General features: G+C 40.0%; 1 pseudogene across 1 annotated transcript; it reads right to left on the bottom strand.

The window, feature by feature from the left end:
• Positions 1-47,272: 47,272 nt before the first annotated feature.
• On the bottom strand, positions 47,273-48,329 carry LOC110327673 (annotated as a pseudogene). The gene has a single exon (XR_002380843.1). The product of XR_002380843.1 is annotated as a D-3-phosphoglycerate dehydrogenase pseudogene (transcript).
• Between the last annotated feature and the right edge of the window lie 18,932 nt (positions 48,330-67,261).

Raw genomic sequence — 67,261 nt, 5'->3', positions numbered from 1 at the left:
CAACCCCACAGAACTAACTTTGCAATCTCACTGGATGTCTATAGCAATCAATGTAAAGGTTATTCAAGTTCAGTAAACTTGCCTCTAGCAAAATACAGCTAAATTTGTTCTATTTATGGGACATGGAAACACAGTACAGATTCGTCTTTCCTCATTTTCAGAACTATGGTGAGTTTAAAAAATGTTCATCCTCACAGAATTAATAGGTGTATCTAAAAAGACATGCGTACCTATGACTAAAGATATCACATTTGCAGTGATAGTCAATACCTTTCCATGGTTGTATGTATGGTTGATTTCTTTACCACATAGAATAGTCCCACACAGAACACTGTGTATATAAGACCCTCCCCCAATGCCAAAATCTGCTCATAATATCAAATCGTATATTTCTGCATATTTCCTATATACACACTTACCATAAAGTTTAATTTATAAAGTAGGTTCAATTGCTAGAGAGTGTGCACATGCGTGCATGCACACGCACGAGAAAGAGAGAGAGAGAGAGAGAGACAGACAGACAGACAGACAGACAGACAGACAGACAGACAGACACAGACACAGACACAGACACAGACGTAGACACAGACGTAGACACAGAGAGACAGAGAGGAAGGAAGGAAGGATGCAAGCAAGCAAGCACACATCCCTGCAACGTGAAGACAAGTCCTCAGGAAAGGCTGTGTGTGTGGAACCCCCAAGAAGAGAGTTTTCCTTTCAAGGTCCTCTCCTAGCCTCCTATTGAAATATCCAGATGCAGCTGAGTTACACATTATTTTGCATACATGTTTTGGTTGGTATCCTAATAGTCTACACTTGCTTCTGAGTCACCCCACAATGCTTTGAACTTTTTAAAGAGCTTTGAGGTTTATCCATTTAAACTTAATTTTTATTTTTAGAATTGCTTAAGGAGAGAAGATTATTATTTTTTCTGACCCCGGATTTGCACTCCCACCAGTTATAATCAGGAACAAAGGGGTTTCTTCATTAAATAGTAATTTATTTATATATACCAGACATAGTTCTTATAGCTGAGAATACAGGTGAAAAAGTCAAGCACAGACCTAGTCCCCTGAGACCCTGTTTTCCAGGAGAGCCTATTTATGAGCATAAAACTCAGTTTGTATTAATCTTTCTAAGCATCTAATGGAGAGACATAGGAGTATCTTCAATTTCCATTCAAACTCATTCATTCTACATTAAAAGTTCCAGTGCATCACAATATCATAAAATAATAATACTTCTCTGAGTCCTTTACTGTAGGGCACTTGGGTAGCACAACAATTCAACAATAGATCCCTTAACAATAAGTAATATGTATTGTAATTGGTCAAAATAAACACAGAAGCAATACCATCTTCCATTAGTGATTCGGACGATGCTTGGAGAAGTGGTTCCGGAAGGGAGACTGCCTTGCTGGTTCCTTACTCAGACATTGTGAATTTGTGGAATGAATAAGGAGCCAAAGACACAATTCTTGATTTTGCTTTTTTTTTTTTTAATTTTTTTTTTTAAACATTAAGACTATAAGAGGTGGAGGAAAATAAGCCATCCCTCCCCTTCCTTTGTAAAAACCTGTGTGACCTCTCTTCCAATCACAGAAGTGTTTCCCTTGGCAACCATATCAGTCATCCTCCTTCCCAACAAAGCTCTGAAAATAACCGTTGAGAACCAGCTAATAATTACCCTTTAGCAGATTATCTTCTTTGTCTCACTCTAAATGAGATGTTGACATGGAGCCTCATTTCAAAGAAATATATTTCTTGCAGATCATAAACATTTGGAAACATACATTGAATAATTTAAAAAAATATATTTACATGAGAATTGCTGGTACCCTAGAGTATGCTGACTTGGAGACCTGAAGAATGTCTGCCTTTGATTTTCTCATCCTTTCTGCTAGATTCATCAAATGTGACTTCATTCTATTTTAGACGTAATGACGGGCAAACAATGTAATCCACTGGAATAGCATGACCTTGTAAGTCACAGTTAAACATGTATAACTAAGGTAAATATAAACAGAACACAAAGCCAATAGATCCAACCACCATTATATGTACAAATCTGGTAAAACCGTGACTGACATAATCATGTGATCAACATTACCATAGTGATGGTCATCATGCTTTTAAAACAACAGCAAACAGTAATAGAGAATTTGAGCACATAGTCCACTGCTTTGAGCACTGTCTACTGCTTTCTCCACAGCAAAGGGCATCAGAATTATATTTAATAACCCTACACTTGGCTAATCTAAAGTGCTTGTTTGTGGGGAAAGAGTAAGCTCCCAGCCTTTTCCACTCCTCTTCTGGAGGATGAGGTGTTTCTGGGGCCACCTGAAGCACTGCTGACTTGACTTTTATCTGAGCTAGTGGAAGAAGTGATTCCCCACAAGTATTTTTAGAATGCATGAACAATTTCGTTTCTGCGGTTCCTCTTACTTCCTGCCCATCCAGAATTGCACCATGACAAGCAAGCCTCTGACTTCTCACAAAGCATAACACGCAATACTTTGTTTCTTTTATTTTCTTTAAAAACGAATATATGAAAAGTTATCTGGAAAAAAAATTCTTATTTTCCACGCTGACTTGTTGCAAAATGAGTGGTGGCACACATATGCCTTGTGCTTAGAACTGAAACAAAGCTGAGATGTCATGTGTGCCCTGGTCCAGGACTACCTTCCTCTGTGGAGAGCCTGCTGTGTGATAAAAACACCCAAGGTTTCCTCCAGAGCCTGTATTACCTTGTTAGTCCATGCCCAAACTTTGGGCAACTCCCGACTCTAATCCCTTACATTAGAGATGTAAATTGTTTGGCTGAGCTACAGTATCCTGATTCAATTCGCACCTTTCTCAACTGATTATAATGTGAGAGTGCCTTTATGATCCCCACACCTGGAGGAAAACTAAGGTGGTAGCAATGGAAAACTGATAAACTTCTGGTAAATTAGCAACTGTCACCAGTTTGAGATGCCAGGACAGATGCTACATGGAGCTCTAGTGACAAAAAGCTTGCCTGGAAGAGTCAAGAAAATTCTAGAAAGTCGACATCCTAAAAACATTTTTAATTATTGACAAACTTCATTGGACCTCTCTTTACCAAATTTATTTCATCAGAAAATCAGGAAGGTACTAGCTGTGTTCTGATTCCAGTGTCTCTTTCATCAATCCCATTTTCTATGCTCTCCTAAAAATCTTTGTTCATTCATTTAATCATCAAATATTGAGTTCCGGCCATGTGTAAGATGCAACACAGAGAATAGGGAAAATTACAGTCACCCGAGTGGATAGACCAGACCATTGCAATTTTATACTTTAGAACAGTAAAATATAAATACATATTACATTATATATAAAGCTGTAACAGTGATTCATGGTTACAAAAGAGGTTTGCAATGGCAATTTAAAGATGTCGCTGTTAATAGACAAATACATCAATAGAAATCATAGAAACTGACCCGCATAAATAGAGGCCACTGATGTTTGGTAAAGCTGCAAAGACAATTCAATGGAGAAAAAACAATTTTAAAACAAAACAAAAAACCAGCCACGTGAAAAACAAACCTAGTGGCCCCAGAGAGTCTGTGTGCTTGAGAGCTGGCCTGCCCTGCCAGCCATGCAGTAGTGTTGGCTCAGGAGGGATCCCTTTCCCTCCTGCCCTTCTCTGCCTGCAGTGGGTAGAGCTGGACCAGACCCCTTTCCTGGGAAGTGTGGGAAAGATGGTCTTGGTATCATGGGTGCAGGAAAGCTGACCCCGATAGCAAGAGTACAGGAGAGTCAGTCATGCCTCTTGCCACCTACTACAAGCAGGAGAGCTGGCCCCACCCCTTGCCTGGCCAAAGCAGGAGAGTTATCCCTGTTAGGGTGGTACAGGAGAACTGTTGGGCTGAGCAGCACAGTCACCATTCAGCTTTGAGTTGGCCCAGCCCAACATCTAACCCATCTATGAACTGTTGGAGTACATGAAGGGGCCTGTCCTGCATAACTAAAACTGTAGGCTCTCCATGACTCAGGGCAACATCGGGATATCTGAAAGGAGCTCTGGTGAGGATCTAATATTGATAGTGTGGCAGAACCCAGAGGCCTCATACCAGACCAATGAACCATCGCAATGAACATTTATTTGCAAGTAAAGCTGTTTGGGCAAACCCCTATAGTATGGGACATACCATGACACACAGCAGCTTCCCCAGAGAGATCATATTTTGTCAGCTTATTTGTTTTTATGTTGTTTTTTTTCTTTAGTTTTTGTTTTCTTTTAGAGATAGATTATAAGGGTAGAGGGTGGATACAGAGGGACAACAAGATGAGTGGGATTGGTTGCATGATGTGAAATTCACAAAGATTCAATAAAACATGAAAGAAAGAATGAAAGACAAACAAACCTAGACCCAGAACCTGTTTCTTTCATAAAAATTAATGATGTTGAGGTTTGTGTGGCCCTAACTGAGCTAAGGGATACCTAAAGACATGGCAAAGCATGGTTTCCAGATGTAGCCATTGAGATTTCTTTCAGAATAGAGTAGCCCTAGAAGAATAGCTAGAGTAAGCATTACTCACCAGTGTGTAATAGAACCTCAAAGCCTGTAAGAGAAGAGGCAATCTGGAAGGGGGATCATGCCCGCATGCTCTCTGTTTGAGCAGGACTCTCTATCTTCTGCCGTTGCCCCTGGCGTTCCCAGTTCTCAGCTGCTCAGACTTGGACTGGAAGTCTCATAGTTTCATACTACATACCAATTTAGGACTCTGAAATAGGCCATTGGCTTCTGTGCTTAGCACGTTGCAGATAGCAGGCTATAAGACATCTCAGCCTCAATGATTTGAGGAAGTCAGTTCTGGTGATAAAACTTCATCTGTACTGTCATCTGTACCATTCCTATTTATAGCCATCTAATCTCCTCTTTTGTTTCTGATCAAATGTCTAATATAAACTAAAGTAAAGTAAATGTCCACACAAACTAGGTGCAAAGCTATAAAATTCCTAGAAGATAACATAGGGGAGAATTTGGGTGACCTTGGGTATGGCAATGTCTTTTTATATATAACATCAAAGGTGGGATTCAGCAAAGAAATAATTGATAAGATGAACTTCATTAAAACTAAACACTTATGCTCTTTTAAGACAGCACCAGGAGACTCAAAAGGCACAAACTAAAGAAAATGTTTGCAGGAGACAGGTTTGAGAAAGACATAGTTAACAAGAACTGTCATGCAAAATAAACAAAGAAGCTTTAAATTTCTATATTAACTATGTGGACAACCTGTTAAGAACAGGCAAAACCCAAATGTTGTGATACATGGCTTTGTTCCTTTCGCTTTTTTTTTCATATGAATTTTAAGATTCCTCTAATTTTATGACGAATATTATTGGGAAGTTTGATGGATACTGCATAGAGTCTGTGAATTGCTTTGGGTACTACGGGCATTTGACAAACATATGGAGTTAGAAGGTTCATTCATTTATTCATGTCTGCCTACTGAATCTTTTTTTTTTTTTTTCATTTCTCTGCCATCAGTGTTATGTCATGTACATCACACAGGTCCTTCATTGCAGGGTTGAATTTATTCCTAGTATTTTTTTTTAGCTACTTTGAAGTGGGATGTTTTCATAATAACTTATTTATTATCACTTTAATTTATTTATGTGTAAAATGCTATTGAGGTTTTGCCTGTTTGTTTTTGCATCCTGCAACTTTGCTGAATGGTTGTACAGAACTGTGTTATTATACCAAGTATAAGATAAAGGCCGAATGTTCGCTCTCCCTTGTTGAAGTAACATGTAGCCTAAAGATTTCTAGAGTCTGGGAAGAAAAAGGTCAAGGAGTAAAAGATAGGAATATCTATCAAAATAACTATCAAGAACTTGGTGGGATTCTCATAATATAGTAGGATAAAAAGAGTTTTCAATAACATTATATATTTACAGAGATTTAGAGGCAATAAATCTGAAAAATCCATTATAAACAAATAATAAGGAGAGAAAATGATAATTATCTTAATTCAATCAATATCTGTTGTATACATGTGTTAGCATAACACATTGTATCTTATTGAAATGGGAAGCAATGATACACTATTCAAAAATATAAAATAAAAGGGCGGGGTCTATTCTGAGGCAGGTCACTTATCAAATAAATACTTTATTAGATAATTTATTTAAATGATTAAAATAATACATCATTAAGGAAATTCACATTAAAACAGTGAGTTACTATAAAACACTTTTGAATAGTAGTAACTCAAGATGCCATCAAATACTGGTGAAGATGTAGAAGAACAGCACAGCTACACAGAATCCTGCATGTGGGGGTCTATATCAGCTGTCTTTACAATGCCTGAAGTTTAGAGAGATTGTTGCATTCTTCTGTAGATGCATGATAAAACTCTAGTGTGTTATTCATAGTTAAAAAGAAATGTATATAAGGACATGAAAGATATCAAAGAACCTCTAATCTATTACTAATTGGAAAAGAGCATCTGCAAAGACTAGCCATTCCATTGGCATCTAGCTACATAGCATGCAGCAATGACAAAAACCAAGGACAGCAATAGACTGCTGGTTTGGAAGTTTAAGGGAAAAAGTAATGGAGCCCAGCAGACATTTATGGTAATGAGAGCTTATCTCCATGTTATAAAAATATCTGTACATATACACTTATTAGAGTATATAAAAGACAACACTAAGATTGAGTACTAGTGTAGAAATTATGGACTTACATTAGAGCTTCAGAATTGGTTTATCAGCTGTGACAAACGTAACACTTTGGGGCAGGACAATGGAAGTAGGGGAAGCTCTAGAAAGCAGAGGAGGCTCTGGCAGCGCTTGATCACATCTTGGTGGAAGCAGAGATCTATGACAAACAGAGATTTCTAAAACTAAGTTTCCAATTTTTATCATAATCTAGACATTTTAAAACTACAAGGAACTTGAAGTGGATGTTTGTCCTTCAGATAAAATCCCAAAGCATATTCCAAGTATATATAAGAAGTCACATCCCAAGCCACATTAAACATCTATTACTTTTCAAGAGACTAAAAGCACATGGCTTATCTATATAATGGAAAGCTGTTTGGCATAGGCAAGCATGGAGTTGGTAGTTGTTATGAGGTAAATGTAGCTTCGAGTTATCAAGTTAAAAGAAAAAGAAACCTTCATTGTATGACTGCATTATCCATTATGGTTTTAAGTGGGAAAATTTGTCAGAAAAAAAAAAAAAAGCAAATTTGGTGTTCCAGGGAACAATGGGAAGGTTCACAAGGAGGAACATTGCATTGGAGAAGACGAGTGATGTCTGGAATTAGCTCATTGTCAATCAAGCAGCTCCGCCTTTACTAAACACTGACTTGTACATTTTGAGATGTTTGTGTGCACATGTTTGTTCACATGGGGATGAACACATGTGTCTGGATGCAGGCACATGTCTGTGTGTATGTATGCGGGGAGCAGGGGACAACCTTAGGTTTCATCCCTTAGTCAGTGCCTGTCACTTTGAGGAAGAGGGTGTTCCACTATCCTGATGCTTTCCAAGTGGGCTAGGGTGCTCAGCTACTGAGCTCTAAGGAACTGCCAATCTGTCTTTCCCAGCACTGGCCTTGTGAACATGCACACCACTTTACCTGTCATTTTATTGAAGTTATAAACTGTTTATCTCTATAGATTTCTATCTAATGCTTTCCTTTTAAAATATGTCATACACGAGCAATATATCTGCATCACCCCTACTCCTCCCTTACCTCCTTCCAATGCCCTCCATGTATCTTCTCCCTCGTTCTTGGTCTCTTCTCTAGCAATTATGCTCATACACTGGAAAAAGTAGAATATTTCTGAAAACAAAGACAGTGGTTAAGAGCACAGTCTACTTTTCCAAAAGACCCAGGTTCAATTCCTAGCACCCACATGGAGTCTCACAACTGTCTATAAATCCAGTTCCAAGGGTTCTGATACACCATACCATGAAATTTAAATATATATTAAATTTATATATTTAATATAAATATATATATAAATTTTAGCTTCCTGTGAGACAGTCTTATCCTGATTGCCTTCCAATCAAAATTCAGAATTCTCAGCTCTTTCTCTAGCACCATGTTTGCCTGAATACTGTTATGCTTCCTGCCATGGTGATAACAGACTAAACCTGTTAAACTGTAAGCCAACTTCAATTAAATGTTTGCCTTAATAAGTGTTACTTGGTTCATGGTGACTCTTTACAGCAGTAAAACCCTAACTAAGGCAACTGGTGTCTCATTATGATGGACTTGTTCTGGCAACCATATTGTTTAGAGTTTATGAGTACAGCTTCCCTGCCAAATATAGAAGATACTGTCTCACAGCAGATGTCCTGGTATTCTGGGGCTTGCAAGCTCTCTGATCCTCTTCCATGATTCTCCCTGAGATGTAGTTATTGGGGTTGCATTGACAATCTAGCAATTGGGTATAGTTCCTCCATAAGCACCTATTCTTACTGTTTTGACTAATTGTGGAGCTCTGTAATAGTGTCCATCTTTTGCAAAAAGAAACTTCTGTAGTGGGAAGTAAAAGCTATACTTACCTGTGGGTATAAGTATTTAGACACGAGTGCTGAAGACACTACTGCACACTTTGGATACAGGACTTCAGGGAATAAATCTGGAATTGCCCTGGACACGTCCTCCTCAAGGACTAGCTCTCATGGCATTAGAAGGTTGCAGTGACAATTTTGGTTTCATTAAATGTATAGAACTTTTATAGCAATTTTTTTTGTTTGTTTGTTTTAGTCCAAGGTGTGGAATATGGGGCTGCTTTAGATTTTCCACAGCAGCTGACTATGACTTGTCTCACGCTCTAGCAGGGGCATGGTTTTGTCAACTGCAGATAGTTTCTATAAGTGAATACCATTTAGAATTCTGGGGAATATTGAAAGGGTATATAAATGTTAGGGTGCTGAGAGGGTCTGCACTTCCTCCTCCTTGTCCTCTCCTCCCCCTTCTATTGATGCTGCGGCTGGTGGCGGTTGGCTGGTTGGTGTTTGGATGCTGTTGGTTGGTGTTGATTGTGGTTTGTCAAGTCACAAAGAAAAGAAAGGGAGGAATTAAATAATCCTGATAGCAAAGATCAAGCATGTCTTAAGGGATTTGACACCCCTAATCAGCAGGAAGTTGTCTAAGGATTTGTTTCCCCCTTTACTCTCTAATCTTCTTTCTCTTCTACCTAGTGCTGAGTTTATTGGAATGATGCAATAGGGATGGAGAAGGGTGCTAGAAAATGGAATCCATAAAGTAGTCCAAAGTCCAGGTACAGAAAGTGCTGTCCAAACCGACAAGGGAGAAAAGCAGTCAGTAGTACTGCCGGGTTGTAAAACACTATGAAGCACAACAATGACTGGACATGCCCAGACATGCTCCCCGCGGCACGGAAGTGAAGCTTTTATCTAGAAGGTTGCCAATAGCTATCTAATTAGACTTAAAGCCCACTCATCAGCAGGGGATTCATGTTTGATGCTGTAAATGCTACCATGCATCATGGCAGAGGATGTCACAGACCCAAGAGAAAAACTTTCACCTGTCATTTTTCTAAACCAATAGATATGACTTTGAGTTTTTTACTTTGGTTCTGAGGATAGAACTCATGCCCTCACGGTCACAAGGCAAACACTTTACTGACTAAACTATTAGCCTAGCTCTAAAGAGTCACCCTATGGTTTGTTAACTAAAGCATAATAAAGTTATGCTCTTGTGGGGAAGGAGATAAACTGGCTGTTAAGAGCTCCTGTTGCTCTTCCAAGTGGATCAGAGTTTGGTTCCCAAAATGCACAATGGGCAGCTCACAACCATCTCTAATTTCATCTCCAAGGAATCCAGTGGCTTTTCTGTCTTCCATGAATACCCATAGTGTACATCACACACACACACACACACACACACACACACATACACACACACACATACACACACACACACACATGCATGCACACATGTGCTTATAAACACATAAGCAAGGAAATGTACATACACACACACACACACATGTGCCTGAACACATGAGTAGATAAAGTAAATTTAAAGGGGGCTGTAACAATATCTCAGTGATAAAGAGCACTGGGGTCAGCCTGACTTATCTGGAACTGATATATTTCTTTAAACTCATGAACTTCATGTGCTAGGATGAGCTTGAGAAAACAGGGATATATTGGAAGATGTGCAGAGGAAGAAAGTTGGATTTAAAGAACTGGAAGGGGATGAAGTGGAGAGCACACAGCAGATACTCAGGCTTGAGGGACTGTACATAGAATAATGGCTGAGAGTCCTGTGAGTTAGGCTTGAGCCAGACAGCGGAGTAGAATACAGTTAGTACTATGTGCTTTTGTAGGCAAGGGTGTTTGTGTATCTATCTCCCCAAATACTGCTAAGGATCAGGAGGACACAGACTGTATCTTACTGCTTCATTGAAAGGGTCAGTGCTATGGCTGAGTACCACTTGGTCATTGACCGGAGGCCTGGTATGCAGTCCATATCTTGGCTTCTCACTGTTGTTCCATAAGGATATGCAAATATGTCTTTTACTATTTCCAGCTTCCTGCTTCTTCTTTCATTCACCCCCCCCTTTTGTCTGTTACCTGTCAGCTGGAAAGACTAGACTCAACTTCACCGAGCTGAAAGAAGCCCAGACAGGTGCTGTTTAGGAGTGGGGACAGCAAAGGCACAGCTGTGCTCTTATAGTAGGGAAGTGACAACCACAGCTAAGAGACTCAAGGCTTTTAATTAGGTAACTTATGCCTGAAGCTGGCAAGCTCCAGCTCCCTCGCTCGTCTCCCCTCCATTAACATGTGCCCGCCTGCATGCCTTTCGCTGCCTGTCAGCATGGTGGCACCTTGTGTTGTCAGAAGGCCAAAAGCAGCTCCCTTGTAGCAAGTGGAGCAGATCCATATGTCAGTGTAAACCCAAGAGAGAAGCAGATAGGAGACAGATAGGGATGGAGGAACAGACCAGGAACGGAACCAAGACAGAGGAAGGACGGAGACAGAACAAGAGAGTAAAGGGAGCCTGAAGAAGGGCCATCTCCGGTGAAAGAGATCAATGGAAAAAGGTCAGGAGTGGAAAGGGCTACAAAAACAGTCAGGAAGGATGCTTCTTACCAAAAGAATAACTATATATATATATATATATATATATATATATATATATATATATATATATATATATATTTTAAGTCAGAAGAGTGACTCCATTCTTTGCCCCTCCTGAGATTCACACCCAGGCAGCACACTCACGAAAAGGGTGCTCATGGATTCATCAGGTACTCTGGGAAATTGTTGATGAGTCCTTCACTGAGAACAACCCAGAAAAATTCACCCTCTTCTTCCCTGAAAACAGTATGTTCGATGCTGCTTTCTTCTTCTCAGTCCAATTATCCTATTTGCACTCAAAAAAGGAGAGCTGTATTTGAAGGCATGTTAGGAAATATTTATTTAGAATGCTATTTACCACGCCGTGCCAAGGTGACAAGGCAAAGTAATAAGTAGGGGGCTGTTTCTTTAGAGAGAGGAGAAGAAAAGAAAATTTAACAGTAGCATCAAAGGCAGCGTTTCTGTTTCGAAACACAAGGAAATAACCTTATAATGAGGAGTCACAGGGAGAACTGAAGATGTGATATGGCTGTTTCTACACATCCATCTTTAAACCCCATTGTTCCAGTTGAAAGAGAGACTGCCCGAGATGGAAGGAGTCGGTAAATTAGAGGAAGAGAGAGAAGTATAAATAAGTTATGCTCCCTTAAAGGCACATGGACGAGATGAAATTCATATTTTACAAAGGGCTCCTGCTCCTGTTATTAAAACTTAAAGAACTTTGCAAAGAGGCTAAATGACTCCGTAGCATTTATTGTTAGCGTAGGCTCCCCCATTTCAATTTGTAGCAGGAGAATGGGCAAGCGGAGTAGGTAGTTTTCTTCTTCGTTTTTGTTATTTGGCTCAGCTGGTTTCTTTTATTTGCTGTCTACTCTTGTGTGTTTGTCTTTGCCCCTGCGTTGCACCTTCTCTTTGGGGAGAAATCACATTTTCCTATTATCCCTTTTATTACAAAATCTAAATAAAACGTACAAAACCTCTTTGTGAAAGGGCCCACAGCAGCTGGCTGCTTTTCTGTCTTGTTTATGAAGAGAGAGAGAGACTGCCATGCATCTGGCCCCACACACTGGTAAGGTTAACACTATCTCAAGAAAGGATTTATTAACCATGCGGGGGGTGTGGAGGGGGCTCTCCCGCCACCCACTCAGCACTTTGTTTTCTTGTCAGGGAATTTTTTTTTTTTCTGAAAATGAATTGTCTCTCAGCCTTGTTCCACGCTCTGCCCTCTCCTTACCTATTCTAAAAAAGGACTGTCTTCTGTAGAAGTGTGATTTTTTTTTCAGTTTGGACCTCAGAATAGCACCTAGGACTTGTGGGAAATGTAGAGTTGCAATCCTTGCCATGGCCTATTGAATCTGAAGTCATGTAGCTGGACAAGTGACTTGTTCTTCTTCTGTAGTCTGCTCTCTGAAGCTCTGACTGGGCAGAGTCAATGGCTGCAACCAGCCAACTTCTTTGCAATGTTTCTTCCCTTCAAACAGAATTGACCTGACTGAAATAAGAAAATGGTTTTATTTCAATTGCCCTTATATTTAGAAATTTTAATAGACGCCCCACCGAAAAAGCTGGGAAAATCAAATCAGTTACTATTATTCTTAGAAACATCTTCAATTATTTTTCAATAGTGCACTCCCCCAGAAAGGTAGAGTTTGGGACATATATACTGACTTCTTGTTTGTAAAACCCCAGGACTTTTATTTGCTGAAGATTAATTAGCTCTATCTCCTCTCTTTTTCAAAGATTTCCAGGATGTACAAACCCCATTTTGCTTCTCTATGCAGAATCTCTGTCACTCCTGCTTCAGTCTTTCATAGGATCCCACTGTGTACTATGGTATAATTATTGAGATTTAGCTGAGCTGAAACCCTCTGGTTCATTTACAGAAAATAACAAAAGTTTTATTCCTGGTTAGCAACAAGAGCAGAAACTAGAGATTTTGGAAATTTACTTGTATTAATCAGGGTTTTCTTGAGGAGCATAATGGATAGACTAAATTTATACATAAATAGAAAGAGAATTTATTAGAATAGCTTTGAGAATGTGGTCTAGCTAATCCAACAACGCCTATCTACCAATGGAAGGTCTAAGAATCCAGTAGTTGTTCAGTCCACAAGTGTGAATATTTCATTTGATCTTCAGTATACACCAGAATTCTGAAAAAGTAGTCTCTAACAGAAGTGAAGAAATGGACTGGTCAGGGAGAGTGAGAGTAAGCAGGCAAAGACACAAAGTCTCCCTCTTCCATGTCCTTTATATAGGCTGCCATAAGAAGGTGTGGCCTAGATTAAAGGTGGACCTTCCCACTTCAAAGATATGGATTCAACTGGGTCTGTCTATTTCAAATGATTTAATAAAACAAAATTCCCTCACAGGTGGACCCCCTGCTTGGGTTTTAATTATTTCAGATATAGTAAAGTTGACAACCTATACTATCCACCACAAGTCTACCCCATGTCAACTTGTCATAATTATAGTTCCTTTTATTTTGCTTAATTTCTGAATGAAAACAACAGGTCCTAATTATGTCTAACAGGATACAACTGACGCTCGTACAACTATAAAAACATCATGAATTTAGAATAGGTGACAAATTCCCTTGAGGAACATTCTGCTAGTATCTCAAATATAAAATGTTAACCACTGATAGCCTTTTAATTGATGTTGAGTTGCATTCCATGATAAAGAAATCAAAGAAATAAATATAAATATATGCGCAAACATATTTTAAGTAAAATATGACAGAAATCCTCATGCCACTTATAATTCTCACTTCTGTAACTGGGCATATGGCCTTAGCAGGTGTTTATCACTACCTTTTTCTACTACCCATGTTGTGTTTCCTCAGCTTTCAGCAGACTCTTTACCAGGTCTTGGTTCTTTTCCTGGAGGAGTGACCCATACCTTCATCCCTGAATGGTCTGTGCCCTTTGCCATCCTGCCTGCCTTAAGGTTTTATAGTTTCCTCTGACTTTAATCACTGTAAGTGGCAGCACCAAGAGATGCTCTAAATGATCCCTGGCACTGTAGACATAATCTTCCTCACATCCACTGAGAAGAAGCAATCCAGTTTTTCTTTGGTACCTCGGATCAATCACCCCTCCTGCTACTATTATTCCTTTCTTAGTCTGTTGTCTTAAGGGCATCAGAAGGCCATGTAATGAGGGGGAGTTCTGTGCTTCCAGTTCAATGGAATGTGTGTTGTGTCTCTTAGAAGAGGTGCTCCCTTCTCTGGAACCAAAACTTCTATTCCAGCAGAACTTAAGGTCACAGCAACAGGATGCAAAATTTTACTATCCAGCCATATGGGTTACAGTTGAGTGAAACTATTCCTTTTACCCCTTGATTTCTGGACATGTGGGTCTGAGTTATTAGGGATACTACCATATGCTGGACTCTGATACTACTTTCTGGTGAATCCTGCCCCAGCTCTCTAGGCTGCATCTACCTAATTGGTACTGTAACGGAGTCTTCCAAAGGCCATTTCATTTTTCTGCCAGGCCAGCTGCTTCAAGATGGTGGGGAACAAGGCTAAACCAATGGATTCCACGATTGAGAACCATGCCATGTAAAGAAGGATGATGCGTTCTGTTTACCTGCTTAGAATAACAGATATCAGGACTGCTCGGTGCTTGCCTCCTGAGGAGGAACCAAGTAGTTGTTCAGAAAGACAAGACTCTAGAATACTTGGCTGAAGCCCAAAGTGACACCTCACTTTCCAGCCAGTCTGTTGTTAACTGCCTACCTCTAGAGACCAAGAATCAGGTGGAGACTTGGGGTAGTGTAGGGAATTGAAGGAGGAGGTGGCTTCAGTCACTCAGTAGGAGGTGTAAGTGTTGGTTAACTGGACTCCTGTGCTCCCACAAGCAGTGACTTTAGATGTTGTTTCATCAGCTATGGCTCAATTTATGTCAGGTGCAACTTAGATTTCAATTAAAATCTCTTTGGTGGTGTATTTGTGGCTACTTATTATTCTATTCTGTTCTATTCTATTCTATTCTAGTGTGTAAATGTTTGCTGGTATGTCTATGTGCCGTATGTGTGCAATGTTCTCAGAGGCCAGAAGATGCTGTCAGATCTCTTAGGACTGGAGTTAAATGTTGTGAGCTGCCCAATTGATGCTAGGAAGTGAATCCAGATTCACTGGAAGAAACCAGTTAGTTCTCCTAACCACCGAGCCATCTCTCCAGACAACTTAGAAATTATTATTATTATTATCATTATCATTATCATTATCATATCATTATCATGGCAATACCCATGGTATATAGTGGCACTTTTACCCAGCTAAATGATAGGCTGTCTGTATATGCTCCGGGCATTTCCTGTACCTTCCCCACAAATTTTCATGCTTTATTGGCAGGAAAACATGAGAGAACAAAAATGATTAAAGAACTTCTGTTACACTGGTGTGACCAGTTGAATATGCTTGGAAATAGAGGCCAGTATTCTATTGTGAAATAGAGACAAAGAAGAGTTGGATACAGAGAAAAGTTATGCTGAGGTACAGCCTCATAAAGCCACCGTAACTCCTATTCCTAGCTCTGAAATTTGAAATGGTCCTTCAGAGTTGTGTCTTCCTGGGGCAGAGAGAAACAGAAGTGGGTGCTCATCTGGCAGCCAGTAAGTTTGGGCTTACCTGGAAGGAAGGGTGATTTGGGACAAGATTTTATTTACTTAAGCAGATATAATGCTGTTAGAGTTCACTTAGACAAAGGCACTTCTTGCAGTGTTCCTTGATGGCAAACGGAAAGAATTATTCCCAGTGAGTGAGTACTCTGAGCAGCTCAGCATAGCATCTGTCACAAGAATCAGTGATTTAAATTCTTTCCAAGAGCAAATATGGAAAGTCACCATTTTCAAGTCCAAGTGATCTTGAGCAAGATTCCTAAAGGAAGACCACACTGTTAGGATGTAGTTTCCTGAGCTTAGCCAACCCAGGAACAAGTTCTATCTTGCTGGCAGGATCAACATTAGTTCATGTTTCCAGGTCCCAGAACCCAATTCCTACCCTGCTTCTTCAGATGTTCCCTGTTTGTCTGTTATCCAGTAAAGAATGGAAAGGGGGCGTGATACTGTTATCCTGTTCTCTAAACTAAGGCACACAAGTTGTAAATGTGCTGCCTGTCTTGACTTACTTGACTACATGCAGCTTACTCACTCCTTTGTTCCCTTATCACTCACCATTCCTGGTGTCCTGATGACTGTGTGCTGCTTGTCCAAACCTTTGTTCCTTGATCACTCTAAATTTCAGGTCAGATAGAGTCCAGGAGGTTGGCCTGACTGTAAAAGCTGACTCAAGGACACTGAAGCCCAGTGTAAGGCCCATTCCCCAAAGTTAACTTCTTTGTTTAACTCCTTGTATCAAAATATGATTAGTTAATGCAGCAGCCCACCTTGCTCCCCCTTGCTTTGTTTCCATCCTTTAAAAACATTGTAGAACCTGGCCACTTCCCTGAGCACTCTGAAAATAAAGTTTTCATTATTAAGCTTCCAAATCTGAAGGGTTTTTTTTTTTTTTTTTTTTTGCATCCACTCTAAACCTAACAACTGAAACCTGGTTTATCTATAGTCCAACATCTTGAAACCATCACCCAAAAGAATCTAGGCCTAGTGACAAGTGGTATCTATTTATTTCCTTTAGCAAAATTGAACAAATTAGCAGCGTCAAAAATCTGAAATATCTAAAATATACTGAGCTAGCAGAACTTTGTGGATTGTCTTAGAATCTGACATTCCTCTGTTAGATTCCTTGCAGGGAAAAGCCTCCACCTCAGACATTACTCAGTGTCCTTAACTGGGCTGTTGATGATAGCTTTCAGAGTTCTGATTCTCCTCATATCTCAGAATCAGTTAAAAAAAAACTGTTTTAGGAATGCTGAAGTCATATAGTTTTCATAGCAACAATGAAAGTCAACCCTTGGTGCTCTTGTTTCGGCAAAATGAGAATTAAATTCCTTCCTGGAAGAAAGCAGTTATATGGTGACTCTGGGAAGCTAGTGGAGGAAAGATTGTTTTAAATCAATTGACCAAACATCCTTGTACTGTCCATATCTAAGAAAATAACAACAATATAATTGTGTATAGTTTTCACTGGTCCCAAATCATGATGAATAACAACTTCAGTAGTTTGGTGACCTGTGACCAGTGGCAGCACCAGCAGCACTAAGAACACCCCTGCTTCTCAACAGGCAGATATGCCTTTGGAGTCTTAGACCCACTGCTCATTCCAACAGCTTTAGATGATGAGGAGGCTCAACTCCCACAAAGCAGAGACTAACCTCACAGAACTACCTTGAAAATTAAATGTAATGATATAGCCAGCTTACAACCTAATTTATGGTGATTATTAATAATCTGATACTGGTTAACTGACATTGCTGTTGTTACACAAAGACTTTAGATTCATGGGCACAAATGACTTCTTCCTACATACAAGGCTGACTAGAAGAAAAGAAAGGAAACTTGGCGTTCCTCTTGAGCCTCCAATTTTTGAGTCTTCCATAAACTCCCAAGAGCTTATAACCTCATTTTTCATTACAAATGGAACCAGGACTTTATATACCAACAACAGCAAGCCTTAGTTTAAAAGAAGTGGCCTTTTCTTTAATTTTAGGGAAATGACTTGTATTTCAAGCAACCTATTTTGTTTGTTTGTTTGTTTGTTGCTATTTACATTACCAAAATTGTCTGAAGCTTCATTACCAATCAAAACTTCATCAGTGGCAACTACCTGTCTGCTGACATTTTTTCTCACTCCTATACTTCCTCTTTCTCCTTTCTTGCCACACAAAGCAATAATGAGATTTCACACTTGGACCCTATTTAAAAATCTATGATTGGCAAAGTGGACAGGGGTGTGCTCTCTTAACCATTTTCAAGATAATGATATGTCAAGACAGACTGTATAAAGATCAGGTTTTGATGCTCAACCAAATACTAATGCAGGCAAGGAGAAATCCCAAGCCTGTACCTGAGTGTTGTTGCTTAAGAACATGTCAGTAGAGACTTGATAAAGAATTTGGATGAAGAGCAAAAGCTGAATAAGACATATTACTAAAACCTCATTTCAATTTCTTGAATCATAATATTTGATATATTTATAAAGCACATGCAAATCATCAGAATCTTTCAATATTCAAGATTTCATTTCATAGATTATTTATGAATATCTTATTGCAGAATCTCATTTATACCGCCAATGGATGTCTAGCTAGGCAACTGTACAACTCATATCACATTATGTCTTACAAAATTTCACCATGTATAAGTAAGTGTATCCCTCTTTCCCATATGTCAATTGGAGACATTTTCTGCTTTAGAATTGCCTCTCAACAAAGGCACGAAAAAGGGCAGATAGGGACAGAAAGCAGCTGAAATGCAGAGTTCAAAGAAGTCACGAATTTTGAACAGAAAGCAATACCTAGAACTAATAACATCCCAATGATCATGGACATTTATTGTCTATGACTGAGACTCTAAAAATAGAACAAACTAAACATAGAACAAAACCAGTGCACACTCAATGCTAGTCCCTGAGTTTGGGGAAGCACCTGTTCCCAAGGCTTAGCCATTATTTTATTATGTGTTGGAGACTGTGAGAAAAATTGTTGATTACGCTTATGCATTCTATGACAGCATGTGATTTTTTTTCCACATATGGTTTATGTTTATGAGAGCCACACAGGTGTATCTTATCTGCTTCACTTAACACAAGATTTCTGACCCATATGATGAAATAGGACATGGGGTCTGGAGTGATTTCAGTAACATTACAGCGATGAGACTGGGGTATATTTGTTGTTCCTTAGTTTGCTTTTGTTTTTCATGTGAGTTTTGACTTCTTTCAAGTGAGTGGTTAATGGATATGATAAATAATTACTTGGGCAGTAAAAAAAAAAAAAAAAACCCTAACCTTTGAAGACTTTAGACAAAAATATACACCTGAGTGCATAATTTCCAAAGCACATATCTGTAGTCTTGTCGTGTGAGTGGTTCATTGTAGCTTAGAAACAGACTGATTTTTAGGGGTGTTCCATTGCTGCTCAAAGAGATAACCTGCAGCACAGACTCCATATACTGCAGAATCCTCACTCAATGGAAAAACATGCAAGTGAAAATGATTTTATAGACATATTTCATCCACTAATAGAAGGTCACTAGCTGGTGAGACAGGATAATCTACATCATATTTTCATGAGAACTGCTGTTTGCATGTCCCTCTAGCACCCTCAGAGTCTCAACCAGAGCTTCGATGCCTTGTCCCTTAGGAGAAACAGCTTGCAGTCTTATTTCAATTTAGGGATCGGTTCTCTATGAATCCCTAGTGAGGTCTCACTCATTCCTATCTAATGATGGTGCTAGGCAGTGACCTAATTCTGAAACTTTGAACATCTTTCCCCCTGAGAACTTGGCTCCAATATAATGTACAGCTGGGGAAATGAGACCAAGGTGGAGAGCTGACTTAGAGTCAGCAGTTTCACATCATCTCTATCAGAGAAGATAATTACCAGAAAAGTTGAAATGTTGGGTCTTGGTTCTCAGCTGATTCTTGTGCATATGACAGACATGGGTGTAGGGTGTATTCCCTGTGGTCACTGATATTAAACCATTATGTCAGGTCTACAACTATTTAGCCATGCAGAGATTTCGAAAACTTTTTTAACACATGCTACTTTCAATCTCAGCTTTTTAATAAATTGCATTGAGGTTGTAAAGAGCCAGAAATATGAACACAGCTGACTGTTATGCTAAGGGCTGTATGATTTAGAGCCAGACATGAAAAATACACACTCAGATAATCACAATGAAAGTCAGAACATGACTAATTCTATAGTATAGTAGTAGGTGCGCATACATTTCTGACACTAATCTCTTTCTCTATTATCGTCCTTCTAGTTCATAGATATACTTTTCCTCCATTGTCTGGACAACCAATAGCCTCAAATTTTATCCACAGTTGATATTTCCTTTTCTCCTCACCTCTAGGCTCACTGATGATCACCCCAGGATCTCACAGTTTTAATTGTTACTTTGTAAATATTCTTATAAGGAGGTGAGGATGCTAAGATCTCCAGAGAATGATCCCTAAATTTGTATGACTTTGTATGCATGTCTCTGTGTGCCAGATGCACAGTGTGAACTTAAAGTCACTTTCAGAACAAAAAGTCACACAAGGTAAATTGGGAAGAATGCTTAGTGTCAGTTAACATCTTCAGGGAGGGCTTTAGAGAGCCTATTTTGGGGTGGTTGTTACAGCTTGAATAGAAATGCTCCACAAGGCAATGTATATTGAAGTGTTGGTCCAAGCATGTGCCACTACTGTGAGGTGATTTAGTAAGTGTTACGTTCATCCATGGATCAATCTATTAATGATTCCATAGATGAACTGGCTACAGAGTCTACAGCCTATTTGGAGGAAGTAGAACTTGAAGCATATCTTTGAAAAGTATATCTTGTCCCTGCCATCATCCCCATCTCTTATACTGTCTACTAGGTCACTCACTTTCATCCACCTTTGATCCTGATTGCAATGTTCTACCTCTCTTTGGGCACTGAAGCAATGGTGCCAAGTGATTATGGACTAAAGCCTCTAGCCCACACACCCGTCCTCTTGTAAGTTGATCTGCACAGGAGCTTCATCAGAATGGATAAATACAACTAACACAGTGATCCATGCAAAGCAATGAGGACTGCACAGCAAAGGGCTAAGTAACTCCTGGCAGGGCTTCACTCTGCACCAGAGGCCCTTCGTTACACCTTTCACCATCTTTGAAGACATCATTAGGGACTAATGTGAGTCTGAATCATGAAAGGCTTCTACTTGTGGGCCAAATCCATTCTAATGTTTCAGGCTGATCTCACACAGGAAAAAAAAATCAGTTGTGTCTCAGGAAAGCTCAGCAAAGGGCTAATAGCCCGAGTACTTCAAATGCTATTAGGAAAGCTGCATGTGTTGCCCTGGTGGCTTGGCAGACTGTTTGTGATGAGGTTCAGCCAGAGCCCTTATTGTAGCTTCTGCTCCCCTTCATCGTGAATCTTCCCAGATTCTCTAGCTGACAGATAAATCTCTTTATCACCAAACTATTTTTGCCAGTTGCATCTATAAATTATTAGATGAGTAAAAATAGCTTTGTAAACCAACTGTTGGCTACAGAATTAGATTTGATCCTCCAAGAGGAACTTCCATTATTAACTTCCTTTGAGAACAAAAACAAGGCATACATCAAGGCTATTGACTTGATTCTCTCTGTCTTTAGAGACTCGCCTCCTTTGAAATCTCGCTTCTGAAGAGAGGTTTTGAAGCTTTTGTTTATAGGAATCTGATTGTGGTTACACTAACTGGGTGATGACTGCTTTTGATAATCTCAGATAACGATGTGAGTAGGGTCTATACAAATAGGCATATACAGGGGGCCAGCAATATTACCACCACGATTCACATCACATTAGAGGGGCCTCTCAGAAACTCTACCATCCAATCTTTATACCCTAAGATCAATTTTCAGGATTATTTCCCGAATGGTCTAGAAATTGCTTCCACAACAGCTCAAGTCATGGGAGATATGATTTTTACTAACGGTATGATTTGAGACCATAGAATTGTTTCATGGGTATAGAAGTTTAACTTTTCTTTCTGTAAAATATGGTCATTCCCCACAGTATGGTACTTTAAAGACTATTGTCTATGATTTTCAGAAATCAGCTGGCCAGTGCATAAGGAGAAGAAATAAGCTTTAATTCAAATTAGGACAATGTATCTTCCTTTCTGTGTAAAACCTGCCTCTCCTTTCATTCCCAGGGAACACCTGTTTACTGATAAATATGCATTTACACCTTACACGAAGGAAGGCCTAGGAAACTCATTCAGGTGACAAAGTAGACAAAATGCCCATTTTAGATATGGAAGACAGAGTCATTCGTCTCTTATTCTAAAAATTGTTATTTTTCTGTTATTTTCACGGTATGGTTCCTACAATAAGAAAATTGTAGTATTATATGAAAGAGAAAAAATAAGGGGATACATATTGGGTGGTAGAGTGTCTAGGAGCCCATCTAATGTGAGGTGAATCATGGTGGTAATATTACTGGCCCCCTGTATATTCCTATCTGTATAGACCCTACTCACATCGTTATTTCAAATTATCAAAAGCAGTCATCACCCAGTTAGTGTAACCACAATCAGATTCCTAAAAGTAAGACTACTTGACCAATTTAGTGTTATTCCTCTTATGAGTTAGTTTAGACCGTTATGAAACAGAATATGGTCTTACCTAACTGGGTTGGCGAGGTGAGGTGTATACACCTTGAGTGGTTGTATATAAAAACACCAACATTGCCCACTTGTATATTATTTGGGAGAGATCAGCTTGCCCTTGTCTTATTTCTGTTTGACAGTGGATAAATAAATGTGCAAAAGTTATGAGGTCCTTAATTCTTTGTTGTTGCTGTTAACATGATTAAGAGTAAAGACGACACAGAGATAGAGTCTAAGATTGCTTTTGACTCTATTTTGGTTTTCTACTTTTGAAACTGCATAAGGAAAACCACATGTCAGGCTCCAAATAATTGTATACTTATCAACAGGATGTTATTTAATAATAATTTTTTTTTTGAGACAGGGTTTCTCTGTGTAGTCCTGGCTGTCCTGGAACTCACTTTGTAGACCAGGCTGGCCTCAAACTCTGCCTGCCTCTGCCTCACAAGTGCTGTGATTAAAGACGTGCGCCACCACGCCCGGCACAATAATAATTATTTTAAATAAATAGTGGCACATATATACTTCACTAACTTTCATCTCGGTTTTTGGAAAAATTGTCTCCATTTGCCTTTTCCCCATGGAAAGGCAGTTGCAGGTGACCTGAATAAAGATTGACAGCTATTTTCTGGTAACCAGCCTTTCTGCCTCTAGGAATAGAGTTTCCCCTGAAGATTGGAAAGAACGTAGTGACATTATCTAGTTCACTGATGCTGATCCGCTACCCATAGGGAGAATGAAATATATTATGCACCTAAACAAAATTGTTGATGCTCTCCAGGCAGTGAGAGATTCATATTCCCTACCTCCCCATTCCTATGCCTTATGAGTATTTCTAACGTAATATAGTCAAGATTGAGAGTCAAGAATGGCAAGCTCATCTCATCTTTGTCTTTAACAAGTTTATGGCCTTTAGGTGTCACATAATACCTCTGCAATCAGGGTCCCTTTTCTGTGTTAGTTTAGTTGGAGAATGTGTGTTGACTTACTAGTTGATGGAATTTAGATGAAGTGTGAGATGACACTTGGAGAAATAAAAATATCAGAACATGTATGTTTTATTATGAGACATGATATTAATATGAAGAATGATTTATAATGTCACTGAAAGCACTTGGCTTAAAAAGAGAGCAGTCTGGTTGGAAGTCTTCCCAGGAAAGCCACAGAAAATATGTTGGGGTCAGAAAAAAGACTGACCCCAATTTCAATTAATAAAACCACTGAGCATTTACAAAATCTGAGATGAACTTGTACTGGAATTCCTTTTAACCATGACCTCATATTGAATCTTCATGTGTTCCTAGAGAATTTGTATTCCAAGGACTCTAAAAACTCATATTCTTTGTATTTTTTTTTAAAAAAGCAGCATAGGTCTTTCTTTCCCAAGCTTCCTGAAATGTCCTAACAGAGATGGTGCCAAAGAAAGAATTTACTACATCGCTTTATAGCTTTTTTTTTTTCCTTTCTAATTTTTAACATCAAAGAGCTGCTGAAGACTGACAGATCTAGGATCTTCGTGGATATCTCTTATCTCCCTCGAGTGCTTGACAATCACTCCAACAGCTGATCCATCCCAGAGAGACTGGTAAGTGGTCTGCTCTTAGCATCCAGCAGCCTGTGGAACTGAAGCATTCAGAATATTTTTCTAAAGCCTCGGTGATTTTCATATATAGCCTCTAAATAAAAACATTTTCTAATTATTTGTAACATCTGTAAAATATCTAAATCAGATACAACAGACCTGAGCATTATGTTCTCTTGCACAGTGTCTTTTCTTTCTGGACTAACTTTTCCTGTTTTTGATTGGTAATATTGGTTTTTAACTTGATACATTGGGGAAAAGGGCATATCAGTTGACAGACTAGCCCATGTATGGGCCTATGGGTTTGTTTGTGTAGGGCATTCTCATGACTAATAACTGATGTAGGGAGGACATGCCCACGGTATCACCCCAGCTTATATAAGGAAGTCAGTGGAAAGGAGGCAAACAGCAGCATTCCTCAGTGATCTGTTTCTGGTTTCTGCTTTCAGTTCCAGCTTGAGTTTCTTCTCAGACTACACTCAGTGGAGAATTGTTACCTGAAAGAGGAAGATAAAGTTAACTCTTTCTTCCCCACACTGCTTTTTGTCAGTGCCTTATCACAGCAACAGAAAGCCAACTAAGATACTGTTGAAGGCTGGTTTGGATGTACAACAAACCTCCCTAAGCACTTGGTCATATCCCTGACTCAGTTTGAAAGACTCACTCATACTGCAACAGAGACCTGATTTGTTGTTGTTGTTGTTGTTGTTGTTGTTGTTTTCCACACTCTGTCTCATTATCATATCCTGAAAACGACAACACAAGATCCATGGGCTGATATAGTAAATGGAGAGACGAACAGCACAAGTAAGACGAGAGGCATGCAATAAATAAACCTGCTGATGTGAAGTCTCTCTACAAATAGCTCTTCATGTGCATTGCTTGACAGGAGTTTAGATTACAGGGAAGAGTACAGTAAATAAAGGGATTGGCTTAGCCATTTGTCCCATGTGTTCTTCCCATTGGCATTTTTTTTTTTAGAACAAATGCCCAGAGGCCCATCACCAGTCTGCACGCTCCATCCATTCACCTGTAATGAGGTCTATGAATCATGTTGCTCTTGAAAGACAGTCTGATTTGTCACTGCATCTGACAGCTGTCAATCATAGCATCTGTGAAGAGCCCATTTGGCACTGTTTCTCTGCTATTTATCAGATCCTGTTCAACAGCAGTTTCTTAGGAAACTGCATGTACAGATTCCAGACCCTCAGTTGTATTAGATCTTCACACAATTTGTTTTTCTTATTGCTCCAGTATAGCTTTATTTCATGAACAGACATCAAACTGGGTGATTTTTATACATGGAAAATTGAGAACCCACACTGATTACTAAGAGGTAATGAGCTTGGCTCAAGCTATGGTCTTCTCCCAAAAACCAAGAATGATATAAATCCTCATTCTACATGGGAGGTAGGACCTGGGATGGTTCCTTCTTGTGGGGGATGATCTACCTTCTGCAGTGTTTAACAGGAAAAAAAAAGAAGCCTTGGAGGTATTGAGGCTGCTGAGAAATTGAAAATAATGCTATAATGACAATATTTTAAGTTTTTAAGTGGAGTAATAATATATATGTGAATTTTTTCTATCTATTTCTGAGATGTGTGTAGGATTTAGGAAAATCTATTTGCCCAGGCTAAGATGTACACATATTTAGAAGACTATATGGGAAATAAACAGGTAGCCCAATGAAGAAATGCAATGATTCCAAAGCAAGGTGTGGTGGGAAGACCTTCCCATTGGCTCAAGGTTTTGTTTTCATTTTCCATATTCTGGACTTAATAGTCCTTAAAATAAAACAATCAGTTCTTCTGCCTGTGGAGTATGACGTAGTTATACAAGGCTTACTGTTTTCCCTAACTTTAATTCATTCTTCAGCATCCCTCTGTTTTATGGTCTCTCTATGACAAGGCAGGGCAGGTTTAATATGAGGTACATTTCAGATTGGTGGGAAGTCTTTCTTTTTACAGGCAATCCATAGCCATCCTATGAAGAAGAGTAGGCATGCTCCTCCTGTTCTCATTTGACATTCTGGGAACCTTTGCAAAGGCAGTGTCAGTCCTTCTACTAGGTGACATAACCAGTCAACAACTAGATTGTCAAGACTTAAATCTTAGTCTTCTTCAAACTTAGTATCCTGCTTTATCCAATTTGCAAAATCTGTAATAGCTACAGACCACTTTGAAATCATAGAAGCAGGGCAGTTTCCCCTCTCTGAGTCCCTGGGTGGGGTTCTGCTGAGCTCCTCAGTAATTATGGTAGGACGAGTGATTGCATCTCTCTGCACTCTACCCAGTGCATACACCAAGGTCTCCACATACTCCTACCTCAGGATTTTCCTTCTTTCTCATTGTGTCTGCTTTCTCAGGAATTGACAGCCTTTACATGTTTCTTTGCTTTTTACATTCCTAATTAGAATCAATCCCAAAATATCTGACTATACAGACTGGGCAGAATCTGATACCCTGTTTATGGCTATAGTGTATTCAAGCATCTGTATGAAGAGGATAGTGACACCAAGTGTATACCTACTTCCTGGTTGATACTCTGCTACAAGTAAGAATACGAAAACCTCCAGTTCTGGGATATAGGAGAAAATGGTAGAAATCATAGGTCTTTTGAAAACATGGCGAAGGTTTATTTTTTTTACTTTATGTAAATTATCACAAAGCATTTTCAAGGGAGGGGTTGGGCAGACATACTAATGTACAGGTTCATGTCTGTCTTTTATGTCAAAAATTGCCTTCTGCTTCTGAGAAGCACTTTCTCTATTTTAATGAGGATGCTTAAATGGAAACTGCCATTCATTTACTGACTGTCTGGCTCATGGGTCCTCTTAGATTTACGTAATTGGCTTGGGGATGGATACATGATTTCTAAGACACACTTGGCCAATCTTAGCCATTCTCTATGATTTTGAACATATGAAGAGTAAAAGTATGTTTATGTGCTCCACACCTCTCTCTCCCTCTCCCTTTTCTTCTCCCTCTTTCCATCCACCCTGCCCCCTGTGTGTTGAATGCAATGACTGTTGACCATTAGAATATAAGGTTTATAGGGAAAGAGGCTGAGAGTGGGGAAAAAAAAACATAAAGCAAGGATGGGGAATGATGGAAAGAGGAAGAAGGAAGATGGAAAGACTGAAGAGCCAGAGGGTGAGAGAGAAAACCTGCAGCAGTCAAGTGTGACATTGTGTGATCATTTTAGCTTAATTGCGGCAATCCTGTATGTTAGAAATTATTTAGCTTAAAAACTCTCCCAAATACCTCACCTCTTAGGCAATTACTGATTCATTATGCTGAGCTTATAATGATCCATTTGCAATCATAGAAGGAATCTGCTCCCATTGTAGGAGCTGATGCTCTGGTAGCTCTTCCTGACAGCAGCCTAAGAGAGACATTCCTGTAGCCCAGAGCTTACACAAAGGATCTATAGAGAAAAGACCAAGTGCGCATGTGAATGGAAGTAGAGAAATCATTATGACCAGGTGAATTTGGTTTGCCCTATCAATTCTAATGTACTCATTTTCTGTCCTTTGGGCCTTCAGAGCTCGCTCTCTCTCTCTCTCTCTCTCTCTCTCTCTCTCTTTCTCTCTCTCTCCCTCTCCCTCCCTCCCTCCCTCCCTCCCTCCCTTCTTCCCTCCTTGTCTCCCCCTTCCTCTTTTGCACATGGTGTATGCCTATGCCCTTCTTCATATGGAGGCAAGAGGTTTATATCAGGATATCTTCTTCAATCATTTTTCTACCCTAACTTGTTTCTTGAGACAAAATCTTTTCATGGAACTAGAGTATTCCCTGTCTGTTAGGCCAGTTGGTAAGCAAGCCTCCAGGATCTACTGCCTTCCTTTGCCCAGTACTGGGAGACAGAAACAAAATGTCATTACCCAGTTTTTCATACACTTCAGAGATCTGAACTTAGACTTTCATGTTGGCGCAGTAAGGGCTTAACCCGGTGAGCCAACTCTCCTGCTCTGCTACCTTATTATTGAGAGGGTCTTCTATGCAGCCCGGGATAGATGGAAATGCATTATGTTCCCTAGGTTGGCCTTGAACTCATATCAATTCTCCTGTCTCAGCATGTTTCAGCATTTATAGCAAGGCTAAAACATTGTTTGTGGTACCAGTTATTACCAGGGAGACTTTACACCAAAGAAGGTCCTGCTCATTGCTGGATCCAGAACACTCTGTAGGTGCAAAGCACTGCCAACAGAATTCTTTGTCCATTTCATGGGTAAAGGGGCAGCCATCCATGAGAATAAGCAGGAAATAGAATTGTGGTGTGATGAAGAGAGGAAGCAAATGTTGAACCATGTGGAATAGAACCCATGGGGACTCTCCAGAATGTACTAGAGACCTGGGAGGTGAGAGACTCCTAGGACTCAAAGGGCGGACCTTAGATGAAATGCCTAAAAGTAGGGAGAGGGAACTTATACAGCTCACCTCCAGCAGGAAGACAGGGCATCAAGTTAGGTATGGGGTTGCCATCCCACAATCACAACTCTGACCCATAATTGTTCCTGTCTGAAAGAATTACAGGGATGAAAATGGAGAGGAGTCTGAGAAAAAGGTCCAACCACAGGCCCAAAGTGGGATTCAGCTCAAGGGGAGGTTCCAAGGCTTGACATTATTACTGAGGTTATGGAGCACTCACAAAAAGGGACCTATCATGACTGCTCTCCAAAAGACCCAACAAGCAGCTGAAAGAGTCAGATGCAGATATTTGCACCCAACCAATGGACAGAAGCAGCTGACCCCTGTTGTTGAATTAAGGAAGACTGAAAGAAGCTGAGGAGAAGGGTTATCCTGCAGGAGGACCAGCAGTCTCAATTAATCTGAATCCCCAGGGATCTCTCTTACACTGGACCAACAAACAGACATCATATACCAGCTGATATGAGGCCCCCAAGACACATGCAGTAGAGGACTTCCAGATCTGTGTTCATTCAGAGATGATGCACCTAACCCTCAAGAGACTGGAAGCCTCAAGGAGTTTAGAGGTCAGGAGGGGTAGGGGTTATGGACATCCATGAGGAGGCAGGGGCATGGGGTGGAGCTATGAGAGGGTGAATTGAGATGGGTGGTGGGAATAAAATATGGAGTGTAAAAAATAAATTAATTAAAAAGAAGAAAAAGTCCCACATTTTCCTTTCTCCCCACTGCTAGCCCATCTCTCCAGCTTGGGCACACACTGTTGTTAACTGGTTGACTGTAGGGGGAGTGAGTCAGATTATTCTGAGTAGCTGACCACAATGGCTCATGCATGAACAGAAGGCGCTTTCAAATTCATTATCCCTGGTACCTGCCTGACACCCAGAGAAGAACGGCTGAGTGGGACAGCAGTTATGGACCCAGGGAACGTTGGCAGAGGGTCTCAAGGCACTCTCCATTTTAACAATAAATGAGTCTGGAGTCTACTTCTCATCTGAATCTGCATCATTGATTCTGCACCTTCTTGCCTTCCCCCCCCCCCCCAAGGACCATCTAGGGAACAGAGGGCTAGCACATCAGTTGTTGTTTCCTGCATTGTTTCTGCAGTTATACATTGATTTAGTATTTTTGTATCATCAACTCCTCACCAGCCAGTTTTAGAGGAACTCTCACTGATCTTGAAATATGGTAGCCACAGAGGTGGTAGTGCTCTCCTATGCTGATTCAGCTGTTGTGACTGGAAGAACAAGCCCCCCCCCGCCCCCCTTTAGCCTGTGCTCATTGGTCAATCATAGCGGTCCTAAGTCTAGTGCACTTGGAACTCTTGATGAGGTTTATGCTGACTCAGAGAATAATGTGATGTGAAATATGCCCTGAGTAGAGGCTGGCTGGACACACCAAACTCATAGAATGATGAGTCTGGGGCACTTTTTAGAAATTACAGCCATATTTGTATAAAACAACTATCTCAGCTTCCTGACTCAGCACTTCAGCTAGCGCAGAACAAACAAAGCCTTGTTTGGAGCGTCACAGACATTCCATGCACGGCTCTCTACGACTTGAGGATCATCAACACTTGGGAATATCTTCTGATGACTGGACTGTGATCAGCTGGAGAAACTCACCCTGCCTGACATGGTTCCATGCTACACACATGTTTCTTTGTGCAGATGCTAAGAGGGAATGTTTGGTCCCTGACTAAAAACTTCTAAGTTCCTTCTACTCCCAACAGTCTGTATTTTCGAAGTGCTTAGGCAACATTTAACCTCAAGGGCCAAGCATGTATCTTCATCACAGGTCATAACTTTCAAAATCGTCTTTTATTTCAGCCAAAGTGTAAGTGCCTTTTATAGGAGGAGTGGATACAGATTAACAAACATACCATGGTGCTTAAGGCCCAGCAGAGTCAGAGCATCCAGCATCACATAGCATTTTTTTTTTTTTTTCACTAAGAAGGAATGTGTGTTTGAAGCATCAGTTGTGGCGTGTTTGACACATGGGTGTCTGGGAAAATTTAAATGCTGTGTATTTAGGAACCTTGATATAAACCACTACCTCAGCAACATAGTCATTTATCAAGGGCTAAGTTGCTGTTAATAACCTTCCTCAGGGGAACTGCAGGCAAATCGTTATGTACTTGGTGATATTGGGCTTTCAGTCAGCCATGTGCTAGAAAACTAATCTTCCATTTCAGAAGAATAATAGGATTTTGTGTGGTAGAACAACACGGTCTGTAAAATATATGGCAGTCCTCTCCCAGAGTATCAGACTGGGGTGGATTTGGGGTACACCAGAATTCTAATTTAAAACGAGCTCAAGCTCTAGGAGTGAACTAAGAACTCCCTCATGGAAATGGACTGGTTCAAACAGATGGCCAAACTGAAGCCTTCTGATATAATCCTAGATTTGAACAATTGAGATCTTTTGTGTTAGGTGGAGAAGGAAATGGGCCCTGGTGAGCAGTTGGGTGAGGGACTCCTGTCCTGTCTTGTATTAGAATGTGGGATAAGCTAGGGGGAGGAATGCCAAGACTCCATTCTGCACTGAGTGCTCAGTCTGTAGAGAGAAAGGGAGAGAGATGAAGCTATGGAGTATAGGATGAAGTGACTTTCTCAGTAGCCACAGGCAAGAATTTTAGAGGTCCCTGAGTACAGAGACAACTGTGTCTGATGGAAGATGTGGGGGTTAGAAGTGACTTAGCAAGAGAATAGCAATTAAATTGTCAATGATTAAGCCCTGGGGCATGGTAGACATAGGGGACTTGGGATAAAGGTATCAGTCAGGATCAACTATAACATAAAATGCAATAAGCCTTGCCCTGGACAGGTATGGAGAGAAGAGGTGAGGAGATCAGGGAGATTCGCCATGCTGTCCCACAGCAGGGTCTCAAAGGGGAGAGAAAAAAGGCCCTGCCCTTTGGAGACTCTGGACTCTTTCATGAAGGTCACATATCAGATATGCTGCATAACACATACTTACACTATGATTTATAACAGTAGCAAAATTACAGTTACAAAGTAGCATCAAAAATAATGGTATGGTTGGGGGATGACTGCAACGTGAGGAACTGTATAAAAGGGTCACTGCATTAGGGAAGTTGAGAACCACTGCTCTAGAAGATAATGGAACTTTCAACTCTAGTAATTATAGAACATTTTAGGGTAGGGCTTTCAAATTGTATTTTCTGGCAGGGTATTTGGGGAAGGGTAAGTGAAATGTAACCTCATCTGTGACTCCCTTTTTCCAAATTTCTTATGCTTAGTTTTGTACTGAGTGTAGCTTACAGTCTCCCAACTTCTTTTGTGTACATTTTCCCTAATATACTTTGGCTTTCGAGCCAGTACCATTCCATAATCACATTTATAACTGAGATATTTAATGTCAGTTTTCAGGAAATAATTGTCAAGTTATATTAAAGGAATATGTAAAGGAAAATCAGTGGATATTACATGTACCATGCTCTCCAGTTGTCTCAGTCTTTACATATAGATCATATCATGAGTTATTATAATTCCCATGAGTATCTTGGGACACAGCTCAAATTGTTATTCATGTTTTAAAGATGATGAAGCTTGCATACAAAGGTCAATTGTCCAAGATCATACAGCTGGTAATGGCAGTGATTTGGAGCCCTAAAAATATCCATATCTTGTTTTTCCAGAGCTCGATGCACTAGGAGAACAGGACAAGAAAAGTCTACAAACCCCTTTAGAATTTAAATTCCTTTCTCCCCAAGCTGTCACACCAGAATGCAACTAATAAACTAATGTGAAATGACATGTATTCAGCTGCCTAAGCTAGAACCATCAGTCATGTTTAAACCTATATCCTACTGGGGACAACAGATTCAGGTAAGTGGGATAATTGATGTATGAATGAAAGACCTTGAGATCAGAGAAGAGGAAACTGTCAGTTTCTCATAAGGAACCCTGTAAATTGCCACTGAAATCCTAGGGTGTTTAGTAAAAATGTTGGAATGTCCATAGGATCCTGGAATGCTAATCGGGAATAAGAGCTTTCCTGATTACAGTAAGGACTGATTTAGCTCTAAAACCATGCAATGTGAACTCATAAGCTTTTCTCGGGATTCCCTAGGTTTTTGGATGTTGGAACGGAAGAGAAGGGTAAATATACGATGGCACTGTAACTTTAAGAGCCTACACACCACACTATGAAGTTTGTACTTAAATACTGTAAGCCTGGAGCTGTGATGCTGTCTTAACCTGGGAAACAAGGCCAAGCATGCACAGCAGAAAGGACATTGGGCAAGCACATAGAGTGTGTATAAGCCCTGATAGGAAGATCTTGGAGAGTGACAATAGCTCTCTGGTGACAGTGATGCTGTTCAAAATTTATTGAGTGTGTAAACAGCCCAGGGTTGTCATTAGTGCAAATTCTCATTCATTAAGGCCATGTGGGTGGGGCTCAATATTTTAAAGTTCCCTACATCCTAGAAATTTTGAGGAACAAGTGTGTAGGTGACAGATAGCACACAGTAAAACCAGGAATTAGTAATGAAGAGTAGATGTCCCAGAGACATTATTGACATGAAGGAAATCCAGTCTTGACCTGTTTTACTAACTAGCTGGCTTATTTTAGTGCTCCCTACTCTTATACTTCCAAAGAGCTTACTGTGTCTGAGGTCTTTGAACATTCAAATAGATTTTTTTTTAAAGTATGAGAGTGTTTCCTAGCTGCAGTATGACATTAAAATTCCCTAAAGGTCACAGATTATATCATAATCTTCTTGTTATACTCCAGTGAGCATATGGCAGGTGGTACTAACAAATTCTTATTAAACTTAATATGTTTTCAGAATATTGGTGATTTTGTAGGGTTTGGGTTTTTTGGGGGGGGGTACACAATATATTTTTAAGACTGAGAAAGGAATGGTAATGTTTTCAAGTTCAAGATTATCTCTGGGCAGTTTGTGCCTTTGAGTATTTTGGAGTACTAATGATAATTGAATTAATCTCATTGTAAGAATGATGTAGTCCCCAAATCAATTTACCTTCCCTCTCCCAGCACTCCTCCTGCCTCCCCCCACACCTGATTCCCATCCTCACTCCCCTCCTGAATTCCTCTCCTACCCAGTTCTTTTTCTCCACCCACCTCTGATGACTCTTTTGTTTTCCCTTCTGAGTGATATTCACACATCCTTTCTTGGGTCCTCCACATTACATAGTTTCTCAGAGTCTGTGGATTTTTTGCATGATTATCCTGTACTTTATGGATAATATCCACTTATAAGTGAGTGCACACCACTTTGTCTTTCTGGGTCTGGCTTACCTCACTCAGGGTGATATTATTTTTTAGTTCCATCCATTTGTCTACAAATTCTATGATGTATTCCATTGTGTAAAAATACCACATTTCTTTTTCCATTCTTCAGTTTAGGGATATCTTGGTTCTTTCTGGTTTCTGGCTATTACAAATAAATCTTCTATGAATGTAGTTGAACAAGTATCTTTGTGGTATAGTGGGCTATCTTTTGGGTATATGCCCAGGAGTGATATGCTGGGTCTTGGAGTAGAACCATTCCCAATTCTCTAAGAAACTGCCAAATTGATTCCAAAGATTAGCTGGAGACCTAGGACGAGAGCCTCCCTGGAATCTATGAAGTGAACCTACGTGAGACTCCTAGCAACTGGGGATATAGAGACTGAAGTGCCCACCTCCTGTAGCCAGGTGGGACTTCTGGTAGAGGGAGGGGCCATAAACTCACCCACAAAACCTTTGACTCAAAATTTGTCCCACCTACAAAATGTACATAAATAAAGATTGAAGAGATGGCCAACCAATGCCTAGCCACACTTAAGATCCATCTCATGGGAGAAAGCCAAACCCTGATACTGTTAATGACATTCTGCCATGCTTACAGACAAGAGCCTAACATAACTGTCTCCTAAGAGACTTCTTTCTGCAACAGATGGAAATATATTTAGAGACCCATAGCCAAACATAAGGTGAAACACGAGAGTCTTGTAGAAGAGTGAGGGATAGAATTGAGCCACCTGGAGGAGCCAAGGACACCAAAAGGAGACCTACAGAGTCAATTAATCTGGGCCCGTGGGGGCTCACAGAGATGAACCACCTACCAAAGTGCATCCAGGGACTGGACCTAGGCCATTAACACATTTGTAGCCCAAGCACAGCTTGGTTTTCATGTAGGTCCCCTAATGTTTGGAGAGGGGTCTTTGACTCTATTGCCTGCCATTGGATCCTCTTCCCCTAGCTGGACTAACTCGCTGGGTCTCAGTAGAAGAGGATGTGCTTAATTCTGATGGAATTTGGTGTTCCATGGTAGGATGGTTCCCAAGCTCTGAGGAAGAGTGGAGAAGTGATAAAAGAGAAGGGGCTTGTGAGGGTGGGAGAAAGGAGAGGGATTTTATAGGAATGTAAAGTGAATAAATGAATAAATTAATGAAAAAAGTGAATATTGACATAATCAACATTAATCTCAATTCTAAAATATTGTAACAAATTTAAGTGACTCTTATGTAAAGTTAGCATTCTTATTTATGCGCTAGTACTTCAAATCTTTTTAGCCTCCCAACCTTGGGCTTAGAATGAAAAAAAAAAAATCAGTAAGAATTCAGGGCCAGATTGAGGATAGGGCAAGTTGTGGTCCTTTGAAAGTGATAAGGTCTGATGGTAAGAATGGTAATAGCTGACACCTTTCTTCCTCAAGAGAATGGAAACAAATTGGTTCTAAATTCGATTGAGTTAACTTTGATTCCCAGAAATTGCTTCAGATACCTAGCTGGTAGAGCCTAGACATGAACTTGGATAAAACTTCAGCAATAAAATGTTCTTTTACTCCAGAAAGTGTGGAAACGAAAGGGCTGAATGGTCCAAGGTAAAGGTCAATGATTTCAGAGATAGACAGAGAGAGGCTAAATCCTCTAGTCCTCATCAAACACCAGAATTACTGAGACAATGGGAGTAAGGTACATACTTGCTGGGCTCTGGAATCTTCATCCACAAAAATGATGGAAGTATACTGCAGGCACCCATGGGCGAGAATGCCTCTGTGCATGTGGTCATTTTTACATCATGATATATATGATTCTCGCTTACTACAAGAAAATAAATTGCTCTTTATTAAGCCAAATCTTGACGTTGGCTTCAAAAATTCTTCCTCAATGCATGAAGTATTTCAAGTGGTCAAAGAAAACATGGTTAGTACAAAGTGAATGCTGCCTTCTTTATTTTTATTTTTCCTAAATTGCAAGGTAAGTGTAGAGTTATGCTGTGTTGTCCGCCACCTTTTGGTTGGTTGGATAAAGTGAAATAAACCTCTTCTTGGGGATAATGCTGAAAGAACACGAATATATATGGATGTGGTGGGAATAAAAGGGAATCGTCTCACTTAACCTTGAACTACTTTCTCTGGTGAAATATGGGCCATTTTCTTTATAGTTTAATACTGTACTTATCACTGGCTCAGAGTGACTGAGCTGATGGAATTCACCCATCTTTGGAGGTCATGAATAAACCAAGCCCAACATGCCTTTTTCTCAGTATGACTCATAAATATTTTACCAGAGTACTTGCAGATGCAATAAAGAGATTCCTTCTTACAAACATTTTTGGTATTTTTATTAATTTTCTAAAAATGTCACTTAGAATGAAAGTGTTCAGTTCATTTTCTTATCTATAACATTGTACTTTCCTTATACTCGAATCCCACTACATATGCCTACCTATCAACCCACTGCTGATCTCCATCCATTGATTGATCCAAAAATGCTATAATTTCATCACTGTATGAATGAAAAGTGTGTGTGTGTGTGTGTGTGTGTGTGTGTGCGCACGCGCATGGGTGCACATGTGCTAATGGGCATCTAAACTGGCTCCATAATTTGGCTATTTTGAATATTTTGTTTCAGTGAGCACAGGTGTGCAAATATATCTGTGGTGTTTGCTGAGCCAGTGTCTGTTAGATAGCTAGAAGTGATAGCAAACTGGATCATATGATTTTTTTTTTTTTTTAACAATTTTCAGGAATCTACATACTGGTTTTCCCAGTAGTCACAGCCATTTAGAGTTTCACCAGTAGTATAATGTGGCACATCTTTCCTTCCATTCTTGGTACTTTTTGTTTGTGTTGTTAGTGACAACCATTCTGACTGGAACAAGATGAAATCTCTGTGTTGTTTTAATTTGCAATTTCATGATTACTAAGAATACTGATAAATATTTTTCATGGATCTATTTGACCACTTTTTATTTAGTTTTAGAATTATACATTCAATTCATTTGCCCTTTCTTGACTGGAAAGTTTTAGGATTTAATTTTGAGTTGAGTTGAGCTGATGCTGTCTATAGTTGGACACTTTGTCACATGCTGTAGATCAGTTCTTCACTCTGCTCATTGTTCCTTTTGCTCTGTGTAGCAATGTACTCTGAGCATAAGGCCGTTGTCACCTTGAAACCAGCAGTTATGTCTGGCTTATACCACTCAATAGAATGATCTCCAGTTCTACCCATTTTCCTGCAAATGACATAATTTCATTTGTTTTTCTTGGATGAAAATGCACACACAGACCTACAAACAGGCACACACATATGTGAGCATGTGTGCACACACACAGAGTGAGTATACATGTGTACACACACACACACACACACACACACACACACACACACACACACACAGTATCTCGTACAGAAATGGCCTTTGCTGAAGATGCTTTTGTTGACCTGAAAATTTTTTTTATTAGATATTTTCTTCATTTACATTATTTGAAGCACTTTCTTCTGCTAAACCCTCCTGAGACACAGCAGCAAGCAATCCTTTCTCAGTTGCTCAAGGTCTCAGAAGATACAAAGGTACACAGCAGATAGAAAGACAACTGAATAGGGTCCTCCATCTTAACTGCTTCCATCGGGCCATCAACCACGCCGAGGTGGTACTTTAAAGAGATGCCGCTGTCTGGGAGTCACCTCTGCTCCAGTAAGCCCCCGTGGGCTTGTGAGTAAGCTCCATTAGTGCTCCTGGAAGTTAGCGCCCATGGTATTTATTTACATCTCACCAGGAAAAGCAAGGAACAGAAGCTTTTTAATTCTATGCAACAATTCCTATTTGTTCTTTCAATAGTCTTTAAGCAGTTGAAGTCTGCTTCAGGAATTTCATGCTTGTATTTTATGTTTGATTAATTAATTTTTAAAATTTTTGAGATTGTAATTATATAATTTTCCCTTTCCTAGTTTCTCTCCAATTGACCCCCTCCAGCATTCCTTCCCCTTGCTCTTTTACAAATTCTGCCCTCTTTTACTTTAATTGTTGTACAAACACACACACACACACACACACACACACACAAATATGTTTGTATTGTGTGATGCATATGTCTACATCTACAACTACATATACATTCAATCTTCTCTATCTATATAATGTTACTTCTATGTACAGAATTTCAAGCTGGACCATCCAGTGTTCTTTGGGAAGTCTGTTTCTTTCCATCTCAGCCTTGCTTACTTGTCTGTTGTTCTCTGAGGGTTGAAATCTCCTGAACACTTCCCATCTACACCAGTGAGTCTACTGGTATGGGGCATTTCATACTCATCAAAGGTAAAATCTACCAAGAGTAACTCTCAATTCTGAATATCTATGCTCCAAATACAAGGGCAGCCACATTCATTAAAGAAACTTTAGTAAAGCTCAAAGCACACATTGCACCTCACACAATAATAGTGGGAGACTGGTATCGTTCTTTTTCAAGTCATGTTTAGGCAGCCACATTTTTTGAGAATTCCTGGGTGTAGCTTTTAACACTTCTAGGAGGGAAGTCTAACAACGAACTACTCGTTCCTTGGAGTTTTACAATTTCTGCCTTTTCTGTGATGTTCCATGAGCCTTAGGGGCAGGAGTTGATTTGTGTTGTTAATAAATCCGTTGGGATTGGGCATTAAAACTCTGCAGTTTGATCAGGTGAGAGTTTCCGCAATGGTCTCCCTCTGATGCCAAGAGGAATTTCCTTAATAACGAATGAGGACCACACTTTATCTGAGTATGAGCACAAATATTTTGAAAGCACTTAGGGATTATGATGGTTTACTAATGTATCAGTTGGAGGTTTGTTTTTAAGATCTATGACTATATTAGCTGTGGGTAGTGCACTAATTCCCCAGTACCAAACATAATTTCCCTCTCATTCAGTGGGCTGTATGCCCAATTAGAGAGCTATTTGCCACCAAGGTATGTAAGCCACTATTGCACCCTGAGAGATACCATGTCATGGTAGTCACCACTGTGGTTCATAAGTATCATAGCAGGGTAGGACTGTAGTTACTTCCATTCTTTGTATGAACTCTTCTAGTACCAGAGCAAGTACACCTTGAAGGGGGAGGTTTTCAGGTCATATCAAACATATCAAACTCAGGTCCTCTGACCCTTGTGTTCAGACTATATGGCTCTCCAGCAATAAGGGCTTACTTTCTACTTCTAAGAGGCAAACAAGGGTGATAGTCATAGCCTATAATAGTTCAGGAATCTCCTGGATAACTGTGACCAAGAGCTCAAAATGGGCTTCTCATATATAGTGTTGGGAATATTTTTTAGATAGGATATGTCTCTTGAGGGAGGCCTATCATCCTAGATGGAAATTTTTTCTTTGAAACTATGTAAGTACATGGATACTCTGACTGTTGTGTAGTCTAGGTATTTTAAGGTAGACACTTAATAGTATGATTCCTTATTTAGAATCCTCAATGTTACTGTACTATCATCCTCCCTTCTTCTGTATTTATCCTCTACTTCCTAGTCAGAGCCTACTCTCCTTTTCTCCTTCAGATCACTTGTACCTGTATTTTACAGTGTTTCTCCTAAGTCTTCCTCTAAGGGTTCATAACCTCAGGTCTTACATTAAGGTCATTGACCTACTTTGAATTGATTTTTATGCAGCACTGGTGATGTGGATCTAGTTTGAACCTTCTATACACACTGATATCCATTTTTCACAGCTCCATTTGTTGAACACACCATCTTTTCACTTATGTATTTCAGAAACTTTTAAAAAGTTAATCTTCACAATTGTAGCCAGCCAACTGATTTACTTTTATAAGATTTCTCAAAGTATTTTTTATTTTATTTTTGAGATTATGATATAAGTGCAGCATTTCTTCATTCCCTGTCTTCCATCTAAACTTCCATCCCCATTTGCTCTCCTTTGTTCCCCTAATTGTTATTATATCCACACATTAGGAACCCATACTCTATTCTGTTCCTTAATATACCTATTTTGTGCCATTATTGCATTGTGTCTATTAATGTCGATCTGTAATATCAACAGAGATAATGATACTTTCAGTACTGCTACTTCTGCCTAGAATTATGCCTTGGTTAGGGTTTTAGTCCTGTGAATAAACACCATGACCAAGGCAAACCTGATAAAAGATAGCATTTAATTGGGGCTGGCTTACAGTTTGAGAGGCTTAGTCCATTATCACCATGATGGGAAGCATGGCAACATCCAGTCAGACATGGTTCTTAAGGAGCCTACAATTTTACATCTTGATTCAGATGCAACCAAGAGGAGACCATCTTCTGCAGGAAGCTATGAAAAAACTAGAATACCACACTGGACAGAAATTAAGCCTTGGTGTCCTCAAAGCCCACTCCCACAGATACACGCCTCCTCTAACAAACCACACCTACTCCAACAAGTCCACACCTCCTGATAGTGCCATTCCTCATGAGACAGGCATTCAAACCCATGAATCTATAGCCAAACTTATCTTTAGTTTTTGTGGTCTTTTGCACTTCCAAGTATCTTTTGATGAGGATTTTTTTATTGGATATATTATTTACCTTTAGTATTATGGTGCTTTGAATAGGTATGACCCACATAGATGCTTTTTTTTTTTTTTTCAGTGCTAAGCCCATGGAGAGTGGTACTATTAAGATGTGTGGCTTTTTTAGAGGAAATGTGTCACTGTGGGGCAGGCTTTGAGGTGTCATATTCACAAGCTATGCCCAGAGTGATACAGTCTCCTTCATGTGACTTGTGGATAAAGATGTAGAAATCTCAGTTCCTTCTCCAGCATCATGTCTGCCTGCATGGCTACCATGTTTCTCACCATGATGATAGTGGACTAAACCTCTAAAACTATAGCCAGCTCCAGTTAAGTGTTTTTATTTACATGAGTTGCAATAGAAATCCTAACTATGAGAAATACAGTTGATAATATATTCATGTTTCAGGAACACAGGAAAATTTTTTTCTGGTTTTTCAAGACAGGGTTTCTCTGTGTAGCCCTGGCTGTCCTTGAACTCACTGTAGACAAGGATGGCCTCGAACTCAGAAATCCACCTTCCTCTGCCTCCCAAGTGCTGGGGTTAAAGGCTTGTGTGCCACCACTGCCCGGAACAGAAATTCTTTCCACCATTTAAAGTTGTTTTCAATTCCCTCTATCCTTTCACTCTACGTATCCATTTTTAGAGTTTGGGGTGGAGGAAAGGTTATTTTTAAAGCTATCATGAATAGAGTATTTCCCCTGATTTCTTTTTCTTCAAGTTCATTACAGATATATAGAAGCTACTAATTGGGTGTATGTTGATTGTGTATACTGTGATGTTGCTGAATGTACTGATTGGGTCCAAGAGGTTTTTTTGGCCTTCCAGTTTCCGTCTGTGTCTGGACTTGATCCTGTGCCACAGCACACCATACCCAAATACCATCTGGAGAGAGCTGGTCTCCCAGGAGTGCTGACACATCTGTAAGCACAGGTAAGATGACCATTTCTGCTTAAATTCCTGACCCAGGAGGACCCTTCTAAGAGCCATCAGGACACGGGAACCAAGGAGAATCCTGGAACAGCATCCTTCCAGTTTCTGTCTATACCCCAGAGCTGACCCCATGCCACAGCTCTCCATACACAAATTCCTCACAGAGAGAACTGGTCTCCCAGGAGTACTGACAAACAGACTTGCAGGAGAGACAAGCCACAGTCAGAGACAGCAAGACCAGCTAACACCACAGATGACCAGAAGGCAAGAGGCAAGGGCAAGAACATAGCAACAGAAACCAAGGTTACTTGGCATCAGCAGAACCTAGTTCTTCCACCACAGTGAGCCCTGGATACCTTAACCCATCAGAAAAGCAAGGTTCTGATTTAAAAATCACATATCATGTTGATAATAGATAATAGAGGACTTTAAGAAGGACATAAATAAGTCCCTTAAAGAAATACAGGAGAACACAGGTAAACAGCTAGAAGCCCTTAAAGAGGAAACACAAAAATTCCTTAAAGAATTACAGGAAAACACAACCAAACAGGTGAAGGAATTGAACAAAGCCATCTGGGATTTAAAAATGAAAATAGAAACAATAAAGAAATCACAAAGAGAGACAACCATGGAGATAGAAAACCTAGGACATAGATCAGGAGTCATAGATGCAAGCATCACCAACAGAATACAAGAGATAGAAGAGAGAATCTCAGGTGCAGAAAATACAGTAGAAAACATTGACACAGCAGTCAAAGAAAATGCAAAATAAAAAAATCTCCTAACCCAAAATATTCAGGAAATCTAGGACACAATGAGAAGACCAAATCTAAACATAATAGGTATAGCAGAGACTGAAGATTTCCAACTCATAGGGCCAGTAAATATCAACAAAATTATAGAAGAAAACTTCCCTAACCTGAAGAAAGTGATGCCCATAAACATACAAGAGGTCTACAGAAGTCTAAATAGATTAGACCAGAAAAGAAATTCCACCTGTCACATAATAGTTAAAATTCCAAATGCACCAAAAGATAAAGAATATTAAAAGCATTAAGGGGGAAATATCAAGAAACATATAAAGGCAGACCTATCAGAATTATACCAGACTTCTCACCAGAGACTATGAAAGCTCGAAGATTCCAGGCAGATGTTATACAGACCCTAAGAGAACACAAATACCAGCCCAGGCTACCATATCCCGCAAAATTCTCAATTACCATAAATGGAGAAACCAAGATATTCCATGACAAAGACAAATTTACACACTATCTTTCCACAAATTGAGCACTACAAAGGATGATAGATGAAAAAATGCCCAAACAAGGAAGTAACTAAACTAGAAAAAGCAGAGGGTAATCTTCTTTCAACAAACTGTAAAGAAAACAGTCATAAAAACATAAAAATAACAGCAAAAGTAACAGGAAGCAACAATCACTATTCCTTAAGTTTTCTTAACATCGATGGACTCNATTCCCCAATAAAAAGACATAGAATAATAGACTGGATACCTAAACAGGGCCCAACATTTTCTGTATACAGAAACCCCAACTCTGGGTCAAAGACAGACACTACCTCTGAGTAAAGGGCTGGGAAAAAAAATTCCAAGCAAATGGTCCCAAGAAACAAGCTGGAGTAGCTATTCTAATATCGAATAAACGTGGCTTTCAACCAAAAGTTATCAAAAAGGACAAGGAAGAACACTTCATACTCATCAAAGGAAAAATCTACCAAGAAGAACTCTCAGTTCTGAACATCTATGCTCCAAATGCAAGGGCACACACATTCATAAAAGAAACTTTGCTAAAGCTCAAAACACATATCGCACCTAACACAGTAATAGTGGGAGACTTCAACACCCCACTCTCATCAATGCACAGATTATGGAAACACAAACTAAGCAGAGACAAAGTGAAACTAACAAAAGTTATGACCCAAATGGATTTAATAGTTATCTATAGAACATTTCATCCTAAAACAAAAGAATACCTTCCTTACAGTACCTCATTGTACCTTCTCCAAAACTGACCAAATAATCGGTAACAAACAGACCTCAAAAGATACAAGAAGCTTGAAATAATCCCATGCATCCTATCAGATCACCACAGATTAAGGCTGGTCTTCAATAGCAACAAAAACAACAACCCACATACACATGGAGGCTGAACAACACCCTACTCAATGACAACTTGGTCAAGAAAGAAAGAAAGAAATCAAAGACATTTTAGAATTTAATGAAAATGAAGACACATCATACCCAAACTTATGGGACACAATGAAAGCAGTCCTAAGAGGAAAACTCAGCTCTGAGTGCCTCCAAAAAGATATTGGAGAGCACATACACTGGCAGCTTAACAGCATAACCGAAAGATCTAGAACAAAAAGAAGCAAATATACTCAAGAGGAGTAGACAGCAGGAAATATCAAACTCAGGGCTGAAATCAACCAAGTGGAAACAAAAAGAAATCAACGAAACCAGGAACTGGTTCTTTGAGAAAATCAACAAGATAGATAAACCCTTAGCTAGACTAAGCAGAGGGCACAGAGACAGTATCAAAATTAATAAAACAAGAAATGAAAAGGGAGACATAACAACAGAAACTGAGGAAATTAAAAAAAAATCATTAGATCCTACTACAAAAGCCTATACTCAATAAAACTAGAAAATCTGGATGAAATGGACATTTTTCTATACAGATACCAAAGTTAAATCAGGATCAGCATCTAAACAGTCCCATAACCCCTAAAGAAATAGAATCAGTCATTAAAAGTCTTTCAACCATAAATAAATAAATAAATAAATAAATAAATAAATAAATAAATAAATAAGCCAAGGACCAGATGGGTTTAGTGCAGAATTCTATCAGACCTTCAAAGAAGACCTCATACCAATACTCCTCATAATATTCCACAGAAGAGAAACAGAAGAAACACTACCATTTTATGAAGTCACAATTACGCTGAATATTCTTCCTTGAAGATGGAACAGTTTCTGTCTAATCAGGAACTTGTTACAATTTCCTTTCATAGATTACTTCATAGGAGATATTTTTTCTACTTCTCTCATGTTTAATGTTCCAAATAGATTTTAAAAACTCATTGAGAGGATATTACTTTAACTTCAGAAGATATCATGTATATTTAAGAGGCATTTAAATATTATAGATTACTTTGATGACTTAAGAAATGTCACTACTGAGTTGTATATTTTAAAATAAATTATATTAATTTAATAAAAAAGAAAGGAAATGAAAAGAAAAAGAAAAAAGATTTTTTTCTGATGGAATCTTTAGTGTCTTTAACGTATAGGATCATATCACATGCAAATAAGGATAATTTAATTTCTTCCTTTTCAACCTGTAACCTTTTTTTGCTCTTTCTCTTGCTACATTGCTTTGCGAAGATATGAAGCACTATATAGAATGAGCACAGAGAGAAGCCACCCCTGTACCATTTCAGATCTTGACATAATTTTGGCTGTAGATTTGTCCTATTTAACCTTTATTATATTAAGCCATGGTCTTTGATTCCTAATCTTCAGAGCTTTGACCCTCATAAAACAAAAGGGAAAAAACACTATCAGTCTTATTCTATTAAGTTAGTATCACTTTGATATGAAAATAAGATAAAGACATTTGAAAAAGGGAACTCTAAATTTCTACAATGAAAATAGAGAGAAAATTCAATAAAATATTTGCAAACTGAATATTTTAGCACATTAAAAAGATTATACACCATGATCGTGCTGAATTCTTTCCAGGGAAGCAAATATAGTTCAACATATGCTGCTCATTGAAAGTAATAAGGCACATAAGTGGACATGGGGACCGAAAACATTTAATGATTGCAGTAGAAGCAGAAAAGGCTTTTGACAAAGTTGCTTTTGACAAAAATTGCTTCCTGATAAAAACCTTGACTTCTTCAATGGGTTATGCAAGAATTTATTAGTCAGTCTCCATGTAATTCTATAACTTCAATGGTTTCTGTTGCTGTGATTACTAATTTCATTTTACTATGATATGACAAAATATTAGAAATTATTACTTTTCAAATTTTCTTAAATTTTTGAGAAATTCATATACACAATGAGATATGTTCACTTCTATGCCACATCTCACTCTCTAACTTCTGCCATATTTTCTCTAACATGTTCCTTCCCAACATCATGTCCTTTCTATATTATTCCACTAAGTTTTATTGGTGTTGCCTGTATATGAATACATGTGGGACTATCCGTTGAAGCATGGTAAAACTGCCAGTGCCCAAATCCTCAGTAAAAGGATGTGTCTGTTCCCCAGCAATCATCCGCTGTGCACAGCTATTTGATGAGCAGTGGGGACAGAATTTGATACCATCTACCTCAACTATGCTGGAAATTTGGTGCTGGCTTACTGATTGTGGGCTTTGTGCTAATAACCACAGATGCTGTGAGTTCCTAAGTGTTATAGCTACGCCATATCTACAAGACATTTCACAGCTCTTCTTCCCTACATTCTGGCTTGTCCTTTCTTTCTGCTTCCTGTTCTACAATGTTCCTTGGATTTTGCTGTTTGATGGGAAAGTTGGTGGGTTGAGTTAATATAGATGTTCTACTCTTATTCTGAGCACTTCGAAGTGTTATGCATCTTTTCATTAAATGTCGACTACTGCAAAGAGATACTTCTCTGGCCAAGATTAAAGGTGGTCCAGGGATGGCAAAAATATAAATATCTAGAAGGCAATTTGATAGCATGACCATTTAGCAATAATAACAATAGTAGGTTCTACCCTAGGGCCTGACTTTTCCAGCCATGGGGAAGATATACTAGAATTATAACACCATACATGAAACCCCTCTTGTGGAAAGACCTCAAATACAATAAAAAAAAAAGGTCAGTTACTCATAGCAGTTATTAAACTATTGGAGTGATGGGCACATCTGCCGTAGCAGGTTGATATTGTATGGTGGCATACAGGTAGCAGTGCTGTGTAAAATCCTTGATATCAGTTGTCACCAAGAGTACATAGACAGCATCTTCTGACAGTGTAAAAGTTCGTGAGCAGGATGCAGATCTTCTGGTCAGTTTGAGATTGGTTTCTCTACGTCCTGCAACCAAAGTGTTTGCTATCTTCAGCAGTAGGTTCTTACCATGCAGTTATGATGGATCACAAAAGGCAATGTCAATCAATAACCTGTGCTGTTATAGCAACCTTGGGCATGTCTCTATCCAAGAAATCATAGGGAAGGATCTCACACCTCAACCTATGTCATGCCTTACACTGAAATTTTCATTTGTTAATGTGTCTTTTAGGAGTGCAATTATTTACCCTGTAGCGCAATTTCTTTCTAACTCCCTTTTAAGAGTATAGCGTGATATAAGCTTACTAACTACTGACTTTCCATAAGTCTTTTCCATGCATCTTTAGTTTTGGTTAACAACCCACCGTTCTCTACATATAAATTTGAGGTTGTTTTCTGCTATGTCTGTTTGTAATGAATGGGATTGTTTTTTTGATAGAGGTTTCAGTAAATCTCCAAATTGCTTTTGGTGGGACTGTCAGTTTTATAATATTGATCATTTCAATCAATGAACATTGAGTATCATTTTATCTTGTGTCTTTATCAATTTCTATTTTCTGTGTCTTAAGAACTTCATTGTAGAGGCCCTTTGTTAGGTTTCCCTGGTTAGGTTAATTCACATATATTTCCCCCCTGTAGCTAATGTGGATAGGGCTATTTCTCTTATTTCTTTTTCAGTATATTTATCATTATGTATAAAAAGAGTGCTGATTTTTTTGTGTTGTGATTTTGTACCTCAACTCTACAATAAAAATACACACTCTAGAATATGTAATTAGAAAGCAGAACTATCTTTTTTTTTTTTTTTTGAGTTAAGATTCTTTACTAGTTATTCGTCCAGGCAGATGCCCTGGTTCTGCGATCCCCTCTCCCTATAGGTCACAGTGAGCGGGTTTCTTCAGAACAGCCTGTGGGGCTGAGAGTGCTGAACCCCAGGGTCAGAAGCAGAACTGGACAACCTCCCATACATGCTGCTTCCCTGTTTCCAAGCTGGGCAGCAGGGAGGAGAGGCCCATGACGTGCCAGGGCTCTCCGTCAGATACCATGGAGGTTTGGTAGGACAGCAGCTGTACACCCGCCTCTGCCAGGAGGCTGATCATCGTGGGCAGCATCATAGGGTTGGAGGGCTGAGCCCGGAACATGAGCAGGGGTTGGCCCCTGTGTAGCAGGCACCTCTGGTCTGAAGATGGCTCCGTTGAGCACCTGCAGCATTGGTGTGGTGCCCTGGACCAGGCCCACAGCTTGGTAGGGGGCACCTGTCAGGGTCACAGTCAGGAGGCTGACTCTGGGTTTTCTTAGTGCTGGCACCCAGGTGGGGACAGCTGATGATGTTCTCGTGGTCCACTAAGGCCCGGTCCCGTGGTGGCTCTTCTGTAAACACATCCAGTGCAGCCCCAGCACACTGACCAGACTGCAAGGCACGCAGCAGGGCACCTTCATCCACGATGCCTCCTCGAGCACAGTTCACTACTCGCACGCCTTTCTTGCACTGAGCAAAGGTGCTGTCATTCAGCAAGCCTGCGGTGGAGGGCAGGAGTGGGGTATGGACAGTGATGAAGTCACAGAGAGGCCAGATCTCCTCCAGCGGCAACTGCTGAACACCGAAGGAGGCCACAACTTCAGGAGAGATGATGGGGTTAGAGCCTACAGTCTTCATTCCAAAGGACTGCATTCGGGTGGCCACCTCTCTTCAGATTCTGCCAAGGCCAAGAATTCCCAATGTCTTCCCATTCAGTTCTGTCCCCGTGAACTTCTTCCGGTCCCATTTGCCATCTTTCATCGAAGCCGTCGCCTGGGGAATCTGCCTGGCCAGGCACATGATCATCCCACAGGTGAGCTCTGCAGCACTGAGGCTGTTTCCGTTTGGGGTGTTGATGACTAGGATGCCCTTCCTTGTGGCAGCCTCCAGATCCACATTGTCCACGCCTGTACCAGCCCTGCCTACCACCTGGAGCTTCTCTGCTGTGTTGATGACATCAACAGTGACCTTAGTAGCTGACCAGATGATAAGGCCTTCACAGTCCTGGAGTTCAGCTATCAGCTCCTCCTTGCTCAAGTTCTGCTTCTCCACCACCTGCAGCCCTCCATCTTGCAGGATCTTCCGGCAGCAGGGGTCCAGGCTGTCACTGATGAGTACTTTGCACAGATTTGCGAAAGCCATTGCTAGAGTCAGGTCTTAGAAGCTGTTGCTCTGCGTGGGCAGAAGCACTTAGTTCAGGAAACTGCAGGCAGGGCTCAGGACTATCTTTCTAATAGTTCTAAGAAACATACTTTACCACGAAAATAGACACCACTTCAGGTTAAAGTGATGGGGAAAACGTACTCTGTGCAATTGGAGCGAGGAAACAAGTAGAATACCTCGTTTAATATCTGACAAAAGAGACCCCAAATCACAACTAGTCAAAAGAGTAGTAACTCAATACACACACACACACACACACACACACACACACACACACACACACTATTGAATAATAATTCAGTCAATGAAATCAAGAAGGAAATAATACTTCCTACAATAAAATTAATGAAAAATACAACATAACAAAATTTATGGATGACACTGAAGGCAATCATGAGAGGCAACTTTATGACACTAAGATCCTACACCAAGACATCCAAAACATTTAAGTGCTCTCAAACTAATTACTTAATGATTCAAGGAAGGGACTTGGAAATAGCAATCCAAACACAAAAATGTAGATGGAAAAGAATATCAAAAATCAAACTATTCTCAACAATAAAAGAACCTCTGGGGGAATCACCATGCCTGACCTCAAGCTGTACTATAGAGCAACTGTGATAAAAACTGCATGGTACTGGTACAGTGACAGACAGGTAGATCAATGGAATAGAATTGAAGATCCAGAAATGAATCCACACACCTATGGTCACTTGATCTTTGACAAAGGAGCTAAAACCATCTAGTGGAAAAAAAAGACAGCATTTTCAACAAATGGTGCTGGCACAATTGGCTGTTAGCATGCAGGAGAATGAGAATTGATCCAATCTTATCTCCTTGTACAAAGCTCAAGTCTAAGTGGATCAAAGANCTCCACATAAAACCAGAGACACTGAAATATATAGAGGAGAAAGTGTGGAAAAGCCTTGAAGAAATGGGCAGAGGGGAAAAGTTTCTTAACAGAATAGCAATGGCCTGTGCTGTAAGATCAAGAATCAACAAATGGGACCTCATAAAATCGCAAAGCTTCTGTAAGGCAAAAGATACTGTCAATAAGACAAAGAGGCCACCAACAGATTGGGAAAGAATTTTTACCAATCCTAAATCTGATAGGGGAATAATATCCAATATATATAAAGAGCTCAAGAAGCTGAGCTCCAAAAATTCAAATAACCCCATTAAAAAATGAGGTACAGAGCTAAACAAAGAATTCTCAACTGAGGAGTACCGAAGGGCTGAGAAGCACTTGAAAAAATGTTCAACATCCTTAATCATCAGGGAAATGCAAATCAAAACAACCCTGAGATTTCACCTCACACCAGTCAGAATGGCTAAGATAAAAAATTCAGGGGACAGCAGATACTGGCGAGGATGTGGAGAAAGAGGAACACTCCTCCATTGCTGGTGGGATTGCAAGCTTGTACAACCACTCTGGAAATCAGTCTGGCAGTTCCTCAGAAAACTGGACATAGTACTACCGGAAGATCCAGCAATACCTCTTCTAGGTATATACCCAGAAAAATCAGAGAAATTCATGAAAAAGAAGAAACATATCACAAGAATCAATGAAAAGAGGAATTTTTTCTTTGGAAAATACAAGCAAATTTTACAAACATTTGGCCATCTTAAACAAGAGAAAGAAGACTCAAATTAAAATAATTAGGAGTGCAAATTTAACCTTTACAACTGATATCAATAAAATAATAAATAAAAGCATACTTTGAAAAGATATATTATGTATTTTGAAAACTACTTTTAAAATGGATGAAAGTTTAAATGAATTAAACAAACAAAAATTGAAGCACAATGAAAGAAGTAATTTTAACAGGTCTATAACCAAGCATTAAATTGAAGCAATAATTATAAGCTTTTTGAAAATCTCCCAACTAATGTGACCAAAACCACATAAATTTACTGTAGAGTTCTATCAGGATGTCAAAGAGGAATTAGCATTAATATTACTCAAATTACTCCATGAAACTTAAAAGGGAAGCAATGTTCCCAAACTCATTTTATGATGCTGGTATCATTACCATAATACCATAACAGATGAAGGCAAGCAAAATCAAACTAAGAAACAAACAGCAAAAAAAGACAAAAGAAAATCACAGATAGATCTTGATGGCATGTACAGATGTAAAACTTTAAATGAAAAAAGGCAAATCATTTTAACACTCAGATTGAAGAGGTCACTCATTATGACTCAAAGAGTTCTATTCCAGACATTCAGGGATGGCTCAATATGCACAAATCAACAAGTTATTTTTTTTCCAAACCATAAAGTTCTTTTGACAAAATCCACCATCCCTTCCTAAGTCCTCCAAGTGACTGCACACAGAGGAAATTTACCTAAATATAATACTGCCTGTATATAACAACAGTCGTGCTAAATAAAGAAAAATTCAGAGTTTCCACTAAGATCAAAGAAAAGGAAAGTGTCTATTCTCTCACTCCTTTCTAATATAGTGTTTGAAGTCTTATCTAGAGCTACAGGAGAAGAGAAGAAAACAAAAGGGCACTCAGAAAAATAAATGAGGAATCCTTGTTTGCAGATGATAGGTTATTTTTTTTATAGAAGAGACTCTAAATAAATCAATTTGATTATTTTGTCTTTGATATAATTATACCATCTATGATCAGCCTTTGTAGTTTTAATATTTCTCTAGAAGTACAAAAATATTATTTTAATCTCATATTGCAAAGGAAGGATCACGAGTCATATTTTAGACCTCTACCCTGTGTGCTGCTCCTATGTGATGAGAACAAAGTTACTGACTTTCACTGAATAGCAAGCATCAGAATTTAGACATCTATGTTTATGTTATTTAAATACTCACTGATTGACTCCTTACATCTGCGTTCTTAACCTATATACTTTACACTTATTCATAAGTCTGAATTCTTTTTCTATATGATGTATTTTTATTGCTCAATAGTTACTTGTTTAGTATATAATATCAGGCAATCTATTTAAAGTATAGGCTTTAAAAATTCCTTAGATTAGGTTTCACAATATACGTTTCCCATAGTGCAGGAGGGCAGATGAATAAATATATAGGTGATATGGAGTGTCAAGAAGTAAAGAAAGTAGGGTAAGGAGGAGTGTTTGTGGAAGGGAACAGAATTGTGGGTCAAGGAAGGTTTTGTAATGTGTGATTAATTTTCATTAATAATATAGAGAAAGTCAGAAGGCTATCTTGGTAAAAGTTTTTCCTGACACACTAGCAACTGAAAAAGTACCAATTGACAATATGGCTACCATGGAGAACCCTATTCAGCTGGGTTAGAGGATGCAATAGGATGTGGAATGCATCCAGGTCATCCATACAAAAGGCAGTCAAAATACTTCAGCCTTGGTGACTGAAATGAAGGTATTCTCACATTCTGTGAGCCATGCAGGCAGCTCTCATGGATTTTTAGGCACATATACTGTATATAGAGCCTAACCACTCTCTTTAAAGGGTGACCCTATATCTTATAATGTAGATTCCAAAATGTAAATAATTGAGCTAAAGTAGGGTTCATGCACAATTTAGTAACTAAACCAGGAGGGTTGGCTTTTTTTTTTTTAATGTGGAAATGAATACTTGGCTTAATCATGGAGGAAAACTCTATAGATAATGTCCTAAGGAAATTAAGTTGCATATTAACCCTAATGCAAGGAGACAAAGTGGAAGCTACTTCTGGGGTGGAGGCAGAAAGGCAGCAGTTTGCTTGTACCAGATGCATTCCATATGCTTTGCACCTGTCCTCACCTTGGTCTCTGCCCCAGGACACTGACCTAGAAGGAAATCTTTAATAAGCTCACATGTCCTACAGGTTTAAAATGAGTTCAGTCAAAGGGAGCTCCAACTGGAGATGGAAGGAAGAAAAATTCACTCCTCTAGTGCCTTTCATTAAAGTCACCTCCAAAGAAGGTGACCCTGCTCCCATGCATCCTGCTGCCCTGCCCCTTTCACCTCTAGGATCTCATAACCTTGCTCTTCCCCTGTCCCATTAGAATTGGAGCTAACAACATGTTCTGGGAGCAGCCCTGTGTTCCTGTATTACCCCTTGGGCAATCCCTAACTCCCTACCTGCAATTTTGTGGTTAGTTATTTTTTTGTAAATAAGCTCTTCTTGTACTATCCTAATTTGACTGTGCCATCTGTTCCTATGAGGAGAGAACCTGGCACACTGGCCATCCCTGGAGGTATTTCTAGAAATGAATCATGGCAAGATGTGCCTAGCAAATGTGATCTTAGACACAAGTCCCTTGGAATGTCCTCCATTAATCATAATGGCCATTAATTTCTTATGAGAACAAAGGAAAGCAAAAAGGAGCCATTTTTCCTGATTCTCTTTAAACTTAGGAATTCATTAAGCAGCCCTTGAAGGTAGGTGTTCACAACAAATCTTAAAATATGATATTTTAGCCACAGCTTGAAAGAACTTTTATATTTCAAAATCAGTTATCAGGTGCCTTTACAGTGAGGCATCTTCAGTAAAGGCAGCTCCAGCTTGTCTTTGCCTGTCAAAGAGGTCCCCTTATTTGCACACCACTGATTTCAACCTCAAGAAGGTGGCAGAGAAAAGTCACAGCCAGCTGCTCTGTGATGTTGAAAAAGGGGACTCACAACGAGAATAGTTTAAATCAAAAATGGTTCCTTAAAATGTCAGAGTGAACAAGAAACAAAACTTGGTGCTAAATGAAATCCAAAATGCTTTATGAACATGTTTTGGATAATTAGGATGGTATGCTTTGTTCAATGACCTTGTAAAACCAAACTATCTTAGAAACTGCCTGTGTATCACCTCACAGTGTCCTGGGGAGAGAGGAACAAGGAAGGGATAGCAGGTGTTTATTGTATCAAAGAACTATACAGTGGCAAGAGACATGCCCTGAAAATTTAGTCTTGAAATTTTCATACCCCAAGCTATTAGCAGGGTACCTAGCAGTGCTGCAGAGATTCATAAATGCTTATCAGGTAAATAAACAACAGATGAAGTAAACAATAACAAATGGGTCTCTGGATACAGCGGATACCACACCACCCACAGGTTGCCATTTATAAATGGAATTAAAATGGTGGAGAAAATTAGAACAGTTAGATTGCCTGCCATTGTATAACCTAAACAAATGGTTGCTTCTCTGCTATTTTTCAAATTGAACTTGTTGTGTCAAATGAATAGTTTCAGTAACAAGTCACCATATTACTATATTATTCTTGTGATAATTTGCTTCCAATTGAAAATGCTGAAAGAAGGTTTTTTTTTTTTTTTTTTTTTTTTTTTTTTGGACTGAGGATAAAACTCATTTTATTGTCAGATTTTGGGAGAAGAATTTGACACCATTCCAAAGGACAAATGGTAATACCAATAAAGAATAGACTAATCAAAACTACGAATAATAGATAGATAGATAGATAGATAGATACAGAGATACAGAAATACAGAGATAGATACATAGATACATAGATTGATACATATATAAATAGATTGATAGGTGGATAGACAGATAGATAGATAGATAGATAGATAGATAGATAGATAGATAGATGATAGATAGATAGATAGATGATAGATAGATAGATGATAGATAGATGATAGATAGATAGATAGATAGATAGATAGATAGATAGATAGATAGATAGATAGAGATAAAGGTAAGATAGATAACAAAAGATGTCTAGCAGTCTTTAAGGCCAAATACTTCCCAGCATCAACCTTGGTACTGGAGGCAATTCTAAGGCAGAGAAGTGGTATGAAGGGTTAGTGAAAGAAGACTGGATTTTCTCCTTATTCTTCTTATAAATTCAGTCAGTGGCTCTGGATCGTAGATTACAGAGACTCCCTCCCCAATTCACTTGTCTCCATTCACATTCTCTGTAGAATGATTAGTAGTAAGTGAACCACTTCTCTACAAAGTATCAGTATAGAGCAATTTCTATATCAACAAATAAATTCCATACATCAGAAAAGAGTTAGCATGGAAGAATACATGTGTTGTTTTTTGTCTCTTAGTTTTAAACCACTACAAGAAGTGCTTGTTGACAAGACCCTGATATACCTGTGTCCTGCAAGGCTTTGCCAGAGCCTGACAAATACAGAGGCAGAGTCTCATGGCCAAGCATTGGACTGAGCACTGGGTCTCCAATGGAGGAGTTAGAGAGAGGACTGAAGGAACTGAAAAATTTTGTGATCCCATGGGAAGAACAACAACATCAACCCAACAGACCCTCCCCCCACCTCAGAGATCCCAGAGTCTAAACCACCATTCAAATAGAACACATGGAACAACCCATGGCTCCAGCTGCATGTGTAGCAGAGGATGGCACTGGCTGGCATCAGTGGAAGGAGAGGTCCTTGGTACTGTGAAGGCTTGAGTCCCAAGTGTAGGAAAGTGCCTGTTTGGGGAGTTTGGAGTAGGTGGGTGAACACCTTCATAGAAGCAGGGGGAAAGGGATGGGAGAGGGAGTTTTCAGAGGGGAGACCAGGAAAGGGGATAACATTTGAAGTGTAAATTAATAAAATATCCAACATCCATTCTAACATGACTCTAATGTGAAACAAATCCTAGAATATTGTCAATGTGCTTTTATCGTTATAAAGTAAGAAAAACCACCAACTCATACATAATTTATCACATATATAGGTCTATATAAACTATTTGTGCAAAATTATTAGTATTATTAACTGTCTTTGCTTAATTTGACTTTTAAAATAAAAATCAGTCATATAATTTAAAATTGGGAGCAACTAGTAAATCTCATTTTTCCACAAATAAAATGTTCTTAAATCACAAACCAAGTAATTACACGATTCTACAGCATAAAAATTATCTTACTTATTGCTTCCATGTCCTTCTAAAAATCCAGGTTTGGTTTATTTGACTCTTTGGAAGCCCAGAATCCTTTATTACCTTCTTTTTTTGTATCACCATAGGAACTGGGTGCACTGATGTATTCAGAATATCTATGTATGTAAGACCCCAAGTCCATCTTCAGCAGCTAATTCAACTATAGCCAGTGAAATAGTTTCTTTGCTCCAATTATCTGAGTAATTTAAGTACATAGAATCAATCTGAGTTTATACCCAGTGCTAAAGCTCTAACCATTTTCTTCCTCCTGTCTGAATGATAAAAATTTTAAAGGAGCAGAAAAAGCATTAAATGAATATATTTTTGTGGTCGTTTGAAGGTCTGTAATGAGAGCAAGAAATACATAATTGAACATAGAGTAGTACAAGGTAACTCATCAGTGTAATAGATTGAAACACACATTCGTGTAAAGCAATAAACTGGAACACTCTCCTATGAGGTCAGGTGTGTGGCTATGAAGTCGGACTTGCAATATGCCTTCCCTAGGACAGGGCCTGCTTATGATTGCACATGCTCATTGATCTGCAGCTGAGGCAAAGAGTGACCAGCAGGTAAAGCCAGAAAACTTGCTCTAGTACCCGGAGGGCTAGAGATAAGCCAGTGCCTTGAACTTGCAAAGTGAGATTTCTTTTCTTGAGTTGATTATCAGACTGAGCTCGGACCGCATTGTGACATTTCACAGGTGCCTGAAAGGGTTCCTTGAACTATGTGGCCCGAAAGTAGAAATAATGACAGCAACCGTAATATTTCCTTCAGAACATGTACAAGTTCTCATCTCAACCGCACTGGGATTTATTGGGAGAATAAAAACCTGTTCAGAAGGTCCAAATTCAAAATGGTCCTAATTGCAAACTTAAGCAAAAGATTCTCAGTTAGGAAGCTCTTGTCTCCATCTTAGTCTCCAAGATCCCAGTAATTGCATACTTGCTCCCTGTTGGACCACACAATTCACAGTATACCTTATATGCACAGAGTGTTTGGCATATTAATATATGCAGACAGTCCTTTCTAGGATCTTACTCACTCTACACCCTGCCATATTTCATGTAGGTGTTAAGAACATAAATCCTGACACAGGCTATATTTTTCAGAACGTATGGAAGGAAGAGAAGCCCCCCCCCCCCCCAAATGACAGAGTAGTTAAGGACGTAGGGTGGGAAGGCACTCTTTCGGCAGGTGTCTTAAGTCCAATTTAGCAAGAAAAGTCTTCCTGGAGATGTTTGATGAACTTGACTTCCAGCTGGGCTGGTGCTGCTGTTAACATCATTCCTTAATGATGTTCAGGAAGATTTCAAAATGTTTTATCAACATTAATGAAGCCCCAGAACCTGTCTTTAAAGACGATTTGAATGAGGAACATTTAGAATTCCATATGCAGAAGCTGGCAATTGTTAGGAACAACTTAGTCTCGATACCTTTATCTGCATTCCACTCGGTTCTGAGCAGGCTGCTCTACCTGGTGTCTTAACCCATGGCATACGTTTTCATGTTAACAAACATCCCCAGGGAGGATCATAATTCTGACTGGCTTTCAGACTTCCCCTCCACAACTAATTGAATTGTTCAACACATTTCTTTGGAGTGCCTAGTCTATAACCAGCCAGCATTTGAACATCAGTGTCCTTGTAATCCGGGGCTAACACTGAGAGTTATTTAATGGTGAAAGGAGGAGAACGAATGGAGATGGGGGCAGAATACTGAATATGGTAGAAAGGGACAGGGACAGATACTCAAGGATAAAGAAGACATGGATTTTGAAGATCTGTTTCCTGTATAACTGAGAAGGTTCTCATTTCCCCTTTTTAAAATTATTACATCTAGAAGCTAGAGAGCATACCAGCAGAATCTAGTACCAATAAGATATATATTGGATTGCTAGTTACATGTAGAAAACACATGCTTCTCTGAGCCTCAACCTGTTTCTCAAAATTAAAGGCAAAAGCTTCCAGATAATTGTGAACTTATACACAATCTTCTCACTGAAGGAAAAATTTCACCTAGCTTAAGAACATAAACTTGTAAATTTGGTGTTCAGTAGCAACAAACCTGAAGACTTCCAGGGCTCTCCATTCTGTTGATCTTGGCAATGAACATTCTTTTCATAAGAAATCACTGGTGCTTGGTGAAGGGCAGTTATTACCCTCATTGCAGGCTGTGCACCATCTTAAGAAGCTGAAAATGGCAACTTGACCTCACCATGACCTTTATGAAAACAGAAGTTAAGACCAGAAGAAACAAGAAAGATCAAAAATACAGAGGCTGAACTTGGACCTTAAACCACTTGGTTCAATCTAGTTAAGTTTAGTTCTAATGAGGCCAAGGTTGTAGGTGAAGGCCCACTGCAAGTATTTCAGTTCACCTACCATCTTAATTCTAGAATCTTCTAACATGGTAGCTATACCATTTTTAAGTTGACACAACCAGAAAACAAAGAGATTCCCTCTCAAGGAAAAAAAGTGTCTTTCTATGTGCTCCGTTAGGAAAGGAGGAAGAGTCATCGGCCTCTGAAGCACAGCTCCTCCCAGGAACATATTTTGGGCAGTGACATGTTCCCTCCTCATCATGCCTATCCTGGAATAGCTGTGGTTTCATTTTTGTCCTCTCAAGTTGCTTGTCTCCCACTCTTTCCTCTGCTTTCAACCTGAACAGAGTTAACTTTTTTGATCTCCAGTAATGAGGTGTCAGGAACAGAAAATAAAAGCTGCACTGATATGATTCTATTCTGAAACATCTGGAATAAAAGGGGGGAAAAAAGTTGGTTGTGTCAATCAGACTGCCCTGTCTAGACCTTCTCATTATTTAATGCCATATTCCTTATTTTATATTGCATGCCATAGTTTTCCCATGATCCCTCTTAAGAGTCTCGGATCTCTCATTAGTCCACTCACTGGACCATTCAATTAATACTTATTGAAAACCAGACACGATGCTAGACAAGGGGATAAAATCAAATGCAAAAGTGTAAATCTAAGCCAGCCCTCTGCTCCTGGAACTTTCGGCCTGTTGATAGAGACAGACTTAATTAACTGATCACACCACTAAGTCTGAATCTTCCTGTGTGAAGTACATCAAAGAGAAAGCACACAGTGTGCTAATCTAGGTGCATGTGACTTCCCTCTGACTGGGTTTCAGAGTGCTTTCTTTAAAAATGTGAGTCTTGTTGCTCTTCTTGCTACTCAAACCTGTTTGGTTCCTAGGGTCTTTGGAAGTTTGCATGGTAGCTACCTGCTGTTTCCCCCCTGTTATCCTGCAATGGTCTCCAGGGCAAAAAAAAAAAAAAAAAAAAAGAGTTTTCAGAGTCCTATAATCATGGTGGAAAATGGCCACAGCAGACCCTCTCCTAAAACAAGAGGTCTATGACCTGTCTTGATCATCCTACATCCTTACACAAGTCTCAACTTGGCTGTCCATAAGTTCTCTTCCTATACAATGAGCATAACGATTCCCATATTCGTTTTTGTGTTGTTATAGCAAAGCACCTGACAGAGAAAATTTAGAGTTTACCTGGCCCATAGTTTTAAGGGGTCATCCCATATTACAGAGAAAGAATGACAGCTTTGCGAAATTTGCTCCTCCTGAACTACATCCTTCAATGAAGGACCAAGTCCTAAAACTTTCCTAAACTCCAAAAGTAACATCGGCACCTGGGGACCAAGCATTTAAATAATGGGACTAAGGGAGACAGTCCATGTTGCAGCCACACTGTCATCCTTCAGGTCTGTGTGTCACCCTAATGTGCACAGAAGCAGTTTATAAATCAAGGTGTGAGAGATCAAAACAGATTAACACTTTTATAGTCATTTTTGTGGTGTATGTAGCAGTGAGAACTAGATGTGATGAAACAAAGCAACCCCTTGGCTTCCTTTTATCTTTTTCTTGCTACTAGAAAGGAGCTAAGCCTTGGACAGAAACTCATCACTTTCACCCAGGCAGACCTTGTCAGAGCCTTAGCTTTGCTGGCTATGGGGACCATAAATTTCCTATTCCAGAAACTAGAACACATGATCGGACAATTATTTCTTTCCCCACTGATTTATGACCTCATAAAAGCTATAATAATTGTGATATTTTAATATATAAGTGTGATATTTCAACTTAACAAGAAAAATTTAAGGGAAAAAATATAGGAGTGTTCTCTGAGAAATAGCATGTGCCTACTGTTACCCCACCTTAGTAAATGACATTTGTAGGTCAGGGCTGCTTCTGGTACCTGTGACTTCAATCCAGGGTGAATAAATCTGTCCCTACAAGCCATCTTCTGAGAGGATGATCATCTTGTGTCGAAAAATATTTATTTGCCTCTTCCATGATTTAACTTCAGACTTCTTCCCCAGCACCTCCTGCCCTTTGCTGCCACCATCCTTTTGGATTTATGCTGCATCCCAGATTGGAATCTGCAAATCCTGATCATGTCTCTGGCACTAACATGCGTGCGACATATCCTCACATCTGTTCGTAGTCTTGGTTGCATTACATTTTTAAACTATCTACAGCTAAAGCTTGTAATGCTAGGATGCTAGGCAGAGCATCCCTGTATCTACTACCCCAGAGATTATGCATTTATAATCAGGAGAGTAGAATTTAAGGACACCTAAGTACCACCCAGATCTCCATTTCCAGCCTGAACTCTGCTGCTGTGAAGGCACCAGAAGAGGGATATCTCAAGGTCATTCTAACTGGTCTTATCAAACAAGCAGAAAACAATATTGACCCCAGAGTAGCAGATGCAAAAGAATCTTCTAGAAAGGACTCTTCAAGCTTGTATTAGGTCTGTGGATCTTGTATGGATCTCAGAATTATAATAGTATAACCTGTTACAGGTCAAATAACTTGAGCTTGTAAATGAGACAGAATGGATGAAAAGCGGAGGGGAACTTCAAAAAACAACAAGGCAGTGTAATTCAGACTACAGGGCTCTGTGAAACAAGACAGAGATGAAGAGATGACGTACCAAGCTGCCTCCAATCTAGTGATGCTTGAGCAAATTCTGTGATTCTAAAGGTGACACTCTGCCACTCTTCACCCAATGAAGCGCTTATTGAAACAAAACTGAAGACCAGTTACTGAGTTCACCATTTGCAAAATAAAGGATTTTTTGTGCCTGCTATAAAAGCCTTAAAGGGAATGTGAGTCCCTAGGTCTTAAAGGATTTTCTGTTTACTTTGGACTTTGTTATCTTGACATGCACCTGTGTGTGTGTGTGTGTGTGTGTGTGTGTGTGTGTGTGTGTGTGTGTGTNTGTGTGTGTGTGTGTGTGTGTGTGTGTGTGTGTGTGTGTGTGTGTGTAGAAACAGTGCAAGTAGAGGTAAGCTTGATTTCACTCCAGGCGACAGTAACATCTTCTTAAAAACCTTCCTGGGTGATGAAAAGCCAGTCCCCTCTCTGTGTGTTGTTGTATGGTCACATATTCTCCAGCTCTCCATGACCTGCTGCAGCTGCCCCTTCAATGAGACCCCAGCCATTCTGCCAGGGTTTTCAGCACCTTTGACCCCTAACTTCTGAACTGGTCTCAGCGGATCTCACACCCTTGTGATGTCTCCTCCTCCAGACGTGATAGTTCAGCATGATTTTTTTTTTCCCACACCTTGCCTCCACATCTAGATGGTAAACTGAGGAACAGCATTAGATGTTATCTATTAAAAAAATACAACCTGGAGCCTGTGAAATAGGAAAAAGCGTAACAAAGGCTATAGGCCTGAATTCCACCCAGGGACCGCAGAGGATAGAAGAGGAATAACTCTTAGAAGTTGTCCTCTGACCTCCCCTATGGCACCGTGGCATGCATACCCAGACATACACATTAAATAAATTTAAATTCTTCTGAAAGACATACTTTTGGAACTAATTTTGATGGAACATTTACTTGGCAGATGCATTTGCACAGCTTTTCTAAAACTGCCAGAGACCCATGCTCAGAAACTCCATGCTAGGTGAGCACTTTAGAAAGCTCAGATGCACAAAAGTACGGGACCTTTTTATATTTTCTGGCCTGCTTAGTTAGGGGCAAGGTGGAACCACAGGGCCCATATTAAGGCACGGACTATTGGAGTGGGAAGCCATGCAAAGGAGGGGGACTCTGGAGGTGTGGTTAACACCTAGCGAGAATCCCTGAGTGGAGACAAATGAGAAGAGTAGGCCCAAGAGTGGTTCTATAAGGCTGATGCACTGTGGAAAGCATTCACAGGAAGATTAGCAGCTGAGAGGTTCCTGCAGGGGTGGGGGATGCATGCAAGAGAACACTAGAGCAAATGTGACAGTGGGTTAGAGAGCCATCGATGCAAAGTGCTTGGAATGCTGTCCTCAGCCTCTGGGCAGGTGGTGGATGCTTCTTCAGTGGCACTTACAATAACAGCCAGAACAATAGGTAATGATAGAGATTGCCTTAAAATTCCTACTCCCAACACTCTGATTTCTTTTTTATTGCTTGCTAATTTGCATAGCTACTTCTAGGTTATCGCACTGATAAGCCACACCTGTTATGAGCTCTTCCTCCTTCTGGAGCTTTCTAGAAGAGACTGCTGCAAAGGGTGTTAGCTGGGGCCTTGCTGTGTTCATCTGCCCCCCACCCGCAGCCTGCTGGGAAACACTAAGCAGATTAACAATTCAGATTCATAAAGGAGGCATGCCCTGGGCCTTTGATGGAATAGAGGCAACTCTTTCTACACTATCAAAAGCAATGCTCCCTGAGACCCAGTTTATCTAACTTGAAGAACTGCATTTTGGAATATCTGCCATTTGGAGGGCAGCTTTTGAAAGGAGGGTGGGAAGGATGGGAGGTGGGACTCATTATCCTTTGTGACCTTTATTGAGAAATGTGCATCTGCACTTCTTCACCTGGAAGAATAATTATTATTCCCTTCTTATTTCTGGCATTGGAGAGTTAAGACTGATGTTGCTTCTACTCCTGTCCTCCGGCTTCCTGAAAACTCATGTCTTGAGTCTGGTGACAAAGTTTATCTTTGACTATGGGCTCTATGCCTTTACATTAACAGCTTTCTCTTGTACTTCTCTTGTCCTCCTCTAGTCTCCCCTGGCTCTCTCCTTTCCTGGTGTCTGTCTCCTACCCTCCCTTACTCCAAAGTGAATACAGAATAGCATCCACTCACTGTCCTGCTCTCTGCCTTTATTAACAGTACTGGATCAGAAGTTGTTTTGTGAGATTCTCTTGCTGTTTAATGGATTGGCATAGAGATGTAGCTGTTGTTTTGTTGTGCCTTATTTGTGAACCCCAGAAGACCACTATGGAGCCAACTCCGATGCAATTACACTAGGGTCTTTTTATTCAAGCTCAAGCTTGGGCTCACTCACTGTTGACCCCGGTGAAGCACCCAGTCCTCCGTGGGACAGGTTTTATAGGGAATGGCAAGGAAGCGAGGGGGTGCGCAGCCTGGCAGGCATCTAACTGAATGGCAGTCATAAGCAGACAGCGGGGTGCTCTGTAGGAAAACCATGAACAATCACAAACTGTCTGAAAGTACATTTAGAGCAAGTAGACTAACCTTGACTGACTGTTGCTAGGAAGAAACTAGAGAGCAACTCTGGGGTATGGGCCACGGATAAGCCATGGGGTCCTTCCTGGTACTTAGGTGCAGCTTGGGTTCAGACGCAGGTCGAGTCCTCAGGCTCTTTTTCTTTTAAGATTGAGGCCTGAGCCGAGATGGAGTAGACTTGGCCTCTCAGTTTCTCCTGGTACCTGAACACGGATTGTTTCCATCTTTCACTTCTGGTTGACATCAAATCCTTGCCACTGGCTCTCCATTGAAGTTTCCCAGAGGTTCTAAATAGAAAATACAGACTGAGCTCAAGTGTCCAAATGATCCCTTATGTGTGGACAAAAGTGCCAGCTACCACAGTCGCTCTACTTGGTAGGACTAAGAGCAGAGCTGATAATGATGAATTCATATGCCAAATATGTCATCCCTTCCCCAGCAAAGATGGAAAGAACTCTGCTTCTGGAGCGTGTGTATCAGTTACAGATGACTTTTACACTAATTGCATCATTTCCTTACAAAAATCTAGCTGACAACATTTATTATAAATCCCATTATTACATACTTAATTGGACTGGATCATCCAGAGATCCCTAATCTCTTTCCCAAAATCAGCTCAAGAGCTTCTTGACCCAGCTGGATGCTCATAACGTCTCACAAGTACTCAGCCAAGCTTTAATATTATATTGTGCAGTATACATGTATACCCGAATTTCTACTAAGAGGCAGGATGGTGGGGGCGGGGGCAATTACCATATGTTTGGCCTTTCCCTTACCAGATAGTCACCAACAGAATCACTGGACTGACTCTCTCTCTCTCTCTCTCTCTCTCTCTCTCTCTCTCTCTCTCTCTCACACACACACACACACACACACAAACACACACATACACACAGACATACACACACACACAACTGGGTAGTGCTGAACTTGACGTCTTCTCCCCTGACTTTTCCCACATGGCCATAACCTTTCCCTACAAACTCTCAGAGTAGCATGCATCTACTATTTTATCTGTAAAGTAGATTTAGAAGATCTTCCTGAAAACTATAGGATGAACGAGATGAGCTGATACACACAAATATTTACACTGGTGCCCAGAGCGTATCATTTATCATTATAGCTATGACATTAGAAGAAATTGAAATTCCCAATTTTAAATATTTAACTGAGATTGCTCATCTGCTACTGACTATAGCACAAACCAGATCCTGGCGTAAGGTTGAGAAGAACTGGAGAGGCATTGTGAAATCTATTCTTGTGTAATTACTTAGAAAAGCCTGAAATTTGAACTTGCCAAGGCAGATAGGAAATGTGGTCATGGAGCAGTGGGAGGAGAGTACAGTGGCTGGGGCTAGAGAAAGGCTCCGCCCTATCACACAAACCAAATATGGACAGAAGCAGAGTGAAATTGGAGGGCGATGCTATGGGGCCTCATAACTCAAACAAAAGGGCACTGCCCTGACATCTGAAAAGGGGCCCAAATAACAAGCACTCAGGGGACACGAAACTGTCACTGAGGGGGTTTGTTTTATTTTTTTTTTTTTTTTTAATTTCAGGTCATCAGTTTCTATATTAAGAATTCCTATACATAGTGCTTAAAAAATTCTCTTGTTATCCCCATAATCCACAATGATCTTGTTTCCTAGTCATAAATGCAAAATTGCCACTCAGACCCACCACACTAGCCTTATGGCTACTGTGTCACTTCAGAAGGCATCGATCACCTCTCTCTTCTATTTTAACTTAAGCTCCAAGTTTGGAGTTTAGGCAACAGATCACGCTGGTTTGCAGCATAAAACTGCATCAGCATCGTACTACAGGGTCAAGGTTCGTGCGGCGTTTGTCCTCAGGAAAGAGCACAGGGGCCACTGGTTAGTTCAAGGCTTCTGTGAGGAGGAGGAAAATAAGGGAGCAGCTGCTCTGGCCAGCTCCAGCAGGAGGTGCCCGGACCTCATTAGACTCCAGCACTCTGCCCTGTCCCTCAGCTGGATTTGAAGTTTAACACAGAGAAAGAATGCACTCGCAACTAGGTCTTTCCTTGGGCCTTTCTAAAATAACCAGACACACAAACAAGCGGCTCTCTTTTTGCAGAAAGTAAATTTCCAAATGAAAATCTGTGGTGGGAAGAAAAGAGACCATGTCTGGTGTCATATTAAATATAGGCTTTTAAAAAGACTAATGCTTTGAAAAGCGAATATATTGGTGCTATCCATAACCCTGGCATTTTGACAAATACCTCAGTGTCTTGCCTGTGTGATCAAATTGATTATCTCTACGAGTTTCTTTCAAAGCCAGCCACCTCTGTGGTACCTTCCTCATAGCCCTTGAAAATCTGGGCCCAATAACCATGTGCCATTTGTGTCCCTGAATGCGTTGCCATCTTTTCCTGTCATTATATGCCCCCAAAGACAAGCAGTTCAAGGATAGAGTGGCAGCTTCCTTGAGAGTAACAAGGTAAATATGATTAACTTTCTAGTTTTGCTAGGGGAGTACTTTGGATAAAGGAAGCTTTGTTGGAGGGAGCACAAGGCAATTCATTTCCTTCTCTCTTGAAACTGTCAGGGAAAAGTCTGTTGTCTTACCTGAGTCGAATCTGTCAGGTGAGAGAAGGCTGCATAAGTGGAGGGGACCACAGTGCATTGGGACACACACTGAATGCATCATCACACCACAAGTACTCAAGTATGAAGTCCAGCTGATGCTAGTTGTGCTTGTTTCTAAGGAGATAGAGATGGGGACAGGTCATGGCAGTCCTGACAGAGCCTGCTGAAGAAGACAGAGCCGCCGTGAGTAACATAACGTTTGAGGAAAATTCATTCACTTGTCAGAAGTACACTGGATCATGTCTGGTCTCAGGCCTGATGCCCACCATGAAGATCGTGGTTTTAAAGGGGAGGACATTTTCTAGTTTCATTGGAAAGAGCTTACCTAGAGGCAAGAAGCTGGCTTTCAACTTTTCCTCTGAGAAATGAAGTGAAATTTGTAAGACATGTAGGGATGGAGGTGAGGTGCACAGACAGACGTGGTAAAACTATAAAAGTCACCTAACCCATGCCTCATCGAGAACCTATCCAGAGCATCAATATTCTTGTAAGTGTGAAACAGTTTTACTTACAGAGTCACACATCCGTATTCTCTCATCTGTGCTATCACTGGCAGAGTTCAGAGGCCAGCTTTGACCTACTGCCTGGAATGCTATAATCACACTGTTCACCCCTTCTTCACTCATTCCAAAACATTTTCTGCTCGGTCAGTAGTAGCATGATCTTTGTGGTACCAGTAACTTTCCAGCCCATACCTGCCCCTCTCCATCCCAATCCATGACATGCATAGCCACCAACCAGGCTTACCATGCTGCCTGTCACATACATACTCACAAAACCTCATGCTAAGGACATTATGAAAATGTTGTCAACATTGACCATTTCATTTATTTTCACAGACTGTCAGGATTGCCCCTGATTCCCTGCATGCCTCACTCCTGCCAGCTGCCCCATTTGCCAGTTAAACGGCACTCTGTTGGGCCTCTGACATCTCGCTAGGATGTCATTTCATACGGCTTTACGTGGGTTGCTTTGAGTCTCTGAAACAGTTCTGAAAACCCCATTCTCTCATGCCTCTGCTAACATTTGAAACTGTGTCAAAGTTAGCTCTGTTGTCTGTGTACATTTTAGCTCTGTATTGGTTAGCTTTCTGCTATAAGAGTAAAAATGCCTAACCTAGTGGTGTAGCGTATATTCCCAAACTACTCAGGAAGCTGAGGCAGGAGGTTTCCTAATTCAAGAACATCCTGGAGTAAAGAGTGAGTTCAAGGCCAGTCAGAGCAATTTAATGAGTTCCTGTTGCAAAATTAAAAAGTGAAGTAAGGACTGGGAATCACAGAAAGTGGTACTGGTCTTGCCTAGTGAGAAAACACATACTCAATCACCACTACCATAGAACCAGAACCAAACTCACTCTAAGAAAATCATCTTAGAAGAGGAAAGGAGCGTATTTTAGCTTACAGTCTTAAAGAATCCCTTCCGTCCTTGGCACTTGGTCACATTGTTGTTGGGTTTTGTAAGGAAGAACACCATAGCTAGATTAACTGGGAGAATAGGTTGCTCACCTCACGGAGGACAGGCATCAAAGAGAGAAAGAACCAGAATCTCACAATATCCTTCAAGCACTTATTTCCCATTATCCCTTACCACTTTGCAATAGCACCAAACTGAGGACCGAGCCATTAAAATAAGGGCCTTAGTGAACATTCCAGATCTACTCTCTATCTTTAGTAGATATATTAAGGGTGTGATCATATCTGCACATGATGCGTCATATGCCCCTGGACCACTCTCAAGGCACAGAGATCATTGCTCCTTCAAACTTCTGTGAGTCTTTTGTTTACACCTGACAGTCTCAGACATGTGTGTGTGTGTGTGTGTGTGCGCGTGCATGCGTGCGTGCGTGTGTGTGTGTGTGTGTGTGTGTGTGTGACAGAGAGAGAGAGGAGAGAAGAGAGAGAGAGAGAGAGGGAGGGAGAGAGAGAGAGAGAGAGAGAGAGAGAGAGAGAGAGAGAGAGAGAGA

Source organism: Mus pahari, chromosome 10 (genome assembly GCF_900095145.1).
Source record: "Mus pahari chromosome 10, PAHARI_EIJ_v1.1, whole genome shotgun sequence".
NCBI lineage: Eukaryota > Metazoa > Chordata > Mammalia > Rodentia > Muridae > Mus > Mus pahari.
Note: the sequence above shows the minus strand (reverse complement) of the source record. Positions and strands in the feature narration are given on the sequence as shown.